Here is a 60,948-nt window from a genome sequence, read left to right as displayed (position 1 = left end):
TTTTAAATGAAATAAGATTTTTAATTAATTTTTGTGTGAAATGCTATTAAAATATATAATTCGTGATATTATACAGAAAAAATTAACTTCAAATCTGTGTCCAAGTACCTTTAAAAAAAAAGAAACAAACAAACAACCAAACAAACAAAAGAAAGGTCACTTTATTTTCCTCACATGTAATTTCAGTTGGTAGGGAGTTGGTAGGGAGCGTGAACATCAAAACAAAAGAAAATTCGAAAGGCATTCAAAGAGCACATCCTTCAACTGACTTTACTTTGTGAATGTTAAATTATAAGATAGAGTTGCTTTTCTTATCATTTTTTCAAAGTAGCCAAGTCATATTTTGGAAAAAGTTTAAGTTTTTTTTCTCCATAAAACCTGTTTTTCTGAACCCATCTTACAGTTTTCAAAGTATCCCAATCATTTTCTTGAATTTCGTTGTATTCTGAAGAAGCATTATGGTTTACAAATTGTTATTCTCATCCCTTGGGACAAAATAGAGGTTCTGTTAAACTAGAAACCTGCAAGGTCCTTAACCTCCTTTAACATTCACCGCAGTACTCTATTCAAATTTTGGAATATGATTTGGGCGATAAGATTAAAAAAATCTATGATTTACCCTGGTTCACCGAACTCCTTTCATTTTTAAAAAAAATCTATATTTTTTATCACAGTAATTACACTTTTATAAGGTAATTGGCAATATCCTTAAGATATACAGTACTAGTAATTGAGAGCCCACAAAAAAATCTACAAAAAACATAATTTCTTGAACTCCTTTTACAGTTTTTACAGTATCCATGAAAATTTGGTAATATAATTAAAAGTGTCTTGTAGTTGTGCTGTAGGGTTTTTGGACATCTTTTTCTGTTGGAGGGAGGGATACAAATTTGAAATAGAACGATGCAAAAAACCAGATTCCTGGTTGCATTTCAAGATTTTCACAGTTTTGAAATTGTGAAAAATTAAAGAATTCAAATAAAGAACTATATGCGACATATTGCATATCTTTGCTCCCACAAAAGTTACATTTTGAAAAATTCTTGAAATGTGCTGAATTCTATAAATTGTATGAGAAATATATATTAACAGAACATATCATAGTTTCAAAGTAGTTTATTGACAATTTTTATGACGTCACAAACTAGTCCGAATTTATATCATTTTTTAGAGAGGGGATAAAGTGAACAAAATTTCAACAGTTCAAGTTTCGCTTTAAAATTTATAGAGCGCAAGTTTGCTCAGAAACAATATTTACATATTTCATTGATATTATCATTCTACACATTACAACAAAATATTGAGCCTGATCAGACCTGCGCTCGGTGACTTTTACTCAGAATATCGATGTAAAATATATATTTTTCTGTAGAAATCATGGAAATTTTAAAATTTACATCATTTTCGTGGCGTCATTTCAAACATGTGACGTCATTGCTTATTAAAATATTCAGTGCTTTGAAGTCAGCATATATCCCCCTGTTAAACAACATAATTAAAAATTTCTCCGTCAGAGTTTGATATTGGGACAAATATTGGTTATTACCGAATAAAGTTCTTTGAAACATTTGTCTGGGAGATAGACTATTTGAAATGTAAGAACACAAAAAATAAGCAAATTCATTAAGAACGGAAAAAATAACCAACTCTGGCTATTCAAACGTAGCCTGTTTTGTTTTATCATTTTGAATATGATAAGGAAAAAGACTCCATTATATAAAAGTCATGAAATATATTTAAACTTAGAAATTAGCAAAAGCAAAAACACAAATCAAATGACAGATGTTTTATCATAAATTAGAAGATAATGACCAGCAATTAGATTGCATGAAGAATAATTATAAACACAATTTATAAGTTGGGTTTGAAACTCAAAATAGTCTTAATGCCATTGAATGTCTAGATGAACTGAATTTTTAAGAATAGAATGGGTGACATAATTAAAGTACCTATTAAAATCCAGTAAGTATAGCAAATGCAGAACATAACATCAATTTCATGTTATACTTAGATAGTTCTGTGTAGTTTATTGGTGTATGGATATTTTGATGCTTTTCTTAACTTTTCTTGAAGTCTCTCTAAAAATGTAACAATACATGGCATTTATATAAAGTAGAACTTACATGTTAACCAATTTGACAGGTATATTTTTTTTAAAAATGAAATATATGAAGATAACAAACAGTATTCAAGCTCCAAAGTCCATTAAACAATACAAACTTGGAGCAGAGTAAACAAGGACACCTTAAACATCAGAGGTAAGATCAGTTGGCATGTCGGAGTAAGCATCCCCTACCGACTGTTCACACTCGCCTTTTGCAATTTGTCATGATTGGGAAATAACGGATTAATTTGTGGACAATTCAGTTTGTAAAAATGGTCTAAAAATGGTCCTACAATTTTAGTTAGCATTTGACTTAAAGCAATATGGGCTGCATTTTTGAAAATTTTACTTTGCTGTTAAAATGTATTATTGATAAATTTGTATGTAACTTAAACCTTTATGATCAATTAGTATAAAATAAAGCAGAAAAAATACTTCTTTATACAATCCAATATACAGTTTGATATAAGAAAGCATTATTTTACAGGACGACAATAATGTAATTTTCATTTAATTGAAGCTTATAAATAGTTCTTCCATCACAAAAATGAACAACAGAAGTTTACTAATGTTTTTGTTTTCCGTAATTGAAATAGTTATTTATAATTTTGCAACAAAAGAATTCTGACATGGAAGTTGCAGCTCATATTGCTTCACACTTTTTATAATAAACAAACAGGTTTCTTAAAATGATATCCAAACAAGCTTAATCGTGGAATGGATGCGGCTGTCTGTAATTTCAAAGAGACTTTTTGGTGGTAATTAATACCAAACACAGGGTAGATACCTTTGCTAAAAGGTACATTATTGAACAAATCTATCTGTTTCTTGGGAGATCTTCTGATAAACTCAATTGTACCTCTTCTCGAATCCAGAAAAAAACCAAGAACAATTTCATCCTTGTATCTTTTTGATTTACTAAGATGATAAATAGTTGATGATTTTTGCTGTTGACCATCGTGCCACGTTTGAAGACAAATGGCGTTTCTATCTTGTTGACACCTCTTTGCACAAATCACCCATCCAGTTGCTAGATACCGAATAGTTTTTCCACGGTCCACTAAATGCTGTCGGGTAAACCCTACTTCAAATATACATCCCTGCGTTTCAGTATCATAAGCGATGATATCTATAGACGCTACCACTTCAAAGTATTCAGGTAAACCAGAATACAGCATCTTGTTGAACTGGACATCCCCTATAGCACCCTTGTATTTAATAAGATTTCCCCTGTTATTTCTCCTAGTGAACTTTTCATTTACTTTGAAATTAGAAATAGTGTTGTTATCATCAGACATAAAAACCGTTCTGTGAAGAGTGGTCACATCCATTTCAAGATGGCTTGTTTTAAGAAGGGTAAGGGTAGTTTTAGCAAGTGTGGGGTTGTATATTGCAAATGCTGGATGCAAGTCTTCCCCTAACGCAATATCTTCAAACTTGACAAACCTGTGTTCAGGTATGTTAAGAGAAACCAGTAATTCTCTCTTTGAATATATCCATTGGAATATGATTTTCTTTGACACAGTAGAATTTATTTTATTTTCAGATATTGGTAGTTTCTCTATATCTTTTCCATCCGATTGAGCTATCAAACAAATATACTTATTTTCACAACCTACGGCCGCGATAGACCAAGCCTTATCATGAATACCAAGGGTCGCATCCAAATCAATTAACCCCTTCTTGGCTACTCCAACCTGAAAAATAACCTGATTGTGTCCTACATCAGTGATCACATCGAATGTAAATCCTACTTCAAACATAGAATTGTCAAGCATGTCTATTGGATTCTTGGATATCACTCCTTTAAACTTCTTTAATTGCTTCTCTTCATTTTGTGAATTTATTCCATTAATTTTATAATTTGAAAGAACTGTATCCATTTCTGAGAGATGAAGTTCTGGATGAAGGGTTGACGAATTCATGCAAAACGAGGGACCTCAAATATAAAAAAAAAATATGTGAAGTTGTAATTTGGTGTAAGCTTAATTAAAGGTAATTCCACCCTCGTATGATGTCATAGGTTTTTGCAAAAACTGTTATTTGTTTAAATTCATACTTGATAGAACAAAATCTTCTGGACGAATGCTTTTCAATGGGTGTACTGATAAATATTATTAGATAAAAGAATTTTAAAAATGCGTATTTTTTTATGTAACCAATTATTTAACCTTTAAAAATGTTGACAAGGGCAATACCTCCTTCTCAAGTCTCTTCATTCAGGCATTTCGTCGCTGCGCTTCCAAAACCTCGTAAGTCAAAATATGCGCGAATTTTTTTTCCCCTATTTTAGAATTGATACCCCAGCCTCCATATACACTCAAAATATCGTAACTCTACGCCAATCAGAAGTCATAAAATTATACATGTGACAAAACCTCGTAAATCTATTGGTTGTCTCAGCTTATTCCAAAATATCGTATGTCAAAAGAGAAAAAACATTGAAGTTGCAGATGACTGAAAATACAGGTAAATTGTCACTTTTATTAAATATTTTGCTCAATTAATAAATTAATATGCCATGAATATGCTTCTTTACTACATGTACACGCTGAATTCAATTTAACAGTGTAAAAGAGAAGAGATATCGTCTGATCAGCAACGAATAAACGATTTTTCCCCTGTTTTTGACTTCGCAAAGTTTAGGAAATAAATCTATGTCATTTTGATATCATCGTTTATATTTTTAATGCTTGTTAAAATCAATAAATACTTCATTCAAACTTTTTTTCTGCAGATACGAGGTTTTGTAATTTTAACTTGAATGAATAATACGTGACATACGACATTTTGAAAGAACCTTTGATTAAGTTGACAGTCATTTTCAAATTAGATAAGTATGTTAATATAAGGTTTTGGTATGTATCCTATTAATATAATAAAAATGCGAGTTGTATTTTACATTTGAAGGTGCCAAATATTTTTTCTGTTAGTCTATAACAAATCAAACCATATGCTCGTATTTTCACTTTTGTAATTTTAAAATCTAAATAACGATTTTTTAGATAAGAACACAAAAAATAAGCAAATTCAGATTCTGAAGAGGAATGGCCTGAATGGACTTGTTTTGAGTGTCATCGCGTTGCAGTGAACTCTGGTTGCCTTGATTTGCAAATGATTACAAAGGAACATGTAATACTTGTTGATGTAAATGGAGAAAAATGGGTGCGGTGTATATGTAATAAGAGATTTCATTTGAATTGTACAACAAATCTTCCTAAAAGCGTCAAGGAATCAGATTTTAAAGACATATATATTTGTGATTATTGTGGTTGGTTTATGATTGGGGCATACGATTCGGAAAATGCAACAACCTTGTAAATGGGGAAGAACTTACACAGATGTCAACACAAAAGTACATCCAATTCAACCGGTTGTATCACTTTTACAAGGTAGAGAACGTGGAGATTACTCGAGAAGAGGCCAGCAATTTCAATTTATAGAAAATATTTATTATTCCTGGTTTCCAGAAACAACACCAAGAGCAATAATAATTGAAAGACAAGGTAGCGATTACAAAAAACTTGAATTCAAATTTCATCCTAACTGCAAGAATGGCTGTTAATTTGCCTCTATCTCGTGGACAGCTTCTTTTGCAACTATCTTTAAATAAAAACAAGGAAATTAGTCATACAAACGAATTTAGAAATTTTCAAATCCAGGGATCGGTTGTTACAGAATCAGTAGACGAGAATGAAAAAGATCAACGTGATGAAAACGATAACATGCAATATGAAAACGATCTTCACAATGAGTCTGATGATGAAATGCTGTATGATAGTTCTGATGATCCAGTTTGGCAGCCGAAAAGAAAAGAAATGTTACAAAGCAGCTCAGACAGCGAATCAGATTGTAGCAGTACGCGTAAAAGAAAGAGAAGAAAAACGATAAAAATCAAACAGATCAAGAAAAACAAAACTGTTACTAGTAATTTCACGAATAAATCAGTCAATGATACAAATGCAAAAGTCAATAATATTGGTGAGGAAATCGTAAGAACTGATAAAAACCAAGGGGCTCCTTGTAACATTTCCAATGAACCCATTAACGACGAGCAGATTCCATTTGAAAGAGAAGTGATTCTTGGGGAGCAGAGTCAATCAGAAACTGTACCTCCTGAACAACTGCAAGTAGACCAAAACAACGAGTCGGAACATGAACAATCAGATCCTGAAACTCTTGATGATAGACAAGAAATTCATTCAGAGATGGCCAATGACATGAGAACCGCACAGGAACCTAAGAAAGATAGAAAAAGAAACCCAACAGACTGGGAGAAAAATAAGCAAAAAGCATTACGAATGCAAGGAAAAGGCTATAAAGGGATGACGAAAATTTCCGGTCACTATAAATTTACAGTAGAGAGACCAGAAAGAGTGATGAAAGAAAGAAAGTGCTCAAGGAATTGTCAGAACTGTTCTTCGATAGGCGAGGAAGAAAGAAGAAGCATTTTCAATCAATTCTGGAACAATATGGACTGGGATCAGAAAAAAGTTTACATTTCAACGTTGGTGGATGTGAAAGGTTGTAAACAGAGGAAGCAAGACAAAGATATAAGCAGGCGTTCTAGATCTCTAGTTTATCATCTCAAACGAAACCATGAAAGGGTTCCAGTTTGCAAAGCCATGTTTTTGCTTACCTTAGGCATTGGTGAAAAGACCGTTTATTCGTGGATTGATAATGCAGATAGGGGAATTCCAAAGCCACCCACCCAAAGACAGATACAAAGTCGAGCCCCAGAAAAGGTTTCTTTTGCTAATGACTTTTTGAAACAACTACCAAAGATGCCATCACATTATTGCAGATCATCTACCTTGAAACAGTATTTGGAACCAACTTTTAATTCCTTCTGTGAACTCTACAATGAATACATTGAAAAGTCCAAACAATGTAACCAAGCATTCCTGTCAAGGAAAACGTTTACAGAAGTATTTGAAAGCCAGAACCTCTCTTTATTCAGCCCTAAGAAAGATCAGTGTGATACATGTTGTGGCTTTGAGACAAAAAATATATCAGAAGAGATCTACGCGAAACATTTAGAGATGAAGACAGCAGCACGCACAGCAAAAGAAATTGATAAAGATAGGGCACTCAATGAAGACAACCTGAAAGTAATTGTTTTTGATTTGCAGGCCCTGCTACTTTCCCCTATGTTGAAAGCAAGCTCTATGTATTACAAAAGTAAACTAGGTTGTCACAATTTCACAGTATTTGATTTGTGTACGAAAGAAGTGACGTGCTACTTTTGGCATGAAGCGGAGGGCGATTTATCAGCAAATGCATTTGCCTCATGTATCGCTGATTATGTAGATAATCTTGAGGAAAGAATCGAAGAAGTCATCATGTACAGTGATGGATGCACTTATCAAAATAGGAATGTTGTGTTAGCTAACGCCTTATTAAAAATATCACATGATAAGAACATTCGAATTGTTCAGAAAATTTTGGAGAAAGGTCACACGCAGATGGAGGTAGATAGCGTTCATAGTGTAATTGAGAGGAAACTTCGCAACAAACCAATCTATATTCCACAAAATTATGTCGACATCATGAAAGCATGTAGGCCATCTCAGCCATATACCGTGAAGTATTTGACACATGACTTTTTCAAAGATTTCACCACCTTGAATTACTACCAGTCGATTCGACCTGGAAGCAAAGCTGGCGAACCTACCGTTACCGATCTCAGGGTGTTGAGATACCTACCTAATGGTACAATAGGATACAAGTTGCATCATGACGGGGATGAATTTATGGAATTTCCAAGACGGGCTAGAATTCGGTCACCCTCAGATGATGTTGTTGGAAATTTATACCAGCGACGAATCAAGATCAAAGAAGCAAAATATGGGCATCTACAGGAACTAAAAAGAGTGATACCCCTCGACTATCACCCTTTTTATGACAACTTGCCACACCAATGAGAATGTCAAACTTAACTGACAGTTGGCCACACTTTAATGAGAATGTTGTACTTACCTGGACTTCAATTTCAATTTTTTTTAATTTATGTTGATTATGATTTTATTTTTCCCTACAGTAAAGCTATACTGTTTATTTGTTCTAAATTGTAGCATTAGAAATAAATTTTTGCAAACACATAGCATGTTATCATTATTTCATGTTTGGAATGAATTTTACACGGCGAATCCTATAGATCATAAAGGTTTTCAATTCATGAACGGGATGAAAAAGGAGAACATGAACTACTTAGGGTGATCTCATCTCTACTTTGTATAATTGAAACCGTTATTTATCAATTATGGGGCAAAAATAATTTATTAATATGTAAAAACGATATGTGACAAAAGGTCGTAAGTACCAGAAAAAATACAAAAATAGAGACAAATCATCGTAAGTCCGCTATGATCTGTACTATGCACAGTAGATAAGATTGCAAATCTTCATCTTCAAAACAATGGCTATTAATCATAAATGTGAAAGCAATTTTGATATGTTACTAAAAGGAAACAAATTGAACAGTTTTTTGCCTCTTCTGAAAATTATCAATTATTGACTTACGAGGTTTTGGAAGCGCAGCGACGATTTGCTTTATTGTACTTCTAATGTAAAATAGTTTCACTGATATTCACAATTCAAAAGTATCTTATAAGTAGGAAGTATTTAGGAACTTTCAGCATCAGAATTATGCATTTAAACCAGTTTTTACATATTTTTCATTAAACTGTTTACAACAAATGTGCAATTTTATTTGTTGACATGTACTTCTGTTTAATTATGTCTCCCATCTTTAATAATAAGGCGACCTATACATTTTTTGTAATAATTTGAAAATTTAAAGTTTATTATATGAAAATAAATGTAGTTTTGGTACTTTGAACCATTAGGATTGTGAGGGTGGAATTACCTTAAAAAGCAAATCAAAAACAACAAGAAGAAAGTCTAGAAAGTCTAGAAAAAAATCTATTTACAACACAGAGTTAATTTTCTTGTGTTAAAATTGAAAAAAATGGAATGCAAGTGTTCCTTCGCCATGCGCTTGGCAATTGATGTGAAAAGTGCGGCTGCTTTGGCTGAAACCTTAAAAAAACCCGAGGCCTCATGTCATGGTACACAGCCAATTGTGCCTAACGTTAATTTAACATGAAAATAACATTAAGCTAACATCAAGCTAACGTTAATTCAATGTTAAGTGAGATTAACACTAAATTAAAGTTACACAATTGGCTGTGTAGACGTTGTCACGATAAAGACCCTACACTGCTCATCGGCCGAGTAAAGGTAAAAATTTTAAGCCCTTCACCGGTATATGCAAGGTTACGTCTCTATATGAGTGGAACTTTCTCGAATGGGACATAAAAAAACATACAATCAATCATTTTCTTTGTTAAGAAAAATACACAGATGATTTCCAAATACATACACTGTAATAATGACTTATCTTACATAACACTGAATATAATTTTTAGAAATCTATGCATGTACACTTACAGACAACATTTGCCGTTCCTTTCATCCTCTTGTTGACCAGATGAAGCAGAAGTAGAAAGGCCGCAAAGATTGCTCCAGACCACAAGGAACACATTATCTGTAATATATAATAGAATAATAAGATACTGCTTACAAAGATAGAGATAATCGTCTGCGTGGCACAGTGGTTTGGATGCAGAGTAAAAAGTCCTTACGTCTCGTGGGTTTGAATCCCACCGGAGGACAAGAGGATTAGACAGAATAAACCGATGTCACGTGTCGCAGAGGGTTGGCACGAAAGAGATATCTCACTGCTCCATGGCTCTGAGCCAAGTAAAGGCCTAACATTGCAGCTCTCCACGGACAAATGTTGGTCTCTCAATGAGAGAGAGAAATCGTCGAAGAAAAAGAATCGGGCGAGAGGGGGAGGGGATAGGCGAGTCATATGCCTACGTAAGGGAAGGTAAAATATCAATTAAAAATTCTTACAAATTCCACCTTTTAATAAATTCAAGAATTCTTTATAACCAATGCATTCAGTTAAGATAACACCTGAATCAATTGACTTAGAAATTGAATGCAATTAGCCCACCAAAATGCAACAAGTTAAAGTAACAGTAAAATGATAGAAATCGAATGTTAAAACTATGTTTTTTTTTTTATGTAGAATGGGTCTTCGTTTCATTTCTTTGTAAACAAATATTGAAAGGGTATGGAAGGATGTTTCTCTCACCATTTTCAAAAAAAAAATGGTACGAAGACCCACTCTATATAAAAACATTAGTCAACCTACTAAAATTCCGGAACAATTTTTTCTAAATTTCAACCGGAACTAAAAAAAAGTTCTTAGAATGATTCGAACACTCGCGACAAACAACAGGTTGAAATTTAGATAAATACAATATATTTTTTCACTAAAACATAAATAAATGAATAAAACAATAAATTCATTTAAGGTCAACAGATATATTTCCTATAATAAACAAGTTATCAATATATATAACATTTTAAATGCATTCAGTTCGAGATTACAATACACAATTGAAATGTAAACAATCATGTGTAGACCAGCACGATATGGTTATTGTTTAACACCAACAAAAGCTCTATATTATCATTAAGTACATAATCAACTATAAACATATAATTATGTAACAATAAACACGCAGTGTATGAAAAGGATCACATGTTAAAAGATATTGTAACGATAACCGCAATGTTTAAAATATAGATATTGTCATTCCATTTGGACAATGCTGTACAAAGTTTGAATGTTTAGGTAAATCGTACAACTATGAAATTTCCGATATGCTTACAAAACCCGTGTGGGCATATGACTCGCCTAATCCCCCCAGATTCTTTATGAAACAAACAAAGATAAATAGACATGTCATGACTATAGCAGACATTCTATAATGTCAATATTACTGAAAATGGTAAGTTATTGAATAAAATAAATCTTTTCTAGTATTTTATTTCTGAATGTGTTTATAAAAAATTAATCTTTGTGGTATTGGATGCATATCAGATACTGCACATCAATTAACACTCGCATCCAATGGGTATCTATATTTTGGAGACATCGATGGATAGACTGAAATAAAATATTAAACAATAATCATGCTCAAAAGCAAATTGAAATAATACAAATTAGTAGTTGAGCAATCAGAGATGTCTTAAAACCCTGGAAGTGGAATCATCCCCTGTAAACCAGACACACCCGCTGTTAACAATTAAGGAAAAAATACATAGACATAAAATACTTTATATATAATATGCTTTGAAACAATACAATCATGTATTTAAAAGTGTATATTGCATTACGAAACAAGAAAACTTCCAGTCTCCTGTATTTGGAACTCAGATGAGTTATTTGCTTCGAAAACATTTCAGTTCTTACCTCTCCAAAGTAGAACGACGAGGCTTTACGAAGACTCTAAAAATCTCAAATCATGTAGAATCTTTCACAATAATATGTCATTACGTGAAATGTAGGCAATGATCATGAAAGATTGGTCACAATGACTGAAGATTTGGCTATTATCCATATCTATATACGTCCTGAACTATGAATTTAGCTGACATTGGTTTTTCCGGACTTTAAATGGTTTATTCTTTAAGGTAAGTCAAGGACTTTTAAAGTATTTAAAACAGTCTTGTCAATTCTTTAATGGTATTTAATTGGCTTTTTTGCATTTCTCTTACATGTATGACATCATGCTAAAAAATAAGTAAGTTTTTTTAACATGACAAATATTTTAAAGATATTTCAATATTAGTAGAAAATTTTGATAGAAAAGAAATAGTAAAAGTTTGTACTTATAAAAAAAAATTAATAAGTTGGAATTTTGTCAGCGATCTCATTGAAGACGTATTTTTTTCAAATCGAAAGTAAAAATATTTAAATCTTACTTGTCATGCATAAATATATCCGCAAACGATTAAAAAAACAGCTCAGTTCATTTGTCTACTCATATATTTGATTTTGACGTGGGTTGAGCTGTAGATATTAGATCAATTTAATATATATTATTTTAGCACTGTGAGCTTGATTAAAGAAGTCTTAATGGGAGGTGAAGTGTTTACTAATTTTCCGCGAGTTGAAGAAGAGGATGAGTAGTAATGATAGAGGTAGGCAAAATAAAAACATACATTATTAAAAGACGAATATTGTTCTCTTTTTACTTCTTTTTTTTTCTCTACTGAAATAATGAATGGGATAAAAGCAAGTAAAAGAATAAAATTAAAACCATTTGGTGTTACTTTTTTCCAAAGTCCTTGAAATTTAAATTGTGTAAGGAGACAAAGAGGAGGAGGAGCAACTACTGAAACATTTGATTGAAAAAGGCAAAAAATACAGAAAGACCTATCGAAGTTATAAATCTGAATATCTCAAGACGGAGATCAAAAGCAATTAGAATACAAAATTTCTATCGGTTAAGCAGTATTTGGCAAAACAAATTGTTTTAAGATTTTCAAATATATATACTTGTCAAAATTTCTAAGTCCCCACTTTTGTTTTTTCAAAAAGTTAAATACCTTAACAACAGTGTACTAGTTGCTTACAATTTTGCCCTTAATTTGCAATACTTACCTGTCAAGGCAAAAAAAATGTAATCGAATGTGTAATTACTCGACCGTGACCGTTTTTGTTAAAAAGCATGAAGTTCGAGTTCCATATGTTTTTCGGGTGTATTCTTCATAATATTTACTTCCATGTGTTCTCCATCTTTAATTGATAACGAAAAACAGAAAAAGTTTGATTAAAATGCGGATTATGTCCACACAACAATGTGAAAGTGAAGTTGAAATGGCCCAAGCTGCTCTTAGTTAACGAGAGTTCTGTTTCCTTTCACTGTATGACTTTATTTTACTTAAAACCTTTATAGTTATCGCCCGAAAAACCTACAAAGCACACCTGAATACCTTCTAATCATTAGAAATCGCTAGATTTTTAACAAACACAACAAAATCACCCTAGAGTTTAACACAACAAAATCACCCTAGAGTTTATCTCACAAAATCAATGGAACCGGAACCGGAAGTGCCCTCCCCTCAATGTCAACCTGGAGGATTGGGGTACACAGTATGTAGTAAGATATTATGTAACTTTTGTTAGCAAGGCATAGGCACTTTCGGTAAGCCCCCTTGTTATCCTAATCACAACCCTAACTAACTTGTATGAAAGAAGATAAACCGGAGTTTGAGACAGTTTTTCCAGCAGAATCTCGCGGAACTAGAGGACGGTTGTCTTGCTGTGAATTCGTTTGAATGGAGGATTATGCAGTATTTGATGTTGTGAATTTTTAATTTTCGGGTGCCTTAACATTTCTGCATATTGTGTTAAAGTGCTTCAATAAACTCAATTAAGTGAGAAAAAAATGTATTGCTATTTTTTTTATCCTGATTACTTATAAAATTATACTGTTAAAATAATTCAATATAAGAGCGGTGTGAAGCGCCTTGGGACTTAAAAATTTTGACTAGTATATTTTGGTTTTCAGTTGATGACGATTTGCAGGAATGGTGGATCCGTCGTGTTTTTGGAGGAGTGACGTTTGTTATCTCCCTTGGTATAATGGCCCTCGGGTTATTCATACAGTATCAGGCACGTCATCAAACCGGTGACGTCATTTGTAAGAGTTCTTTCAGCTATGTATGATTTTTATCAGTAAATTTTCGCTTGAAACTTTTTAGAATAGGCAAGATGCTGTAAAAAATGAAAATTTATCACAATTAATAAGGTAATTGATTTACAATTTCTTTGACAAGATCGATTATAAAATAATCAAATATCATTAGGCTGCTACATATTACCCGAATTCTAAGAGCAAGAAAGGTTTTCCTCTTAGTCAAGAGTTCAACGGTTCAAAAGCCCTTAGTTCATTTATTAATCTCAATCAGTAAAAGTGTGCGAATAATCATTCAAAAAATTAACTTTTAAATAATTTCTTTGATATTACACGGTATGCAAGAAGCTTAACAAGATAATTCATGCAAAGCACTTCTTATCCGAACTTTATTTGAATAATATAATTATTTAAGGGAGAGGGCTAAAATAGACTTTGCCTGCTGCCCAATCCTATTCACGTTTATTTGGGAATAAAATTTATATATAAAAAAAAATATTTCAGTGATACGATATGTTTTTTCTGTCAGGTCCAGAACTATTTCTTGATGAGTCTACAGCGCATGGCGATCTGGAGATTTCCGAAATGGGTACAGTGGTTTCTAACACAAAACGCTATGTTAGACGACACCGTTTTAATAGATACCATGGCATAGCAGGCATGTTTTCTTTGGGTAACGCGGAAGACTTCGAACTTAGTTTTGGCGTATTTTTTGAAATTAAAAAGAGGATTAAAAGACAGGACATTTCGCTTTTCGAAATCGCTTTCGCCGAAAAGAAATCTATTGAAAATGACGTGTTAAATTGGCCATTGAAAACGGTCCTGAGTATAAAAGGAAAGAAATGCAGAGATAAAAACATCTGTATAGCCGTGGAGGAAAACGGTATGTCGTACAAGGAAGTTGAAATATCTAAGTCGTACAGCGATATCTCGTATATCGGAGTGATAACAATACTTAAAAGAAATGAAAATATAAATATCTACTATTATGACAGGACACAGCAATGTAATTTGTTGTTAAAGCTCTCGGAGATACATATTTTCAACAAGAATTTGAGATCCCTTTATGGAATAATGGAAAATTCACAAAATGCCAGGGTAACTCTTTCTATAGTCAGAGATGCTAAAAATCTCGAGCGCTTTGACGAGATGACCAGTCATAAAGATGTCTTCACTTCGGGTGATGGACATGCAATTTCAAACTTTAATGCTGGACCCAATTTCAAAAGAGGTGGCAGGCATGAACAGGCGTATCGTGGCGTTCTTGCTGATGTCTCTTTCAAGCAGAATGATAACAAGACAGATCAAATAAAACCATATTACTTTGAAATTCAATTTCTTTTTGATGTTAATTTGCGAGAATTTGATTCCAAAGACACAGTGTTTGAATTCGGATTTGCTCCAAAACACCTCAGAGAGAAACACTCAAATCTAAAATATCATTCGGATGCTCTTTTGGCAACAGTTTCTAGATGCACAAAAAGACTAAGACTTTGCATATCATACTGGCAAAATGGGACCGAACATAAACTTAACCATCCTATTGGCATATACGAACCTAAATACGAAAATTTCAATCTCACTTTTGGATTAAAAATCGATGTAACTGGAAATGAAGCAAGTGTTTATCATATAGGTTCTGACAATAAGGACATACTACATACATTTATCAGTGTCTCGTTTACACGTCCTCTGTATCCAGTGATTGGAGTAACAGACAAATCCTTTGTCAAGGCGCGTCTTCTGACAAAAACATTTGTTACCAGGGTTTATAGCGTTTTTGGATTCTTTACGTATCCTCCTATATGTGATATCTGACTGTTCTGTTTAACAGTTCTGTTGGGTATTTAGAAAGTCAGCGATGTTAAAATTTCCTCAGTGTACGTTTATATATATATGCCGGGTAGAATTTGCTAAAATACTCGAACAATGTCGAACAATTGCTCTCTTGGGGGGGGGGGGGGGCAGTAAATACGATTTTGAATAGAGAAAGGGGGTGGCGTTATGACATTTGAAGGCGTCTACACGACAGAGCAACCTTCTGCATGGACTAGAAATTATTCACATAAAATGATTCAAAGAGGGATGGGGGAAATAAAAAATATATATCCTAAAAAGTACGTCTCATTTTTTAATCAGTTTCAGCAATTCCTACCCCACAAGCATGAAAGATTATCAACCAAAATTAGAGATTTGTACAATGTCATAATCTTCTTATTAAAATCACAAAACTAGAGAAGTATTTAAAATTATCTTCCTCTTTGACATACATAATGTTAATTTTAAAATAACAATTGATAAAATTATATAATTTATTTTATAAAAGACTGAAATGTGAAATTGTCTGCATAACAGAAACTTAATGCATACATGTCATGGAATACGAGTTCATAGAAAACATTTCATTAAGAAGAAACATTAATAAAATCTGAATTAAATGTGTGGACTTAATGTAGACTACTTATACCCTTCATTTTTTGAATACTTACAACTTCTTTATTTAAATAAGAAGATGTTGAAAAATATCGAACACTAGTCAAGCTGCACAGAAAAGATTACAATGAAGAATATGGAGATAACGAACGGTATTCAATATCAAAGTCCATAAAACAATACAAAATAGGAGCAGATCAAACACGGACCTCCGAAACATCAGAGGTGGGATCAGGTGCTATAGAGGAGTGAGCATCCTCTGCTGACAGGTCACACCCGCCGTGTGCTTCTTGTCATGATCGGGAAATAACGGAAAAATCCGTCGTCAATTCAGTGTATAAATAATGGACTAACAATTCGTATGAAAAACCTCAGCCAGTATTTGACTCAATGATAAATTGTATTTGCTGACAAGGTCATGGTATCGACCATAGAACTTACGAAATGTTGACTTTAAACGAGACTGCTGATTGTCTTGTTTCATCAACTTGTTTGTCAATAATTTACCTCCTTTTAGAAATTGTTTATGTAAACTCCGTATGCAGATGATGAAGGTATATTGCTGCACAGGTAAGGGAAGTTGACGGTAGCAAGTTAAAGTCATCACGTTTATCATAGAGCTTGGTTGTTAGATTACCATTAGTGTCTTTTTAAAGTAAAATATCCAAGTATGAAAGAGATGTGTCAGACTCTGTGTGAATAAAAGAAAACAGCGCAGCAGTATTTTCGATAAAGAAAACTAGTACGGGTATTTACAACACTATCATATAACAATGAGCGAAACTAATTGATATAATATACAAATAACATCAATGACACAACAAAATGAACCGTAGATTCGAATTACTATATTATTTTTCGATCGTCCTACCGTTTGATTAAGGTTTGTTCAATATTCAATTAAATACATGTTCATGTTATTATGTTTGTTGGCTAAGGTCTGTCCTTACTAGCTTGAGAGATGATCTTCGTCTGCGTACATTTATCTTCTTGTAATGTGTCCTTTTTCCGGAGGAAGGGGGGTCTACATGTATAATTGTTTTCACATACATATAACGATGTGAAAGCTAGCCAATATTAGACAAAGAATTCTTGTCTTTCAGTTTTGTCACTCTTCAAATTTGTTTCTGATTATAAAAAAAAATCGACATCTTTTTAAAAGATGTATTGAAAATGCACTCTTATATTCTTCATCAATCATGTTGGGTATGTTGGAAAATTTGCAAATGACACTTTTCGTTTCATTCCTGGTATAATTCCATTAGATTCATTGAGTTCTAATTCTCCGTTGTTCTTTCGGTCATCGCCACTGATATTAACACAGTCATTTGAAACTACGCAATTTTCGCCTACGTCATACTCAGCATGAGATGACATTGTCTGATTGGTTGAAATCGTCATTCTTCTGGCGATGCGGAAATATCTGTCGCTCAGTCGACGTCTCCATGACTTCTTTAGATTCGAAATTACCTTTAAATTAAAAAAAACAACAACAATATTACCTGTATATTCTAGAGTTGTTGTACACGAGTTTTCTCGTTTTAAAGCAAATATAAAATATTGCATGCATATAAAGTTCCTAAATATTTTTATCAAAATTACTCTGGTTTTGAAATGCATGAACTGTTTAAAATAAGGAAACAAGAAAAAGACAAGAATTTTACCTCTCCGTTAATATAGCAGAATAAAATGGCTACAAATACTCCCTGAAAAAATAAATTTTAGTGAAAAGAGAATAATTTCATTATTATCGCTCTTTACATCTGAAATTATATGTAAGTACTAATTTCAATCTTCACAAAATACTACACAAAAACATTAATCAATATCAAAAGTATGATAAAAACACAAATAAGCACAATTCTTTATTTTGGAATAAATCGATTGTGAATCAATGCTTTTATAAAACCATTCCACATTAAAAAGAAAAAATAAAAACTTAACATAGTCTCCAAATTCTTTATTTTTGCTTTAATCTTAATTTATTTCCATTACCTGTGAGTGATCAACAATGATTGTAAATCTTTCGTATTCTATTCCACCTTCTTTGCTGATAGGAACACGGTATAATGTAACAAATAGCTGAATCCCGAACAATGGAATTAAAACAAAAGTGGCCTTCACGGCTCGCCTGTAAAAAAAAAGACAAAACAGAAATTAAAAAATAAAATACTGCTTCACATCGAATTGGTTTTATATTACTGAAAGAGGGATATAATTTGGAGTAACTGTAATTAAAATATACTGTTAGTTACTATATATAGTCTACAATAATGTACAATAATTACGGAATGTTTTACTACGGTAAATCCTTTTTCACTACAAGGAATCAGATCATTTGACTATGATTTTCAGATTGTTTCATTCAATGACCTATATTTCAAAAATACAATGTTCTTATATCAAAATGAATACTAATTATATATAAAGACAATTTAACATCAGACATATTTAATGTAAAAGATTTTAAACATTAAAATCTTTTAATAAGTGTTTAAAAGTTCAGATTCGTAGTCCATCAAAATTTTAATAATAGGAAGCTATTGCAAACTATAGTAAGTATAATTAACTACTTTTAGAAGGTGATTAGATGCCAGCTAAACAGTTGGTGCAAAATATTGTAAAATACGAAAACCCAGGTTTAAAACAATAAAGATAATTAAACAATCATCAATTTTGCTGAGTCGTGAGCTTGGGGACTCTAGGACAGCTGATTGTTATCAGATTCAGAGAATAAAATTTATGATGTTAGATTTTGATATAAAAGAGTGACTATAGTAAATGATTAAAATTTTGCTCTTAAAATTGAAGCTTCATAATAAAAAGCGCTGTCAGCAAAGCGATAAATTTAATTGTCAAGGGTCTCAGATTTTTTAATGACAAACAAGGCTATGAAAAACATACAGTCATAAAACCCCTCGTTTTTTCATACTGTTGAATGACCAGCAACACATTGTTGTGATTCATAAGAAACAATTCCCAAATCCAATATCTAATATCTTAATTGTTCATGTAATTACGTTTTGTTTAATCATTTTCTTTACAAGCACAGCAAACTGACACAGCATTTGTACAAATGTACAAACAGAAACATCTCCTTAGGTGGGTTGATATCCTCTATTAAGACAATGTATGAATTACAAAAATAATATATATCTTATAAAAATAATGAAAAAAAAAAGAATCTTTTGATGAAAGCTGGAGACCATTGACAGATTTATTTTCCTAACCATCTCTCTCTCTATCTCTCTCTCTCTCTCTCTCTCTCTCTCTCTCTCTCTCTCTCTCTCTCTCTATCTCTCTCTCTCAATGTTTGTTTTCTTTTTGTAAAAAAAAGTTTTTGAAAATGCAATGAATTAAAAAAAAAGAATAAAATAAAAAAGGACGGTATTACTAGGATTAAACAATGTACATCTGTTACTGATAACTGACAGAGGTCTATAATGTATATATTCAGAGATAAACAGTTTTAATATAAATTTGTTTCGAAATGAGATAATCCTTAATGACTTGTTAGGATAAAGAGATTGAACGGTTAATGGATAAACAATATCTTTATTTTTCAAAAATAATCTTCTAGCAATTTCCATTTAACTAAGCTAATAGTAAGCAACTTACATTTAAATGTGAAAAATTGTTTCTTTCCATTTAAAAGTGAACCATGTAATATAATCTAAGCAACAAAGAACATACTTATTTCTCACCTGAAGTTTCCGGGCTCATTTGGATGAGACTGCATCTGTGTGAGGAGAATTCGAAGGATGTTTCCAAGTATAAGTAAATTTGCCTGTAATTGTTTCAGTAAACAATAGAACAAGACATGCTATATACTATATCTATACATTTGCATGTGCTGCCGAAATATGGCCGAAATATTGCCGATTAGGCATAAAATAGCAATAATCAATCACATGTATACATGTATATATAATGAACACAAAACGATAAATGTCCGCTATTTTGTAAATAATGGCTTTAGTGGAACACAAAGAAGGTCATGAAATATCACTTTTTCACGAAATTGAATGCATTTTTGTTCCAAGTACTTGTGAACACAATTCTCAAAAAAGTTTTTCATTCTAAAGTTTTTTTTATTGACTTCTCCTGCCTAAACCACAATTAAAATACATAATACTTATTCTCTATTTCGATTAGCAAATGCAATTTGTCTTTCTCAGTACTTCGTTTTATTTGATGATTTTTCCTGGATTAAAATGCAAAGCATCCTATGTTAAAATTAAGGAGATAATTTCAAATGTTTTTTGACGCAATATAATTTTCTTTTTCATTCATGTATATGTCGTCCTTACAATACTAAAGCAAGGAGATAGTTTAGTCATTTATATGAGATTAAATGCAAAAAACGAACAGAACTATCACACTCTAGAAACCCATTGATTCAAAGTGATGAAAGTAACACATATTGAACTATATACACATGTAATTTTGAAGACAAGAATATTAATAAAAATAGACTTACCACAAGGCATATTAGATTTGGTGCATCAAATATCCACTCTAAATTTTTGTACGAATATGCCCAGCAACTGAAATTTACACAATATTAAATTAAAGCTGTATTGAGAAAAGTCTGCTGACAGATTTGAAGTTACCTGTTAATACGTCGTGTTTTTGCTTTTGATAAATCAAATTGCCTTTTGTGCACTGAAAGTAAGATTATATTTTATCTTTTTCTAAAGAATAAATTAAAAATATTTCTTTTAAAAATATTTTTTTTGGAAAAAGAAGTCCGTTACAACCACAAAGTCAAGTTAACATTTTGAAAAGAATCTGAAAAATAAATGATATTAAGATAAAAGAAATGGAACACCTGTGTAAATCTAATCTTGCCTCTTATCATTGTATATTTTCCTCAGAAGGGCGTAGATTCCAGAAAAAATCAGAGGAACGCCCCATCCAATGACGTAAATCGACGTGAGGGATCGTGGGGGAGCGAAAGCATTGTACATCAGACGTTGCAGGAATATCCCCTCGCAGAGCATCCAAGTGAAGCTACTTCCCTTAAAATAGATCTTCAGGAAGGACAGCATTTTGCACCAAAACTGAGTAAAATAATGCAAAATTTCACAATAATGACATTTTATTTTTTCAGCATATAAATTATAATTGAGCTTGGATATCTCTGAACTGATATCTCGAATATCTTGCCTTCGTCGAAGATATTTGAACTCCCAAATTCTTATTCCTTAACAATTTTACCTTGGTTTGATTGATTTATCCGGTGTGTAGAAGTATACGAGGGTTGTCCAAAAAATTCGTGGACGATGACGTTTTTGTTAAAATAAATGTTTCTCTATATATCTAATGTATATCAAAATATTTCTTATGAAAAATCAAGTCAGAAAGATTTAAATTTTATTGATGGAACTTTATCGGGGTAATTAAAGGTCGCGGATAGTGCGTACGGACCAGTCTGACGTTAAGCTAATTTCATTATAACGTCAAACACTTGGATTTTGAATTTTTGATACATGTACATGTTCACACTACTATTACTTTATTTTGTCACACTGTAAAGTGCTATGAAAATCTTTACAGATTATGATTTATTTAATTTTTTAGATTTAAAACATTAAACAATAATTTACGAGCGTCATCAATATTAACAGTTCGTATACACAGGCTGCACAGCCCAGTCTGATGTTGCGTTAAATTTATAACAACGTCCTGTAAAGAAATATCCATTTCCATCAAATAACATATGTTTTCAAATCCTTGTAGTGTCTTCGGGTTTGTATGCACCCTTGAAAAAAGTTATTTACCTATCTCAAATCTATAAACTAAATATATTCTAATAACATTGAGTTGTTTGAACAAATATTTTGTCTCTGACATCGTTTCAACCGTATTAAAACAATATTTTTTGATCGGAAACTGTCCCATTTGGACGGCCGACGTCGCTTTTTTTTGTCGAGTTTTGACACATATTTGTTAAGGTTTTTGTTTAGTATTTTCATTGTCTATATAGTAACAGATACTTAAGATATCAAATATGATTATAGCCTCTTTATTTGTATTACATATAATTTTTATTAAGCTTTGACTTGTTTTATATAAAAAAAATAATCATTTTAATCCAAAGACTTTATTTAAAAGTTTACGGCATTTTAACCTATCTGCAACATTCAAAGATCTCGATTTTTACTAAAATATAAAGTTACATCAATAAAAATGAAATCTATCTGACTTGGTTTTTCACAAGAAATATTTTGATTTACAAAAGATGTATATAGAACCATTTATTTTAACAAAACCGCCAATGTCCATGAACTTTTTGGACAACCCTCGTATTTTCGGGTTTTCATCGAGTTTTAGATGGCATGGTTTGACTGTATTATGTTGCCATAAACCATAAAGTTGTTCATGCACATTGCATAAAATCATTTTTTTATTTAGTGAACTTATATAAATATGCAAGCAAATGTTGAGGAAAATACAATGCAAATACATGTACTTGATTTATCTTTGACAAGTCTAAGAATAAACAGATTAGTTGAAATTTAGTTAATTTGTTTGTTTGTATGTTCTTTTAACGCTCCTCTCGAGATATTAACACTCATATGGAGACGCCACCCTTAGAGGGTGGAGAGCTACAAATTGTGTCCTATCATCGGCACTTAGGGCCATTGAGCAGTGAAGGCTCTTTTTCATGCCAACACCTACTGCGACAAGAGACCTCGGTTGATACGGTCTTTAACTTAAGAAAATTGTCATCACTTGAAAATAGATATACTGTCTACAGGAAAATTTTCGTCCCCGTTTTATTTTCGCCCCTTTTGTCCTTTATACCTCGGTTAAGCGAATTTTGAACGGGGAGAATTCAAAGAATACAGTATAATTTCTTAAACAATAGTGTAACTGGGCGATTTTAAGACGTGGCAGAATTGGTTGCAAGATTGAAAGGGCGAAATAAAGCAGAGTGAAAATAACCCTGTATACAGTAATTCTCTAATGAGCAGAAAAATGTATCATCATTAACATACATTTCGCTTATTTAAGCCTGACATATAATTTCTGTGACCTTTTGCATGCAGAATTGATATAAATTATAGATGGTTAGAAAAATAATGAGTACTTTAGAGACTTTTGTCCCACTTAAGCAAACCTCCCTGTGAAATCGAGGCAAATTGGTTCAGTCGCATTTTTGCAAACAAGTGAGACATAAAGCAAACCTTGCAAGGCATTTCATGATCAATTGTCCTTAATCCAAAGACATTTAGTTAAGCAGATTTTTTTTCCAAGAACGTCTTTTATTTCCGTTACATCGTGATCGTTTAAGCTAGATTAAGCATTTAAGGATTGTACAGGGGCTAGGCAACATACATTTTTCTTAGTCTCATAGATAAAACATTGTCAACATAGATATTTAAATCTTAATATCATTTTTAGAAATTGTTGATTGACACACTTCAGTATTTAACTACCGGTACATCTTGTGGACTTTTGCTAGAAATCTAGAGTACATAATGAAAACGTCCTTCTGCTTGAAAAAGACAAACATTCCCTTTCTACATAACCTTTGTAAATATAAAAATATTTAATCATGTATTGAAGAATAAATCATATAATCTTAGGTTTCAAAACCTAAAACAAAATGGATGGATTTTGATTTATTGCATAAAGTTAATTGAAATATTAAAATTCCTTTGAGAATAATACGTACTCCGTTCGCCATCAGTGCTGTCTGGAATACTTCAGAACTCTGAACCTTGTCATACGTAATCAAGATATCCCACAATCCAGAAACTACTTCCTGTATGATCAGGGACAAGAAAAAGTTTATGTGCACTCGTACTCTGTTTTGTCTTGAAAGAGCTCTGAAAAAAAGCATACGACAAACATTTCAACAAAGAAAAACTTTATTATACTTATGACTAGTATCTGAACTTTTTATGCAAAGTAAACTTTTAACTGACGTAGATAAGATTTTTTAAGCAAATGGCGATTTTATGATAGGAATATTACATATGAGAGATCAAGAAATATTTTAACTTGACTGTTCAACATCAGAACATTTGAATTTCAAGGAACCTCGTAAAACAAATTTAATCTATTTTTATTTTTTGGTTTCGATATGTCAAACATTTAATGTTTCTATATCGGTGTATCGTATCTATTTGATGAAGGCTGCATTTCTAATGACTATAGACTAATCACATGTGTTTTATTGATCGTACTTCCCTTAGGACCGAGGATTTTCCACAAAATTACAATATTTGGGCGCTGGAAGTAAAGAGGTGTTGATTTTAGATTGTTATCCGTGTTGTTTTTGTGCATGATTGTAAAACTGTCGCGTTCAATTTTAATTATTGAATGACAGTATGCCTGGAGATAATTTTTTTCCCTATTTATCAAAGGCCGATGTGAATAACTAGAGAGCTATACACTCCCAAGTTATTGGGTTTCGCCATATAGTATAACGGCAATGTTACTTTGATTTTTGTAGTATCCTTGAGTTTAATTTCAGTAGGATATTTAAAGAGTTTTATTATACCTGTTTTCAGAATTGTAGACAAGTACTAGTTTAAAAAATTGTAAAAGTCTAGTTTTTTAGTTTTTTCATATTAGTTTTGTGCTTTAATTTTATAATAATGTGAATTTCAAATAATGTTAAAAAAAGAACAAGGCTAGGCTCCTGGGTCATAAAAGTTAGACGAGTTCACTTTTGATCTTAGACTCACTTTTACAAATACATAGGAGCTATTCTAAGTTTTATGGCCCCGGAGCCAGGATAGCCGTTCAGAAATAACATTAGTTTTATTTCCTAGAGGTGTAAATTTCATGTAAATTCAAATTTCATTAAAAATAAATAAAACAAGTGTACAAAAACGCCTAACATTACTGTAGGATCAATAAATATATCATTGCCAAATGATAAATTCGGAATTTTTTTTTTTTTTACCTGGAGCACCCAACAAAGATTATCGCAATTTCTGTAACTGGTATTTTAATAAACCATAAGAAAAAAAATGTATTCTGAAATATTCCTTGTACTTATCTTTTGAAAACAGCCCTCGTTTAATTATTTCCGTTCTATATTTATTTTCAACAGCATATAGATAAAAATTACATATAAAAGTAAATCTTATTATTGTCAAAAGCTCATGGTGTTGAATTGTGTTAAAACAAAAAAACCCCACCTGTATCGTATGAATATACCGACAGCTGGCATTAGAAACAATACGCTGGCGATACTACACCCCAAGCCCAGGAACAAACTGGTCTCAATTCCCTAGTTGGAAAATACAGGTAATAAAAATTAGAAAGCTCATCTGGACGAATATATATTTTTAAACAGCGAGGCAAAGTCTCAAACAATTGTACTGATGATGTGTATTTGAGAATGAACCTTGCTCCAAAATTTTCTTTTGAAACAATATAAATGAAATGGATAGAGATAACGAACAGAATTCAAGATCAAAAGCCAATAAAACAATACAAACTAGGAGCAGAGCAAACACGGACCTCCAAACCATCAGAGATGGGATCAGGCGCCATGGAGGAGTGAGTATCCATCTCTTATTCACTCCTCCTAAAGGCATCTGATCACACCTTTGAAATTTTCGGCGGTCCGTGTTTTATGCAGTGGTCACAGGTTTTATTGATTGTAGAATATTTGAGTTTGTTCAGTGTTCGTTATATTTACATTTTGCATCTATAGTAAAAATGCTTTATGTATACTGAAAATATAAGTATCTCTTATATTATTTACAAATTGTATGAAATTTAACCTTCTTTCAAATTTTATTAATGCTTATTTAGATAAAAAAAAAATTGAGAAAAGAAATGTTTAATTTGCTAGGCACGATAAGAAAAATTGTCTCACTAAATTTTAATAATAAAATACTCGTTATTCCAATACATACGATATAGATATTGCCTTTTAGGTACTAGTTCTTTCAGAAGAATTTGCGAACATAATATTTGAATCTTTTGAAAATTATTAACAAACAGTACACAACTCTCCTAGGTATATAATAAATAATGTCATAAGGTCTATGACATACAACACAGAAATTATATGACATAAAGCTTGACTTTCTCTCATGATTTAATCTTTAATAAATTGATTACAGTTTATGTGACCACTTTTCTTCATATAGTTTCCTCATATTCGAACACTGCATGATAAATGTATGGTAAAGAATCAGTATACCAGAGTAAAATTAAACGCTTCATGAAAGCTGCTGTAAAACTCGTTAAGAATCCCAAAGAAATAGTCACCGATATATGTGAAATTTACAGCAGTCAATGTATGTTTTATAGACACATGGGCATGTGGATTTAAATGAACAAAAAAAAAGCTTAGTACTCAATGCTCACCCTATGTTTTTAAAAATGACTGAAAACGACACCATGTAAGAATATCTAAACAATTATTTATTTTTAAAATCTAAAGTTGGTTATCAACATTTGTCTGAAATTCAAATAGATAATGAAACTTGAATCCATTGCTCTAAACCCCCAAAACAAATTTACAATAAGATGCACTTGACAAAAACAGTCAAGGTTTGAGAAAAACTATGAATTGCAAAAGCACAAAAACAGTTTCATATGCCACTTTCTTAAATATTAGTGATATTATTGTTCAAATTCTTATTCGGGGAGGCAATACAATTGCTGGAGAAGTTTTTTTTGCTAAAAGGTTTACAGATTTTCTCATACCCACTACATTATATTTCCTCATGACAGCGTCCAAACAAACACGCCATGAAGGTTTGAGGGGTTTTTAGGAAAAACGGAAAAATAATTTATATATTTTCCAAACTTGAAAAAACATCTTTAATCCATCTTAACATATTCCAGTATACGCTTAATTGATGTAAATTTTAATTAAAAGAGAATATTTAAAAGAAATCATTAAGGCTAAATCATTGAATAGCGTTTTTCGATTCTTTCCGACCACCGATGACATTATTTATTGAACGTCCCTCGTATAACGTATAAAAATACACTTATATCATACATGCATTTAGAAAACCTCATGAAGTAATTAGAAAAAAAATCTATACCTGTTTGTCAACACAGTGATGGTAATCAGTCTTTTTTATCCATTCAGCTTTAGCTGTACAGGTTTTTACCGCACTTCCTACAAGAAAATTGGAAAATTACATTTTTTTAAAAACAGATTTTCTCATCATACTTTTTTTTCAGAAATCGTTTATACACAGTTTAATGCCATCTGAGCGGTAATTGATGAAATATAAAGATAAAGAAGAGCAATCAAATTCAAAAGTCCATTGAAAAAATACAAATGTGGAGAAGAGCAAACATGAAACTCAAAAGTCCAATTAAACAATACAATTTTGGAGCAGAGCAAACATGGATATCTGAAACATCAGAGAAGGGATCAGGTGCCATAGAAAAGTAAGCCCCCGCTCCCCTTGTCGATCGGTTATATCTGCCTGTGCTCCGTGTTATGATGAGGGAAAAATCGTAGACAATGAAGTGTGAAAATAATGACCTTAAATTTGTATGAATACTTATTCAACATTCAAATAGATGTTATATTTTATTTCCTGACAATGTGATTGTATCGAGAATAGAATTTCCGAAATGTAGAAAATAAATTGATATCATTATTCAACAAGTTGCTTCGTTTCAAAAAATAAAATTCTGAAAGTATCAGCATGAAAATGGCAGATACCATTTGAATAATTAATATGAGTAAGACGATATTCAAGATGTCAACATTATTCTTTCACAAGTTAATATTTGTTTTGCAATTTGTTTTTTGCCAACACAGGTCTTTAAATGTGCCATGATACAATTTTTCTTACATTTATTGTATAACTCATCAACTTAGAAGATATTTATTAATGAAAAACTTATGTAGTCTTTTAATCATAACCATCTATTAACAACCATTTTTTATGCACAAAGGGTGTTTCTTTTTAATGACACCTTTGATGATTGGAAACACAGCAACATCCATTTGATTTTACAATACGTTTTGCGATTATCATCATTATGAAGACCGCTAGAAATAACAATCATACATGTGATCAATATTCTTATCAATTCATTAAAGGACACTCTGAAAGACTTTAGGGAGAGGGCTAAAATAGGCTGCGCCTTCTGCCCAATCCTATTCACAACTAGTGCTAATTGTAACGGGGACCGTTACTCCCCAAATTTTTTGTGCCTCATTCCTGTACACAGTATCGTCAAAGAATTATAAAAGGTACAATGATATCAACTGTTTTTTAACGAATTGTACGCGCACGCACGTGCATGTACATGCAAGATGATCATAGCATGTTGTCGAAACAATTAACATATCTATATATCGTAAGAAGAAATAAATTCTTTACAATATACATTTTAACGTTTTTTAAAAATATTGGCCATTTTGCGTATTTCGCGCTTGTACGTGCATGAATGAATGTTCGTGCATTCAATTTTGATAGTACCATTATGTAGGAATCCATTATATCCATTCATATTCTAAATTTTATCCCGTTTCGTTGAAAAGTAAGAAAGTTATTGACATTTAAATTTTCAGCCAATCAGATTGCAGCACACGTGCATGCGCATGCTTTTCATGACAATTCTTATATCCATGCTGTAGATCTTTATAAGGTATATAACCATGTTCAAAATTTCAAAGGATTTTGTCGAAAAACAAGAAAGATACTGAGACTATAATTTCAGCCAATCAGAGCGAAGCGCAAGTTTGATTTTACCATGTCATTCTATGCTTCTAATATATCCTTATATTATAAGTTTCAAAACATTTCATAAACAAAATAAATAGTTACGTCTATATCAATTATATTGGACATTTCTGGTGTCGCACGTGCGCGCTCTTGCAAGCACACGTGCATGCACATTCTTTCAAAGAATTTTATCAAAAAACAAGAAAGATATTGAGACTTTTGTTTCAGCCAATCAGAGGGAAGCGCACGTGCATACGCGTGAGATCTTGCTATTTTGACCATGTCATCTTGTCTATGCTACTAATATATCTTTATATTAACAGTTTCAAAACATTTCCTCTAAAATTTAAAAAGTTACGGCAATATTCATTATATTGGTCATTTCACGTGTTGCACGTGCACGCTCTTGCATGCACGTGCACGCAAAATGACCTTCGTTCCGCAAATCTACATAACATGCCGACTGACCCTAAAGAGGTTTCACCTTAGTCGGGTGTGTAGTTTACAAGATCACTCGCGGAAAAGATTTTCCCAGGAAGAAGAAAAATAATAATAATAATAAGAAACAAAGTAAAAACAATTTATTTCCTATCTAGCTTGTAACACGAGCTTTGATTGGTTACAAAGTCGGGTGTAAATATCCGTGCACCCGACTTGTGCCGGGTGTAAATAAAACGTGACGTCACAATGCATACATTCTCTATGATAAAAGCTAAAAATCATGTTTACAAAGCATTTTTATGGGTATAAAGGAAATAAATTCGTTATCCAAGTCCAATCAAGGGTGTACGGTTATTTACCCCGGGTTGTATTCCATACACCCTGAGGCCGAAGGCCCTTGATTGAACCTGGATAACTAATAATGTTCCCCAACTTCGTTTGGGGAACATAATAACACCAGTGAATAAAATATTGTTTAGATTAACTCTGAAAAAGACTTTTTGATATGAAGAAAATCACAATATAGAAAGATGTTCATATTGAGCTTACTAAAATTATATTTCATTCAAACATACTAGTATGGCATGTACACACGGTTATATTTAAATATAGAGGAAGTACAGTGCATGATGAATAGAAGTCGATTTTCCTTATTTATTTAAACAATAACAGTACAAATGTCATACATGTAGAGTTTTAAATTTATTTATCTTAAAGGTTTAGAACGCTTAAGAGGATTATAAATTGAGCAATAAATGGTAAATGTTTATTTTATCATAAGTTAAAGGATTACTTTGAGGTGTCCACGTATTTTTCTGTTTTTTTTTTCTCCAAACATGTCAAGGAGTACGCGCCGGGCGTGACTGGTAAGCAGGGGATGCTTACTCCTCCATGGCACCTGATCCCAGCTCTGATGTTTTGGAGGACCGTGTTTGCTCTGCTAATATCTTGTATTGTTTAATGGACTTTTGAGCTTGAATACTGTTCTTTATCTCCATATATTTCATCTTATTGGATGAAAGTCCATAGAATCAGAAGTGGTCAGCTTACCTCTAATTACAAAGTGTTTAAAGGTTGAAATAAGTATTTAAAATTTTGTGTGAATTATTCTAGAATAAATGTCTCAATACACAAAGAAAGTATATTATATCATATAAAAGTGATGAACAAAAAGAAACACAAAGATTATCACCGCGACAGAATCGATCAAATCTAAAAGCAAGTGAGGTCTTGAGACCTTTCGCAGACGACATATTCCGACATTGCAAAATTATATTGAGCGGTTTATTACCCAAGAGCAATTATTTCTGAGTTAAAGGTGACAAAGTCAACAATAATTGTACAAGTATAGCAACACGAGGAACAAGACATAAAACAATACGATTGTAATCGGTCTGGATGATAAGGGATGAGATCTGATTTCTCTATGGTGACAATAAGAACAGAATGGAGTAACGGGATATGTTAATAGCAGATAGAATACACAGCAGCATAGATTCCAAGCTTGGAAACTGAGGTACAAAAGGCTTTCTTTTAGTCCGATTCATGAACCATGAAGCACAGAAGCTAGGGAGTTCGTCAAAGTACTGATATGATTTTGGCTTTGGCGTCGGTCGGTTAGAGTAATTGAAAGTTAATGTTCTTTAAGCCCTGTATTTCATCCTTAGGGACAAAATGGACTCTTATGGATTAGACACATTCTTGATGGTTCAAAAAAGAAGCATCACATGATATTATTAACCCATGCTGATCTCGGCCATCAACGCCAGCAAACTGATAGTATAAATTCATTTAGCATATCTGTTCATTCTAGATTCTTGCACAGATTTCTGTTCTCTTTGAGTGATAAAAGTTTTAAAAATGTTTATTTTTATTTATTAAATAATGCTTTTGATCTTATCTAATCCGACATGCACTGGGAGAAGAATTTATTTTATTTTATTAAGTAAAAAAATAAACTGACCTTTTATAAAAGTATAGATATGGATTTAAATCATATTAAATATCACATATGCTTTATATAACCCTTTGTATAAATGATAAAGTTTATTTTGTCAATGCTACAGTTGTGGAATAAATTCAATAAGTTAATGCGTTTTAGCAAGCCTTTTGCAAATATCAAAAAAAGAGAAAATATTCCTCTGGGTTCAGAATTAAAAGATTGTTCTGTGATAGACACTGCAGTCAAAAATATTAAACAGTCCAAGTGGTAGATATTTTGTTATTGTAACCAAAAATCTGAAATACTCCAAGAAAAAATGCATGGAAACCGGATTTTTAAAAATTGTAAAGTTCTTACTAAATAAGTTGCTACTGTATCAAAGTCTTAATAAATTATTAGATTTGACTTTCTAATCATTTTAAAAACACATTCAATCAATTTTTAAGCGAGGCAGGATTCTGGAAAATAATTTGATATTCATAAGCTTTCAACAAACTCGACACATCAGTGTTTGGGATATCTTATGGACTTAACAATGACCTTCTTTAATTAATAAAAAACCCCGACTGTTTTAAGTCTAATTGACACGTTTCATACAAAGTGTACAAACATTGCTTTAATACAGTTTTGTTACAGGACTTTACATTACTTGATCAAAACAGAGGACTTCTGATGTATGTAACGTGTCAACATTGTATGTTATCCCTTTTTTGGAACATAATCTGACCACTGGTGTTTCCAAGAGGCCATGATTGTACGCATTTCTGATTATTTTTTTCTTAATATTTATCATTGAGGGAAGTGCTTGTAATCTTTGTCCCTTTTACATGGTAATCTCCATAATAGTATTAAATGAATAAGTATCATACGAGATACTCATAAAGGTATTCAAATGAAAAAAAAAATACATGTATATATAAATCACGTTAAATGAATTTGATTACAATGGACTTCTTTAGGATAAAATAAATTTGGGAATTTGGGAAAATCCATACATGTTTAACTTTACATGTAATTATTGAAAGTGGTTTAGAATGATAAAATCATACTTGAAGGTGAAAAATAAGGCATGAAAAGAGGACATGTGATGTAATTTTCTGTTCCGGGTGTTGCGTCATTCCAGCAGCTCCAGCCGTCCCATATGCGTACACAAGTATTGTTGATTTCCGGTGGAAGAGCTAGCTGTCTCTGACAACAACTATCTGCAGCCTCACAACAGGACACCCACTGATGGCATTCATCTGAAGAGAGTGTCGAGCAGACGTCTGACTTTGCAGATATATTCTTATAGTCCAGCGACTGTATAACTCGAATGCGGCCATTGTAGATAAAAACAACTGATGTTGAACTTCCATTTACATTGACAAACGGTCGATATTTGATGTAAAAAATGAAGGAAAAACACCAAGCGTAGGCCGAAAGCTGAAAATCTCGAACTGTCGCGTGGACTCCGGTCTGTGAGCGACAATGTCTCGAATTTTGCATGTTAGTGATGTTCTGATCAGCATTTTCAGAAACCTGTAAAAAGGACAGTTAGAATTAAGTGGAACGTAACGATTTGTTTTCTTCTCTAAACACATCCATTTAAATCAAGGTTTAAATATACAGCCTAGAATTCGAAAGAAAACCCTATGACAAAACACTGAAAACGAATAACCCCTTTTTTAAATATGGAAAAATAAATGAAATGATTGATTCTACGTTGTTTCACTATGTTGATACTATCTGAGAATTTTGAACTGGTATAGAGATGTCACTTTATACCAATGAAGGAATTCAAATTTAGATTTTGAACTATCTTGGCAATCAGGACCATTGAGCATTGAGGATCTCTATCGAGCCAACCGCTGCCGTGATACGAGAGCTCGATTTTAAGGTCTCATTCAAAGGATCCGCAATTTTTACTTCGTGCCGAGAGCATGGCAAAGGAACAGTTGATACAAATTTTATCGAGTTCGATCAGTTTCGGTCGGGTTTCGAACCCATGACCTTAAGAGTGCGCTCTACTGACTGAGCTATCAAGACAAAGATTCTTGTAAAATACAAATTTCAACAAGAAGACACTAAATTGATCCTTTATTCCATTAAACGTTACACCGGTACCGTATATGTTATTCAGTCGGAAAAGCCAATTTTATAGTGGAAAAGCCGAGATATTGTTGGAAAAGCAAGATGGAATTACCAACTTACTAGTTGGGAATGCTAACTTTAAAGTTGAAATTACAAACAATAAAGCTAGAAAGCGAGACTTAAAGGTTATTTTGACACAGATTTGAACGTTTTCACAAATTTTCTGTATAATATCACGACTCACACAGTGTATTTTGCAATAGCATTCCACCTGAAAATATAATTGACAACTGAATTTATCTGGAAATTATTGGAATTACGAATTCCGGGACGCGTTTGATTAAAACATCCTAAGCCTTGCATTTCACAAATTTTAACTATATCATAAATATTTTAGAAAAGAAGCAATTTTATTGTGTATTAACGAAAAAATATTACATCTATAATCCATAAAATTCAGAGTAGAAATGTTCGAAAGCAAAACCCCCTCACTAGTATCATCAGCCCATGCTCAATGTTGTTAACAGAGTTGAACAATTGAATATACTTGTAAAACGTAAACTATTTATGTAAACAGGACACAAGCTCTGTTTCACCGAATATGTTCAATTGTTAAACTCTGGACACACTATTGAGCACGAACTGATGATACATGAGTGGGTTGAGTTTTTCGAACATTTCTAATGTGAATTTTCTGGATTATAGTGTTATTATTTTGCATTAATGCAAAACAAAATTGTCACCATCCTGTTTACGACAGCTATGTATTTGTTAATTATTTAGCACGAATTTCATATTTGGACGAAGCGAGGGAGAAAATAAACATCAACATTTTCCTTTGTACGGCAACCCATTGAGGTTAAATTAGAGAGATATTTTTTTGAATGCAATAATTACTGCAATTAAAGCAAAGCAATGATCATTGCGTTTTAATGCAAATTTCTTGCACTTAGACGAATTGATTATTACGTTCAAATGCACAGTCTGGCATTAAATCGCTCTGAAGTGGTAGCAAGCGTTTTCCGTAACTTTGAGATGTATTTGGTTTAAATAATTTTCAAGGGAATCAGGTATATTAAGATATTCAAGTAACAAATAATAATTAAACAATTGGTCTATCACTATTTTTTCAGAGGAAACTAACAAAACATGTACAGTATTTTTTCCCCTCTGTTTCTTTTGTAAAGATAATAGAATGCGATACAAGGAAGTGTTTATTATAAAAACGGGAAAGGGAACAAATGTGAAAGGCAGATAAAAGTTTAAAATCAACCTGTTTCCAGCCATTACGAAAAAGACCCCCAGAGAAATATGCTATATGAGATGTATATAAGGATTATTACGCGACGACATCAATTTTACACTATATCAATTTCAATTTCATGTCAGAAACTTCCCTTCCGTCACTCCTCTGAGGTACATGTAATCGTGTAAAGTACTAAATCGTGTGGTAGAGTATTTCTATTACATAAGAATTCCATTTTTACGACAGAGTATGACTTCATCTAAGAGTTCGTTCTCCAAGAGTACAATTGCTTCCAACACAGAAAATGCTCGCCAGGTGATTAGTCGAGAACGAAGGAATTAAAACTCTGCAACATCGTCTATTAAAAATCATCTTTAATTTATACTTGAATTACTTGTATATTTTCAAAATTTGTTTTAAACTGGTCGATAGAATCTATCTGAAAACTTTTTTTCAAATAAAAGTATGCCATTTTTGATATATAACACAACTTTTTATTATTTAAAATTAGGGATGTCAAAATTGTCAATAATTGATATTCGAATATTCGATAGTGGTATTCGAATATATTCGAATATTCGATAAAAAAATACATCTTGCATTATAATATATCTTCACTCTTTTGTCAAGCAATATACATTATTTTATGCCATTATTTTGGAATAAAATCTCATGTAGAGTTTTGTAAATGCAAAGTAGTTATATTCTTAAAATATTTTACAGAATATATGAAGATTGTACATCTCAAATGTGATGATTTTTTCCTGAAATTTCAAAAGACTCTTATAGTACATGTACTTTCCAGATTTATTAATTGTCTTACCAAAGTATACACAGATTTACACCAGACAGAACAATTATGTAATGGAGAAAAATTAAAAGCAATTACTTTTAGCCAATTAATTTCCTGATAATGATTTTAAATGATACAGAAAAACAAGGGATCCATGTGTTTACTTTAAAATTGTGTCCTAACAATACAGACTAATTGTAATTACTGGATACTGTTATACCACTATAATTAAATGATCAAATGGATTATATCCAAGAGGATTGTCTTTTAATTTTGTTTTAAATCAAATCTTATTGCTGGTCAACAGTATAAATTTGATTCAATTTCTGTTTAAACTGCCAGATTTTTCTATCTTTTAAATGCTTGTATACTTAAAATCCGAATATTCGAATCATAAACTGATATTCGAATATCAACTCATCGAATGAATATTTGAATATTCGAATATTCGTTGACATCCCTATTTAAAATCAATGATCGTCAGAATATTATGTTTGTCTTTATTAAGACATAACTTTTGATGGAACAAAAAGGAAATTCCAAAGGAAAACATGTACTAAAAATACGTACATGTATTCGTAATCGGCAATTATTAACTAATAGATTAATACGAATATTATGTTTAATTATGAGAAATCTTACTTTTCTTCGTTTCGCATACAAAAACATATGGCGGAATTGTTCATCAAAAGGGACAAACCGGCAAAATCTGCTGCAGTATAAATTACTTCGATTAGCATTTGCCACAAGAAGATCTGTAATCAAGCAATAAACTCGGTTACTTCTCTGAATTGTAACTTCATTTTAAACGAATCCCAATGATTTTTTTTCCGTACTTTAAGACAACTAATTGCTCTTGAAATAACTTTGTTGAATAGGTATGGTTTTACAGAGCTTAAGATATATACAGGGAATAAAACGAAATACAAATTCAATGGCACATAATACGAGGGCTGTTCGGAAATTATTGAGACAATTACATTTACTCCATAAAGGACGGAGATAATTTCAGGAAAATTCATCAACATTTTATAAAGAACGAATAAAACACTTATGCAAAATTTCTAATTCCTATGATAATAAGAAAAGTTTCGATGAAATAATAAACATGCATATGTCTATCGACCCGGAGCAGCATCAATACGTCGTTTTAACGTCACATCAGCCAGGGATGGTTTCGCATGTAAAACGATCGGAAAGCATTTAATCCTTTTCCTTCTTTGTTATTACATATAACAGTACAAAAATCAAACAGTCTCTTTTCTTAAACTATTCCTTAAAAATTTATGCTGTTGCTACCCGAGTGTAATATTTTCATTTGTGGGAAAAGATTACTTAAAATCATGCAGTGCCGATTTATGCAACGCGGGTCAACGATATTAATACCGTAACGATATTAATACCGTGCATAATAACTGATGGTCGTCCGGAGCTTTTGATTTTACTCTGGTTGAATTAATTGTAAGAAAAAAATGTATACCAATGAAATAACAAACCCTAACACATTATTTTTTTTCTCGTAGTTAGTATTTTAGCAGGTCATTGTGTCTGGAAATAAGTTCTACATTGCGCTACACAAAATTTTAGGTATGTTCGCTGCTCCGCCCTTGACGTCAAAATCCATTTTTTCGTTCTTAGCAGATTTCTCTACCGCGCTTAATTTTTTTATGATCTCAGTATTCCTGATCAAAATTCTATCAAAGTTGCACAAAATGAATTTGAATTAAAGCTGAAAAATTATACACATAAAAAGAATTATTTTCGATCTTATTATGGGTCCACGAAGAGTAAGAACGTTGGCGTTACATATTTTCAATATCTGGTTTCGAGACTGCTCCGGGTACCCCTACTGATGACGCATTTATATACCATTGTACAGAAAATATTTAATATTTGTAAAATATTTTTTGCTTTTATGAATTCTTAATGTATGTCATACGTATATGCAAATTTTCACCGAAAGACGTTCATTAGAAAGCAAAATATACACAATGTCTCAATAATTTTCGAACAGCCCTCGTATATTGCACTCGCAGCAAGACAGTTGTATCTGAAATAGCCAAAGATACGATTCTTCATAGCTCTTAATTACAAACAGTGAATGAAAAGGAACACGGATTTCTTAGCACTTATTTCTGCACTCCCATTAAGACATAGGAAACTTAAACATAGGGCGTAATATTACTTAAAGAATGAGTGCTGAAACATCCTCATAAGTGTTCTTCTTTAGCAGAAACACCCGCTGTAAACTACTGGATAATTATCCAGAGCATAGTGGTCTTGAAAAAGTAGAAAGGGTTCTGTAAAAACAGAATATGCAAACCGTAAAACCCAGATTCTTTGATCTTGATTGAAGGAAAACATTTTCCCCATCTGATGCATAAACAAAAAATTTGTATTGGTCAATTTTTTCAGATTGTCCCGGTTTTTTTTTCTTTTTTTTTTTTTTGTAGTTTTTGGTATGAATAAAAAGAGTTGGGTGAATAAGGCATGTTTTTTTGTTAAAAGCAAGAAAAAAATAACATCATGTAGAAGTGAAATATGTCATTTATTAAAGTTAATGACGGAAGAAGTGACACAAATTTAACGAAAGGGGGGTCAGAAAAGGGGACTCAAATTAAAAGTATTACACATTTTAGGCAAAATATAATTACATAATCTGACCCCCAGCACTATAATGACATTGTAACAGGGTGTACATAGGAAAAGAAAGGGGAGTCAACCAGACTAGAAGAAGAATTCAAACCCTGTAATCTTTTACAAGGTTCATGTATTTCAAGTTGACCCGCTAATAAACATCATAAGATTCAAAAACATATATAAAATGATCTACACTGCTGCCTGCCTTTAAAAAAAGTTGGGTAAAACAAAATAATGCATATAAAGTATTTAGATTAGAGTCCTCGTAATTGAAAATAATGAAATTATAATGAACAAATCTTTCTCTTTAGCGTGTGTATACTAATTCATAAGCAAGAAATTTCAATCTTTTTAAGAATTTTGTAAATTGTGGAGTTTTTGCATAAAGTATTCTTTAATATTAGATGAGATATCAAAGAAAATTACAATTAAGATTTTTTCACCATGTTTGTCGAACTGTAGGCGTTTGATTCGTCTTGTTCACCCATTTTTTTTAAGTTTCAAAATTAAAGATAATTATACAAAAGAACGTTTATTCCTTTAACTTAAAAAATTCTTTCAAACAGCAATGATTTTAAGAACAATAGGCAACAGAGTTTAAGAACCCTCTCCACTACTGACTGTAGTATCCGCCTTGCTACGAGAGTACTTATTTGTGAAATATGTATCCACAGCGAATTAAATTCAAAATTGTTGAAACCTTTTTTACGCATCATCATATATCTTACAATCGTTTTAATTAGCAATGAGGTTTTCATGTATAATTTAAGATAAATCTATCAATTAAATCAATAATAATGAAAAAAATATTTACTGGGAATAAAATCGTGTCTTTTCAATTTATCAAAACTTTTAAACCCTGAATAAATTGTATGGAAATTCAATGTACAAAAAAGGCCAAGATTCTAAATATTCACTTCTGTGATCTCTTTATCTTTTATACCCTACAAGGTTTAGAAATTAGAAGTCTAAACATCGTTTTGTTTTCATTAAAAAATATTGTATGAAACAGTTTTCAGTAATTTTTGATAATCATGGATTTATTGAGGACAATTTCATATATAGCAATTAAATGTTAACATATATAATGTTTAGAGTAATGAGAAAGAAATTTCGATAGGAGCTAGAGGCAGACGATTGACCCTGACATAAAACAAAACCCCCCAGCGTGTGCCAGACTATAAAAAGTAGGTTACGTGTCTTATAGATGTAATTATGGTTAAATCTACATTAATTTAGGGTAACCATTTTTATTTTTAGACTGGTTACCATTTTTAATCTAAAACTTGTAATAATAATTATTTTATGTAGCTTTAAAATCCTCATATGCATTTAAGTTTTATACCTTTTTAACCAAGCAATTCGAAAGAAATGAAGTTCATGAATCCAGCTGGTAAATCTTTGGTAAAAAGCATAAAAAGACGTAAAAGAAAAATATAACTTCGTTCATGAGAACCCTATTTTTATAGTAGAGTCTTCTTATGCAGAATAAGTTTTAATAGAGCAACACAGAATGTACTTACCTTAACTGATGAAAAAATTAGCGAAGTCCAGAGAATAGCATGCATTTCTTTCATCCTCTTTCTGTTACAACAGAATCAATACTGATGGTAGAACCGGAGAAGTGAGCACATAAAAATCCCGGACCGGATAAAGATTGTCAGTGTGATGAAAGAAAATCAGCAGGAAATTTAACTTAGACGAAGTGATTTCATTTCTGTAACTGATCTTTTTCTATTAAATGAGTGAAAAAGAAACAAAGGCATCGCTTTTTTAGGGCAATGTTGAGCTATATTAATGAGATTTGAAACACGTTCGGGGAAATTATGTCATTTTGTATAACTATCAATTTTCAAAACAATGTCTTTCTAATATATAGGAGTAGCGTTTTATTATGTCACTTTAACGTATTGTGGAATCGTAATATTCCCTTGGGACAAATATTGGAGATTTTGGCTAGACTCCTTCAATAACGACTGTCCTTATTAACCATTATTTTTAAAATAAACCTATTTAATGAAATCTGTGTTTGTATTAACGAGTTAATTACGATAATAAGTAAATATTTGATCGCCCAGAAATATAAATATTAAACCCTTTTCCCGAAACTAAAATGATTCACATTATCTGAATAAAATGAGTATAATTGATTAATGTTCAGTTCTTTCCAGTATCTAATCAACATTTGATATACATTTACTAGTAACTTATTTGAAAATCTTGTTGAATACAGATCTACAATGCAATGTACAACACAAACAACAATTTTGAAAACCAATGAACTTGCAACCAGCTGTGAAATATAAGGTCAAACCTGCAGCAAAATCAATGTGTATATTTGAATTGGATTGATGCTTGCTCTCATGAAATAATTAACTTTTGCTCTTAGAAAAACACAAAATGCCACTAGGAAACACTTAAAAAAGGTTACAATCAATGGTTTATTTTCGAAAATATTTTCATATATTTACTAGTATTATCATCATAATTGTTTTACATTTCATTTAAGCAGTCTATTTCATTTAAAGATTTTTGCTGAAGCAGATTTCTTTTATGTGCAAATTTTCTTAAAAGATAGGAACTAACCAAAATTTTTTTTTTGCATATCAACGATGTGTATCTAAAGATATTCCTTAACCTCTGCTATAATAATATATCGTGGCAAAGTAAAATCAGCTTTTCAGTTTAATTAGGTTCATCATGAAGAAGTCCACCCATTTATTTTTTATGTATACATGTCCTTGACAAAAATCCCGTAATAGCCATGGCAAATGAATAAATCCTCAAATTCTTAAACATTAAAATACAAATGTAGTATATGAAATTGAGCCACATGTAACTAATGGCTATTAAGCTCACAAGTGTATTGAAGCGATAGAAATTGTGGGCAGATTTAGAGCAAATACGGACCTCTTTTGACCGCAGAGGTTGGATCAGGTCCCATGAAGGAATAAGCATTCACTGTCTATCGGTCACACTTAGAGTATGCTCTTTGTCGTGATTGGGAATACGGAAAATTTCGTAGACAACATAGTGTGTTAATACAGGTCTTACAGTTTTTATGAAAAACGTTAGCCAACATTCGACGTTCATAGGTATTGCATTTGCTGACAAGTTATTGCTTTTACCATAAATTTCGCAAAATTTTGACTTTGAATACTATGAAATTACAAATTTTAGTAGGGGTTTTATTTTCGTTGTTTTCGAGGTATCAAGAGACCCACTAATTTATGACCGCTACGAAATGTAAATTAAAACATGGATAAATACTCAACAATTATTTATCCACGAAATCGAATCCCCACGAACAAAGATTTTTCTCAAACCACGAAAATTTGACCCCACGAAAATATGTGATTCTACACTAGACTGTTGAAAATAACTTGATGACGATAAAAAATTGAAATCATCACAACTATATATTAATATTTATCACTGCTTTTTTTTAAAAGTAGATTTTGCTAATGTATCTTGTTGTACAGTAGTCCTGAATATTCAAATGCACTACTCTCACATTTTTATGGTGTAAAATGGCTTGGTAAAATACGTTTTAAGTATGAAAAACGTCAGTCAGCATTTGAGTCAATGATAGATTATATTTGCTGAAATTTGAGTATATTTGTACATGTACGAAATGATGACTTTAAACGAAGCTGCTGGTATTCTTATTTCAATAGCTTGTTTGTCAACAACTTACCTCGTTTTAGAAATTGTACATACGTAGAGCATGCCCTTGCGTATCGAATCAACTGAGAGATACCGGGTATAAACTCCGTATTCAGGTAATGAAGGTGATAAGAATGATTAATAAATTGCTTTTCAACTTTTATTTTCTGCATTAATGTTTTAGACTCCTTGCGCTTCCATGTGGTCAAGGGATGCAGACTTATGGACAGATAATTGGAATTAAAAGGTTAAAAATTAGAGTGTACAAACAGTCGATGATGAAACAAGCCAAACATTAATGTATGCTTTTTTTTTTGAAGACATAAAACGGAGATGTGCTCATAATATGACTTTAAATGTTTGCCAGCCGACTCATGGAGAGAATCTCTCCTTAAATAGTCCTGGCCTTGAGCTATGGATCATTCATGAGTAGCATAATTTTTATAATGCAAAAGATGATCAAACAAGGACCAATCTTAAATTAATTAGCAACTAAAAGAATTTAAGGAATCTAAACTGTCATGTTTGCAAAAAGAGAAATGGAAAATACACATAGACGACTAAAAATTTCATTTGGAAGCTCTAGGTTTTTTTCATATCACGTGGTACTTGATCAAATTGGGACATTTGAAAACAAAAGTACGTAGACTTTTATAATCACTATGCAACATAAATTTATTCCTATACACATTTTCTTTTCATTCAAAATCATAATAAGGAAGTTTGTCGGGTGCTGCGACCGAAATCAAAGTGCATCCGAACTATACAAAAATTATCGTGATAATTTGTCATGAATTGCTAAAAATTCCCTATCAAGTTATCAAGAGATAAAAAAAAATCAAATTAATAGACATACAATACACATTGACACTGGCACTAATAGGAACTTCAGATTCGTTGCAGTAATATCATAGGGATAAAGATTATAGCACGCACTTTAAACAGAAAAAAGTTTTCATTACGCTCACAACATCGAATTAAATTGATGAGGAATATCGTTTGGCGTATTTATATCGGACACATTATTATCAATCTTTATCACAAATTCATTTCCAAAAGACGATGTTTTTTTTTAAATACTAGCTCATATATAGTTATATTGTGGTTTGTATGCTACCATGATAGTAGTATTTATACAGAAATATAATTCAAGCCCTTTCTCTGATTTTTATATGGTCTATCCCTGGCCTGTCAGCAATACAGAAATTTCCAGAAATCAGTAACCGCACATATCTAAAGTTATTTTTTAAAAAATCATAGTGTGTCTTTTTTTATGGAATCCTACAAACTATGGCAGACAATAAGGATTTTTAAAAAAGAAAACCGAACATATCAGCGAAATTCACACAATTTTTCCAGTTAAGATTACAACAATTGCTAGCATATTTTAAAAGCAGAATGCAAGTAGATAAGAAATGTTGAAATTTTGTGGTAAGTGTAGCTTGTGATCGTTCTTAGACGTTCAATTTTATTGGAAAAACAGAAGAATTACTTCACATATTTATCAAAGCATTGATTTTATAAATACTGATTGACTGACTAAGTATTGATTTAATAAAACAGGCATTTGATTCCCGAAATGAAACGGTGGTGCTCATTGACCATTTAGTCAATGAGAGGCTTGGAAGAATAATTTACTTACAATGTCTGAAACTTTTTAAAATAATTTTGCATTGAAGAGGAATCTATTTTATTTAGTCATAATGGTGCTGATGCCTAAAACATAATTAGAAGAGGTGGGATCAGGTAAGATGGGGTAAATATTCCCCAATCGACCGGACGGATCTGTCGTATGCTTCCTACAATGATTACTCGCGTACGTGTAAAACACAATGGTTAGAACGTAAACTCTGGAGCCATAGAGTAAAGAGTTGATCCTTGCGTCATAGGATGTGGAGACCGCCTCTTCAGATACAAACTGATATATATAAACTGAGTTCTCTGTCGCAGTAGTTACTGACGCCAAGAAGATCTCTCTCTCTCTCTCTCTCTCTCTCTCTCTCCCTCTCTCTGCTCAATGGCTCTGAGTGCCGAGTACAAAACTAAATTTTGCAAACCTCCATCTGCAAGTCAGTCTGAGTAAAAAAAAACTCTCGAAAGGGACATTAAATAGACAAATAAACAGACAGCATGATTTCTCTACATTTTACGTCATAATAATATTCACGAATCATTTGATAAAAGATGCTTTATTATAGTTATAAATTAAAGTGTGTTACTCTTTACATGTATCAAGTCTCTTTTTTTTTATTTTTCAAAATAAAAATAAAAGTGTATGAACATTTGTCTGAGCAATTCTTATTCAAATAACACATTGACTTCATTATTGACAAGATATTAAATTGATGATCATTCTTTGGTTATTCATATGCAGTCAATAAAAATATTAACTTGTTAACATATAACCAAACTTCAAATGTTCTTTTACTAGTATTCTTGAAATTCATACATTTTGTCCTTCTAGGTCTGTAAGTTTATGTCTCTATTAAAAAGAAGAAGTTTTTTGGAATATTAAGCAACGGTTTTAATCAAACAATTTTCGTAGAAACAGCATTCCTGTCCCCTACATAATTTGGTTAATATTGGGTTTCCAAGCCTGTTGTCTTGTTGATTTGTATGTTGTTTAACATCCCCCTCGAGAAATTTTCACTCATATGGAGACGCCACCACTAGCCGGTGGAGAGCTGCAAATTTTGTCCTATACTCGGCACTAAGGGCCATGGAGCAGTGAGGGATATGTTTCTTGCCAACACCTACTGCGACAGGGGACCTGAGTTTATAGGTCTTATACGAAAGACCGGTCTCCATTTTCCACAGTGTTCAAGATATATTAAAATTAAGGTTTATTTATCTTTAAGGAATGAGGTGTAAATAATCAGAATAGTGTATGCATCTGTAATCTTTAAATACACATACTGAAACATGTGAAACAAAAAAAAAAGGAAATGCAGGGTAAACCAACATTCCTATCTAAGGTTTAAAATCATAAAGAAGTGTACTAACCCATTTGATTTTGCTTTATACATGCATATAACGAATACTATTCAAGCTCAAAAGTCCATTAATCATACAAAATAGGAGCAGACCAAACAGGGACCTCAAAACATCAGAGGTGGGATCAGGTACCATGGAGGAGTGAGCCGCCCTTGCCCACCGGTCACAACCGCTGTGTGCTCTTTTCATGGTTGGGAAGTAACGGAAAAAATCCGACGACAATACAGAGTGTAAATAATGGCCTAATAAAAAGTATGAAAAACATTAGTCAGCATTTGACTTAATGATAAATTGTAGTTGCTGACAAGGTCATTGTATCGGCCATAAAACTTACGAAATGATGACTTTATATGCGACTGTTGATATTCTTGTTTCAGCAACTAAGTCTTGATTGTCAATAACAAACCTCTTTTGAAAATTGTTCATAGGTTCTTGCTTATCGAATCAAATGAGAGATACAAACCCCGTATACAGGTATATTGCTGCATCAGAAAAGTTGGCAATTGAAACGTTAGTCATCTCGTTTGTCATAAAGTTTGGGGTAACTCAAATGACGATACCCCCATAGTGTTAATTGAAAATTCTCATTATCTTCAATTTCTCCATCGTGCATCTGTCACAGCTTTGATTCTCTTTTGCATAGAGTTCATCAGAGTGTTTATCCTTCGAATGGGGATGCTATTCAAACCTTTCAACAAGGCATACATGTACCTTAGTTGAAAGTAGCTAGCTACGGTATTTCGAACCCTTTCATGAACTCAGTCCCACAGATCTTCAATAAGAAAAGGAAAGAGTTGAATCAGACAAGTTGAGGTGGTAAATATGATTTTTTTCCGAGAATATCTTGGCAAACCCTGGCTACATAGGGCCAGGGGGGTAACCAAACCGACAAAAAAAAATAGGGAAACGACGCATATGCGCCAGTGAGAATTTAACCAGCCCAAAAACCCAATATCGCGCAACCGATTTCTTTCAGTTTAGGTTTGGGTGAATGTAATGACTGATATTCTTCTATATTAATAGCAGTTTTTGTGTTAGTAAGTGGCATTTGATTAATTTTTTTTAACTAAAATGTTTGATGTATGGGAATGAATAAACTTTAATATTTCACCGTGTTTCATACTTCCCCCAAAATATTTGCTATCAGACTGAATTATTCATTAATCCAAACCTTTTCACGAATTAATCAGTTAGTTCTCCATATTTAGCCTATTTACGTATGGACAATTTTACTTGCATAAATTAGTTGTTGCCATTTACAAACAAATTTGACACCACTGTTTCCCATTTATTGATTTAAACAGCGTGGACAAATATTTTAGTAGTATTACTTCACAGTATGTAAGAAAACTATTAGTTTGACAAAACTCGAGGTTTTCTTTCCCTTCATATAGGATACTTTTTAGTTTAAAAAAAATCTAAATATTCCCTGGTTTGTTATTATCATTTTGCTTCAATCTGTATTTATACAAAATTTGACAAAAGAGCTTTCCGTATACCTCGTCAATAAATAGGACTTTAGGCAGGGTAATAAATTTCCCGAAAGTTTTCTCTTCTTTGAAGACCCTGATCCCATCACTGGGACCATGTCTTAAGCTCTGTTCATAGATTTATATGGTTTGTAGATTTTCCAGATCTATCACTTTGCGTTATCATCTCCATTTCTAGTTTTACGCAAAAATGAAACACTTTATTTACATTGTTCACTAAGGGTATAGGTTCACTCTTTGTTATGTCTCTGTTTTTCTTCTTTCTGTCCCTTTATACTTGGACTATTTTCCTCTTTAAATTTTCTCCAAAACTTTCAGCAAATACTTTAAAAAGACCTGTCTAGTTGGAATTTAAGAAAAAGGAGCGGGAAATATTTTTAGATTTTAATTTTATCTTACACTGCTAAAAACTCTTAATTTTGTTTTTGTAGACTTGCCGTGTAAGGAGCTGAACCTTACGTCACGGGTTCGAATCTACTGTGGGACTTGGAGACCAGTACCTCTGACGAGACCGTACATGTATAAATCCAGGTCGCAGTAGGTGCTAGCACGAAAAAGATCCCTCAATGGCCCTGAGTGCCGAGTAGGACAAAATTTACAGCTCTCCGCCAGAAAGTGGTGGAGTCTCTACATGTATGGGTGAAAGATTCTCGAGAGAAACGTTAAACAAACAAACAAACAAACAATCAAAATAAGTTAAAGAGTAATATAAGAGTAATTTTTTTGTTTAAAAGGCCTCTAACAGGTATTAAATGTAACGTCACATGTATTGAATTATTAGGAGGTAGACAGCACAAATTATTGAATAATTTTTCCAATCAAATTGTTCGTAACAATCAGAGTTTAATTATTTGTATGATATTTAGATATCACACTATGTAATATAAAAAGAGGAATAACTCTACTCGTATTTGTAAAATTAGTTTGAAAGGTTGTTAAGTTTACTATTAATTTAGATATCAAATCAAATTTGAATATTAAATCTTCCAGTGTAAGAATTCTTCAGTCTATTCAATATCATTTTGTTTCATTATAGTTTTAGGCTGTAAATACACGTACTCACACATACAAACTTACCAAAGATTTTTCTGCATTTAATTAATAGAAAAATCATTTTTATATTATTTGTGTCTCTTATAATGATTTACTTGGTAATACCTAGAACTCTTGCCCTTTGTTAATTGTAATCATATGTATTTTTTAGATTAGAAGCTGACTCTATAGTCGCAGTCATATTTCAAAAAGTTTTCTTTCTTGCAAAATAATGATATTGATGTTGCTGACAATTAAAGAATATAAAAAGAACGAAAATTTAGGAAACTATTAAGTTATGCGACCTTTTTTAACTCCTTACTCTTCTATTATTCTATAGCAGGGCTGTCAAAAAGTGTGTGATTTATTTACAGATTTTGGATATTTGTAAAACATGTAGTCTAAGTTAAATAATGCGATTTTGTGTCCTTGTACATTACATTTTGCAATGCATAAAAAAATCAAAAAAAACTTGTGTATGTCTCTTTTTTCCAGCATAATACCTGGTAGCTTCAAAATCAAGGGATTCCGGTAATGTCGCCCAAGCAAGATGGTCACGCTGGGTGAGGGGAAGGTAGAGATAAAGCGCATATTTCAGCATGTTGGAAGCCTTGAATACAATGTTTTATGGTCAAGGGCGTCCAGAGATTCAGGACTTAGATTTTTTTTATACCATATGTGTAAAACGATGTTTTTGTAGCAGTCTTCAATCCAAACAAACATGAATTTAGAGTTTAATTCGCAGTATTTTCATTGGTCCATGGACGGCTATAATAACTCTCCACTGTTTGACGTTTTACAGACTGTGCATATCGGCCAAGGGCTTATGGGGAGCGGGGCCGACCGAAAACCCTTGGCTAGCGAAGATGATAGTATTAGGGTGGTTAGGAATGTCACTATGATGGAAAATGTACATTTAAAAATTGATAAACTCTTTGCAATCAAAAACTAAATTAAACTTTTCATTTTGCTCTTCATTAATTTACCGGGTATTTGTCATGAGCGACGGATTTACAAATAACAAAATGGATGGTCTGATTTTAATTAGATTGTCTCTTCATTATGGTGTAGCATATCAAAATTACGGTAATTTGGCAATGTATTGATTAAAATCGCAATGTGATCGTAAGTTCCCAAGGAATAGGATTCTCGAATTTTGACAATTTTCCTTTTTTCCCTTTAAAACGATACTACACGCCTGTATTTATCAGTAAAAATATTCATTTCTTGTCCTCTGGGAAACCACCTGTATGAAATTGATAAATATCTAATTTTTAAAGTTTCGAAGCAAAGGCTAAATAGCTATTTCTGAAAATATTCTTCATTTAAATCACCTCTACACAAAATATTAACAATCATTATAATTAGGATTTTTGTTCGAAATTATTTACTGTCTGTATTAGAAAGGACAAAATAATATTCGCTGCTCTTTTTTAACGTTTTAGCTTTTTAAAAAAGACACCTCAGTTATAAGATATAATTTACATGGTAAGAAATAATTTCAGAATACCATGTAATAATATAACATGCATGTGCAGATATGTTATTATTCTAAAATTTAATAAATTATATTTCCAAGGAATTATCGCATATTTTCTATTCAATGAGAATATTTTTCTTATTTATTATAATTAATTTAATTAAAAAAACAGTCTTGGAATAGTAAAAATAATGCAATATTTTGGAGACATTCTTTTAGTTTCAAGCAAACAATACTTTATCGCAAACTACTTGTAGAAACACCGATACATGTACTTTGTCGAGCGACTTCAGGCATAACGCATTCATATTAATTCTTAAAATTCCAGTTCAGAAAACAATAAATTTGTTAAGAATCAAAAAAGAGAATAACCACTAACATAATATCGAGGAAGGGAAATTCTTCAACAATTTCAACGTGTCGAAAAGCCCGCGCTATTCGCTTACAATATGCATTCAACAGCGTATGTGCACAAATTGTTATATCACAATTACCCTAATAAAGGAAATATCTAATTCCTCTTCTAAATTTAATGTTCAAGCAAAAATATAATTGAGCATTAACATTTCCAAAGATTGAGATGTTAAAAATATTTGTTTAAGCATCGTCCCGCAATGGAACTATTTTGTTTATCGGAAGCGTCTGCTTAATTTTTACGCTCTTTGGCTTTTCGTTTACTTTTCTACACTGTGCTATTTATAGTAAGGCTGTCGAGCATGATGTATATAGCCAGGACTTTGCTTCCAGCAATGCCAGGTTAAAAATCCATCAGATTGTCCTGAAGCCCTTTGGATAATTCAAGTTTTTTTTTATTAAATCCATGGAAAAATGTCTCCATAAAACAGAAATGTACGATTTTTTAAAACAATTTTTAATGACAATACTTAATCCGTAATTCGTAAAATATTAATAAGTATATAGATTAAATTGTTCTAATATGGATTTTCAATTCTACAATTTATGACAAGGATCACTTGAATTGTAAGAACTATCTGCTCAAACATTCAGGGTTGTCGAACCATCATTCTGGCGAATGTTAGCGGTTCATACATATGCCAATGAAAAAAGAAGATTCCGCGCTTTTCATTCTTTTTGCTTCCATCAGTGGTGTACATTCCATTAAGATTTCCTTCCGTACAGTATGCGTCCGCTGAGTACCACCATCCGCCACTGAAGTCCTCTGCACAATCTCTTTGAGCCCAGTTATCATTATCTTCGTCGTAAGTAGAAAAAAGACCAGTCCACAGGCTGTCTATAAAACATTTTAAAATTACTTACATGTAAATAATTTTATCAAACCATATTTTAGAATTTATTGTATCTGCAAAGGGTTTTCTTAAAAGGAAACACTTTTCGACATTTTGCAATTGTCGAACTAAAGAGTACTTGTATATTGTAAAAAGATACATATATGTATGTGTAATTTTAACAGATCTGATTCAGAAAAGAAAACAAATGAATAAAAGACTATTTTCAAACGATCAAGAATGACTAGAATAATTCATAAAGAATATAATTACCAATATCACACCCTTCCCTGCATGTTATGTTAAGTCTATACTTAAATGCACTATTCTCTACTGAGAAATTGTATTCCACACATCTCCAGTCCATGGTTTGATCCATCAAATCCACTCTCAGGATGGAGTATCCAAAACTGGATAGTTCATGTATATACTGGTTACCTATAATGTTGTAGGGCATGATTTGCATTTGATATGGCCGCTTCTAAGAATAATGGATCGAATTTTAACGGCTGAATTTTAGTACACATTATAACACTTTTAATCATACACAAAAATATATGACTGCAATAAGTTTTACATTTAAATAAATCTCTGAACTAGTTTAATATTTGTTATTTAAAACACATTATTGCCAATTTATATAGATGTTCATATAGACATTTTAGTCGACTGCGTGGTCAGTGGTTATAGCGTCTGCTCTAGAGTCAAGAAGTAAGGAGTGAATCCTTGCGTAGCGGATTCGAGCCCCGGGTCCATTGTAAGACGTGGAGACCGGTCTTTCGCATAAACCGAAGTTCCATGTCGAAGTAGGTTCTGGCACGAAACAAAAACCCCTCCCTGCTCAATGGCCCCAATTATGAGTGCCGAGTATTGGACAAAATTTGTAGCTTTCCACTGGCAATTGGTGGCGTTATGAGTGAAAAAGTACTTGAGAGAGACGTTGATTAATTTACAATCAATCGATCAATCATATTGATTTTTTAATCTCCAAACACTTAGTGGGAATTTCAACTGCCGCTAGGGTTCGATGTTATGAACGATAACTCATTGCCGAAACCTGTTTAGTACAGGTCCGAGATATCTAACTGTTTATACGCAAGTCAATTTTTAGCGTTTTCAAAATGTATCTTTGCTGTCAGTAGAATCCAATGATAAAAACACATTTTAATTTAGAAAAAAAAGTAGGAATATTGATGTCTAACGATACGCAGGAAATCCACAAACGTCAAGCGATTTGAAACAAACATCTACAAAAGTAACTCTAACAAATACATCAAACAAATACTTTAAAATCACATATTTTCGTGATTTGAGGAAAAACTCTTGTTTCGTGGGGATTTGATTTTTTTTGGATGAAGAATTGTTGAGTAGTAATTAATGTAACAATCTTTATTTCGTAGTGGACATGAATTTGTGGGTCTTTTCATACCTCGAAATCAACGTAAATTAACTCCCACGAACATTGATTTCACAGTATACATATAAAGGAATTATTAGTACTCACACTCTTCTTCGAAGGAACATCTACGTGATAGAGACAGATTTCTTTCTCTCGGGCATTCTTATACATAAATTTAATGACTGAGTTCGAGGCAACACATACGAAGTGTCGGATTCGACAGTTAACAGTTACAACCAAACAGTTACAATGTAGGTCGGAGGGGTCGACAAAACGCATTTTGCCAACAGGCAATAAATGTTAACTAACGTCTCTTTACAATATATACACTATATTTTAATGTTTAGAAAATATGAATATTTATGACCAAGGATACCAAGGATAACTGTAAATTTTTGTTGTTCTGTCTTAAATTTTCTTTATTAGCAGTGAATTAATTTCCGTCTCTGTCGAACCCAAATGCAAAGAGATTTAGCTGATCCCGCCCTATCAAATATCTCATCGACAAACTTCGATTTTTATACCCTTATTTCAACACTGGAAATATTAAGACTTTTATAAGTGTAATTTTTTTAAAAGTGTAACAAAACATAGTAGGCAAATTTCATCGTTTCATATAAATAAAAAGATGGTTACTTCTACTGAGAAAGAAAAAGGTAACAATTATATAAATGTTTAAAATCCTTTACAATTTTTATACACGTTTGAAGTTTAACACCTTACATATTTGTGTAAAAGAAAACATCCAAGTCTTAGTGTATGAATTAGAATGCATGGCGCCTTTAAGAGTATTTGCTGCGAACTATATGAACTGCCATGAGATACTTTCCTCTGTTAAATTAAAATTGATCTTAATCAATTGAATTGCACCAGTTATAACACTTTTATATGTACATATAATAAGCTAAATATTCATTAAAGTGTTGCCTTTCTTCGGTTATATAGTTAAACTGTTTTTATGTATACACATTTTCCTGTGGTTCACCACGCCAGGTGAATTTTAAGAGGAAGATCAAAATGACAAAAAATTAGCAATATCACATAGGCTGATTTTTATAATTTAGCTTTTCCTAATAAAATTCACCAGACTTGGTATATTTTTCTTAAGTTTATATTACACTTTTAGCACCATGTTAACATATTCTGAAATTTGCTTTCACCTGTAAACCTTTACTGAATGTGATTTTTCTATATTTGTTTTTTCATTGAAATATTACTAATATTTTCCAAGTCTTTTTCATATTCAAGTTCTTAGGAGAAAATATTCTAAGAACCACCCACTTTTCTTAACTTGTGACATGATATTAAATCTTTTTCAAAGAAAAAAATTGTTTGTATCATCTGTCCTTAAGGTGAAATAATTTTATTTTATCCTTCTAGTTTTCCTATCTATTGTTTAAAATAATTTTTTATGAAAATGTAACCAAAATCCTTTTGGATTTAATCTCAGAATTAATGATTTTTTGAAACTACTATAATGATACCCTCCAAAAGTGAAAATTGAAATATAGTGTCTTCAATGACTACTTCGCGCATCTGCCAATCTTTAATTCTCCTTTGCATGGAGTTCATCAGTTTGTTTATCCTTAAAATAGCATTATCATTTAACCATTTCAACAAGGCAAACTTTATTTGGGAGAGACCAGTTTGGGTATTTTGAACACTGTCTTCTATTCAGTCCCACGGATGTTCAACGAGAAAAAGAATGAACTTTAAGGAGACCAGTCGAGTGGGTAAATGTGATTGTTCGCGAGAAAATCTCAACAAACCCAAGCTTCATGGGACCGGGGGTAAATACACCGAAAAAAAATAAAGGAAACGGTGCGCATGCGCCAATGAGATGACAACCAACATAAAGTTGGCCAGTTCAAAAATCCTAGCCGAGCAATCGGATTCTGCCAGTTTTACGGTGAATGTTAGGAATATGATATTCTACTCTATTAATAGCAGTTTTGTGATAGTAAGGTGGTGATTACACAAATGGCAGGGTGAATAACACGATCTTGACGTAGCTCTGTTGCGCGTCAACGTCATCGTCAACGTTGATTGGAAGCCATTCAACGCCCTCTATGATGTTCTATGGACGTTCTATGGGAAAAAAATCTGCACAGCAACCTATTGTTGCCTTATCCTTACTTAGGCAACAAAAAAGTCAGACTCAATGGAACTTACTTCTACTGTATCAAAATTGCACGAAATGCATATTTCTTGTATAAATACTGAAAAAATTGAAGGTCTTTCAACTGCCGCTATGTTTCGATGAAAAGAACGATAACACATTACCAAAACTTGTTTACAGCGGGTGCAAGAACTGTTTTTTTTAAGTATGTAAAGTTTCAGCATTTTCCAACTGTTTCTTTAATGTCAGCGGAACCCAATGGTTTTAAAATTTGGCACAAATGTTTAACTTATTTATCATGTAGGCACCTACACTGCTCAATAGTAAATAAATGAAATTTTAAATAAAAATATTAAATGAAAGCTACCCCATTCTTAATTTCGACCTGATTAATTTTTTCTTTTTGATCGATCTTCTTCGTGCTCAGTAAAAAGAATAACATAACTAATTGATGATTCTATTAATTTCAATTAGCATGAAGACATTCTTATTGTTTTTGGTCAATCCTTTTGGGTACCGAAGAATATAAAGAAACCATTTGTGTACAAAACAATAACAAATGGAGCAGGATATGTGTCATATCTAGAAACGATTACTCATAATTCAGCACTTTGTTGGATGCTTTTACTCTTGAGTTATCTGTCTTTAAAACACAACACCGTACTAATCAATTATTAATAATCATTTTAATAATTGAGAATTTCATGCACCTACAGATCTATGTATCAAATGGTTTTTGCCATATGTGCAACTTGAAAAAGTTGGTTGGAAGGCCTAAATGTGTATACCTCAAGTGCATTAAATGGTACAAGAAGATCGTAAACAAACTTGTCATTATCAATTTGAGGATATTTTTGGCTTTTAAGTGAGTTCCCTACGTGACGTCATGCATGTCATGTTTGAGTAATTCTGAACACTGATTTTAGTGTATAGTAACAAAGATTCTCATCTGACCAGTTTTTCGTAAGAAGAAGGTACGGTTTCAATACAAATTAAGCCCTATATTTTTCAAAAATATGAAAGTGATATAAAAAATAAAAATTCATTCTTTCTGAATCATAAGAATTCCCTGCAGTAAGAATACACAAATCGTTTTTCTCATATGACCTCCTAAATGTTAATTGTGACGTCATTAACTTGTGCATTTTCCCGCATTTACTTAAGAAGTTGCAGAAGACATCAATTTTCAGTGGAATTTTCTTTCAGAAAACATACTCTGCCACCGTCGCCCAGAGAGATTTTGAGATATGTGATTTTTCATAGCATTTTACATAATATATCCAAAAATTAAAGCGGGCGACGGTGGCAGACACAATTTTCTAAAGCAAAATTAGCACAGAAATGAGTCATTTTGGGGCTTTAATGCATTAAACTTAGAAATATACCAAATTAATGATGTCATATTTCCAGAAAGGCCCTTCTTTATGCCATATTCTTTAATGATTTATCATATTCATCTTCTCAACTATTGTTAAAGCCAATTTTATAACTTTTTAAGAACATTGAATTTTTAGGGCACAATAAAGCTCAAACTGTACCCTCTTCTTTTTGGTCATGTGGTCAAAAAAATATCGCATACAATGTTACCCTGCGTTTCTTTTTCCTTCAGTTTTTCCTTTTAGTATACTTTGAACCAAAAAAAAAAAATAAGAAAAAATGTGTAAAGAATTTAATAAATTTGTCTTTTTCAAATGTTTTAATTCAGAAAAAAATTAAAAGTTTATTTAGTTACATTTAAAAAGGATTTTGAAAAAAATGATTGAAAAAAAATCTATGCCTGCGATTGAAAAACTGATATAAAAGAATGTTTCTGAAAATCATTCAGAAATACACGCATTTTGAAGAAAAAAAGAATTTAAATACGTTATCCCTACCCCCTCTTCTTGTCAGAAGCCCAGGGAAATTAAAATCAAAGGAAATGACACCTATCACCTAACAAGATTTCAGAGTGAGGACATCCGTAGTTTTAAGCTCACATAAATCAGAGTTTACGGAAGTTATTAACTCACCTTATCAGCTTTAAGAGTTCACGCATTATCAGGTAATTTTAATCAGCAACCAGATTTCAGAATTTAACGGATCTGCAGGAATTCTCGCCCAAATAGATTTCAGAATTTAAAGGATACACAGCTATAAATTTACATAAACAGGTTTGAAAATTCAAAGCATACACAGATATAAACTTACCCGACCAGATTTCAGAATTTAAAGGATACGCAGCTATAAACCTACCTAACCAGATTTCAGAATTAACAGATCCGAATCCATTTGCGTATTCAGTCCAATTTCTATAAAAATCAACTGATCAATCTATTCTCCTTTGAATAACCTGAAACATGGAATGAATAAAAATATATACATGTACGCTCAATCACTAGTAGAAGGAAAACGACAACTGGTATCTTAATTATGCAAAAAATACTTTTTTCTTATAAATCTCATATTAAACTCAATGAAATTTATAGGAAAAAGTATTTTTCGCATTAAATTTAACAAAATTTAATTTTTAAACTATTCCACCGACATACATACCGAAATATTGCTGACCTGGTGTTAAACAATGTCAGTCGATCAATCAAATCATTTTTAAACTATACAGTATATTTCATATCAAGTGTAAAAAAATTAGACAAATCACATACATATACTCTTTAATGGTTCAATGTCAATTCTTTCCTTGTTCAGTTTATTTTTCAATATGAACCACTTACGGAATTTTATGAAATATCTATACTTAAGAGAGCTATTTGAAAAGTTCGCAGACAATGGCATTTTTTATTTTATTCAAGATACAGAAAGATCAGCTCATAATCAAATTAAATCAGTTCATACTCAAATTAAATGTATTATTTAATTTGCTGATGATGCAGAGTTTATTATCTTCATGTTACACATTTCATACAGGCTGGTGCGTCACCATTACATATTAATTTGCTAACAGTTGCTTTAGAACCATAAGTTCCTTTATCCATGCTTAATATCTATCTAAAACCTAAGATATATTTGACCCTATGTGGCAACGCACTTTGAAAAAATTACGCACATTGAAAAAACAAAACAAAGTTCGTTAAAATTGGGATATAATCAACGCACTTTGAATTTTTTTTTCAAAAAGCGTTAAATTTGGGACACACTTGACGCATTTTGAAAATTTTTTTCAAAGTGCGTTAAGAGTGTACATAAACATTTTTTTTTACCATGGGGACATTTAACGCACTTTAAAAAAATGTCCATAAAACAAAAAATATAGACTCTTAGATTTTAGTAATTAAGAGAATCAATCTGTAATAATTATAACTTACGAAAAACTTTAACTTACATGTACTCATTTAACATCATTGAGAACAAGGAAATGGCGAGTAGAAGGTCTCTCAGCCCAACTCTTTATTTCTTATATACCCAGCCCCCTCAAAGGTAAGCCCCAATTTTCAATGCCAATATTACACACAAATTCAAGTATTTGCATAAAATGTTTACATAAAATGCATGTAAACAGAAAAAAATTAAGTACATTAAAACATTTAAGAGAGAAAGAATTTTCAAAGTATGAAAAATCAAAATCACCCACTTTCACATCCTGAAGTGACCTCATCACCAAAGAGTTATCAAACAAGTTCAATTATTCATCATACCTAAGATTTGCAAGAATATTGACCAAGCCGTGCACATTTTTCAAAGTGCATTAATATGGTCAATATTAATGCACTTTGAAAAGAAATTTTATTTGTTCAAAGTGCGTTAATTTGGTCACAAATTTAACGCACTTTGAAAAAATTTTCACCCAATGAATTTTAAGACCCTATAATCTGTTTTGCCATTGGAGAATGACCCTCAACTGTATATGGTGACGTCTCTATCTGAATGAGTGAAAAATTAATCTCGAAAAGTACGACAAACCTTACTTTACCTTGGATTTTGACTTTAATTTGAAAAATAAAATAATCTTATCCCTGGCTTATTGCTAAATGACTCGAATCAGGTACATATAGCTGTAACTACATTACCCCTCGAAGCAGCCCTTTCCCCACAAATTTTCTCATTTTTTTTAATAAACCAGAATATCTAGTACGAAAGTATCCAAAGCCCTTGTTGAAATTCTAATCCCCAGTGTTGGTTAAACTTCTCACGCCGTGACGACATGTATGGAGCAAAATCTAATCGTCGTGTAGCATCATCGATTATATTACCTCTAAGCAAAGTTCAAATTTTTCTTTCTTTAAAGTTTCATTTTTACGTTCAATTATCACGTGGAAAGTGTACTGCATCTGTTTTTGTGCACGAGATTTTTTCACTCAGTAAGACATTCTGACCCCGTCTCTATCATACCACCCAGTTCCCCCCACCCCCCAAAAAATCAATTCGTAGATCTGTTACATTTATAAATGCCTGCACATGACTTCCAAAATAACTTACAATCCAGAGGTAAGTGTCATTAAAACAAGGGATATCTACATTCTTTCCATCTTGAAACTGGCGCTGTGTCACACATGTTTCAGTTGGATTCTCTGGAATGAAAAGTGTAACCTGTTATCTCATAAATAAGTTCAATTCTTATTCTTATTGTTAATTAACAACTGATAAATAGGATTTTTATGTCGCATAAAAAACTCACTTGAACTTATTAGTGCTAAAGACATATTACCAGGTAAGTCATGTCATATGTTTTAGTCATGTGAGTTTATTGTTAATTACCATTCCTTCTTATAAAAATGGATTCGTGCCAACGTATATAACGTGACGTGTCAAGTTAGGCATTTGCATGATAAAGAATCTCAGGTTTTAAGGTCTCATCCGAAAAACCAGCAACTTTCATTTCAAAATGCCGAGCGTCTATCGAAGGAAGAGTTGTTACGTGTATCTTTTTAGTATAGTGATTTGAACGTACGGTCTACCCATTACAAACAGGTGCTTTACCGAATAAGTTATCGTGACGGTTAATGATCATTAGGAAGAACAATGATAGTTTTACAGGTACTGTTTTAAAATGATGAATCATTTTAGATACATATCGAATAAGATCTTACGTAAATTTGAAATAAATGACATTTTGAATAAATGAATACGATTCTTTTCTATACTTTTTGAAGAAAAATAAACATTCTATGTTTCAAATTAAACTCTATACTAGTAAAACAGATTTAATATAAAACTGAATGATAATTATAATCTGAGGAATTATATATAAAGTTAATCTAATGTATTTACATTACCTGTGATAGTGGTTGTCGATTTCGATAGCGTTAGTGTTGTAGAGATACCGATCGTTGTTGTCATGTCTGTCATAGTACTGGATGAAGGCAAACTGCTAGTTTTCAGGTCTGTCATAGTATTGGATGAAGGCAAACTGCTAGTTTTCAGGTCTGTCATAGTATTGGATGAAGGCAAACTGCTAGTTGTCAGGTCTGTCATAGTATTGGATGAAGGCAAACTGCTAGTTGCAATGTCTGTCGGTGTATTGGATGAAGAGATGCCGTTGCTTTTTGTATCAGTTAGTATTGTGGTTGATAGGGCAACGCTGGATGTAGATTCAATTTCTGTTGTTGCTGAAAAATTAACACATGGTGTGTTTGAACTTTATGAAGATTTTTGATAAACATTCACTTTATTATCCTTTAATCGGGCTGTAAACATTATCAAACAGTTGAAATGAAATTATCAGTAATGTGCTAGTACCTACCATAATGAGTCACCGTCGTAAATTGTTGAGTCTAATTTTCGTTCCATGTCTCCAAAGGTAACTAACACACCAAAAAAACAGGAGAATATTTCAACATATGCCTACTTTAGGAAAATTTTAAATCATCAGATAAATTGGAATAAGTAGACAGTTGTAATAGAATTACCTTACAATACCGATGACATTTGTCAGGAGAGGCGTCGACAGGTGTATGCCGGAAAAAAGTACCATTCCAGAGACGGCAAAGAATACCATCGCAAATTTCAATCCCTTTACAATTTCCTGTTATAATGCATTCTGATCCATCCCATAATATGGGAGTCCATTTTCTTGACAGGCGAAATTCGCGATAAACGTAAGAATGCTGAATTTTTATTGACGATTCTACATATCTGAATTTGTGTTCATTAATTTGTTTTAAAGATAATGGAGAAAATTTTAAAATTAATATCAACACATACATAAGCATTGTTCAGAGAAATAATTCCACAAGAAACCTGAGACAAATTCTGATTAAGAACTGAACCTCTCTTTGAGATGTCGAATATATATATCTGGAAAATCAAATACCTCTTACATAGAGATTCTAATTAATGTTTTAGACTTTACTGAAAAAATTACATATTTTGATCATTATTTCCGTTTCCATATTTAGCTCTCATAGAAAATAGATGTAGACGCCCTTTGCAAATATTTGCAACACTTTGTCCTGTAAAACAGTGTCTAATGATATTTGCAGTCTAGTACATATATATACAAATATCACCATTACTTTTTACACTTACGAATAATAATTGCTTTGAACACTTTGTCCTATCCGCTAGTGTCTAATGATTGTTGCAGTCTAGTGCATATATGCAAATATCACGGGGATTTTTTAAACTGGCGAATAATGATAATAGGTTTGGCAATTATCTTCTGCTTTGAAAAAAGAATGTTTGTAAGACATTTATTGTGAGATTAATAACAGGGGAATTCGACTTCTCTTTTAAGTAAGGAAGATCAATGGGATAAGCCCGGCTTGTCCATTGTGATTTTAAAAAAAATCAATGCTAACTTAGATGGTGTTTTTTGGTTTATAATGAATATTGTAACATTGTATCCTTATTGATATTTTTATACTTTCACCAAAGCTGAAAAAAAAATCTTGCTCAAAATATTTTTTTATCGAAGTGAATTGAAACATTACATTTTCTAGTAATTTTACTGACACGACAGTGACAAATTAAGAATGATTCTAAAAGTAAGGTTGGCACCATTGATTTAATTATACTTGATTTTGTGTTTTCATTTTTCAATGCATTATTTGATGAGAACTTTTTGATAGAAAAGAGAGAAAAATGTTGCAGGTAGGTAAAGGCTTCTTTAGGATTACTAATAATAGGAAAATACATAAGGTCACTCCGAATCCAGACTTTAGCTCTTATAACAGTGTCATCAACATTTCCCTTAAATGCAAACTTATAAACTGTATAAAATATCAGAACGCAATTGTAAAATGTTCTTCATTGAATTTCATAGTGTTTAAATGCTTACAAAAATACTTTGGTAATGCACTTTGTTTTATGCCCGTAGTAAAAAGGGGTGCGTATCATCAAAATTTTCATAACCGCTACATAATTATAATTACCGCTTCAAAAAAGGGTTAAATTACCGCTACATTTAATAGTAAACATTGCCGTTAAATTTTCTTTTTCGATAACCAGCCGCTTATGCATGTAAAAATTGATCTATATTGCAACATACAAGCATAATACCTGTTTCCCCTCTTCATGGTCATGTTCAAATCTCCCATCCATTCCACACTTTTTAGTCATTGTATTTGAAAGTAGGTAAGTGTCAAAATTTCTTTGCAGACAAAATGCATGAACTTTCACACTAATAGTAAATTAGACAGTAACCATCCTGGATTCGTTTAGATATTTAATGAAGGT

General features: G+C 32.0%; 4 protein-coding genes across 5 annotated transcripts; 1 reads left to right on the top strand and 3 right to left on the bottom strand.

Moving 5' to 3' along the window:
• Nucleotides 1–2,549: 2,549 nt before the first annotated feature.
• On the bottom strand, nucleotides 2,550–11,583 carry LOC134236671 (uncharacterized). The gene is made up of 3 exons (XM_062718849.1): nucleotides 11,436–11,583; nucleotides 9,557–9,653; nucleotides 2,550–4,043 (listed from the first exon to the last, which is right to left on the bottom strand). Exons 2-3 carry the CDS (start codon nucleotides 9,648–9,650, stop codon nucleotides 2,767–2,769), a joined length of 1,371 nt encoding a protein of 456 aa, XP_062574833.1. The 5' UTR covers nucleotides 9,651–9,653; nucleotides 11,436–11,583; the 3' UTR covers nucleotides 2,550–2,766.
• A 405-nt stretch (nucleotides 11,584–11,988) lies between these two features.
• LOC134236670 (uncharacterized) lies at nucleotides 11,989–15,640 on the top strand. The gene is made up of 3 exons (XM_062718848.1): nucleotides 11,989–12,166; nucleotides 13,540–13,671; nucleotides 14,195–15,640. Exons 1-3 carry the CDS (start codon nucleotides 12,148–12,150, stop codon nucleotides 15,481–15,483), a joined length of 1,440 nt encoding a protein of 479 aa, XP_062574832.1. The 5' UTR covers nucleotides 11,989–12,147; the 3' UTR covers nucleotides 15,484–15,640.
• Nucleotides 15,641–15,995: 355 nt separating this feature from the next.
• On the bottom strand, nucleotides 15,996–39,538 carry LOC134236669 (calcitonin gene-related peptide type 1 receptor-like). Of its 2 annotated transcripts, none has more exons than XM_062718846.1 (11): nucleotides 39,434–39,538; nucleotides 32,211–32,679; nucleotides 27,132–27,208; nucleotides 25,260–25,351; nucleotides 23,783–23,936; nucleotides 20,950–21,161; nucleotides 20,579–20,645; nucleotides 19,803–19,885; nucleotides 18,094–18,229; nucleotides 17,763–17,804; nucleotides 15,996–17,568 (listed from the first exon to the last, which is right to left on the bottom strand). In XM_062718846.1, the coding sequence occupies exons 1-11, from the start codon at nucleotides 39,485–39,487 to the stop codon at nucleotides 17,296–17,298; spliced, it is 1,659 nt and encodes a 552-aa protein (XP_062574830.1). In that variant the 5' UTR covers nucleotides 39,488–39,538; the 3' UTR covers nucleotides 15,996–17,295. The 2 variants fall into 2 exon arrangements, with proteins under 2 accessions (XP_062574830.1, XP_062574831.1); XM_062718847.1 differs by having other exon boundaries at nucleotides 19,803–19,837.
• Nucleotides 39,539–49,576: 10,038 nt separating this feature from the next.
• On the bottom strand, nucleotides 49,577–59,061 carry LOC134236651 (uncharacterized). The gene is made up of 5 exons (XM_062718825.1): nucleotides 59,028–59,061; nucleotides 58,548–58,880; nucleotides 57,751–57,842; nucleotides 50,093–50,300; nucleotides 49,577–49,824 (listed from the first exon to the last, which is right to left on the bottom strand). Exons 1-5 carry the CDS (start codon nucleotides 59,059–59,061, stop codon nucleotides 49,577–49,579), a joined length of 915 nt encoding a protein of 304 aa, XP_062574809.1.
• Nucleotides 59,062–60,948: the final 1,887 nt, after the last annotated feature.

The sequence above is a fragment of the Saccostrea cucullata genome, unplaced genomic scaffold, assembly GCF_032062105.1.
Source record: "Saccostrea cucullata isolate Sc308-1 unplaced genomic scaffold, CSIRO_AGI_Scuc_v1 ctg443, whole genome shotgun sequence".
Lineage (NCBI taxonomy): Eukaryota > Metazoa > Mollusca > Bivalvia > Ostreida > Ostreidae > Saccostrea > Saccostrea cuccullata.
This window is presented reverse-complemented; position numbering and strand designations above follow the sequence as displayed.

Excerpts from the sequence above, each read along its gene's own strand:
- LOC134236671 (XM_062718849.1), bottom strand. The coding sequence starts at position 9,650 with ATGTGTTCCTTGTGGTCTGGAGCAATCTTTGCGGCCTTTCTACTTCTG. Across the intron at positions 4,044-9,556 it reads AGGAACGGCAAATGTTGTCT|GTCCCTCGTTTTGCATGAAT; the intron begins GTAAGTGTACAT and ends TTTATATTTGAG.
- LOC134236670 (XM_062718848.1), top strand. Across the intron at positions 13,672-14,194 it reads TCAAACCGGTGACGTCATTT|GTCCAGAACTATTTCTTGAT; the intron begins GTAAGAGTTCTT and ends TTTTTCTGTCAG.
- LOC134236669 (XM_062718846.1), bottom strand. The coding sequence starts at position 39,487 with ATGAAAGAAATGCATGCTATTCTCTGGACTTCGCTAATTTTTTCATCA. Across the intron at positions 21,162-23,782 it reads CAGCACTGATGGCGAACGGA|TTTTGGTGCAAAATGCTGTC; the intron begins GTACGTATTATT and ends TATTTTACTCAG. Across the intron at positions 17,805-18,093 it reads TCATTGTTGATCACTCACAG|GGAGTATTTGTAGCCATTTT; the intron begins GTAATGGAAATA and ends TTATTTTTTCAG.
- LOC134236651 (XM_062718825.1), bottom strand. The coding sequence starts at position 59,061 with ATGGAACGAAAATTAGACTCAACAATTTACGACG. Across the intron at positions 58,881-59,027 it reads AGACTCAACAATTTACGACG|CAACAACAGAAATTGAATCT; the intron begins GTGACTCATTAT and ends TTAATTTTTCAG. Across the intron at positions 50,301-57,750 it reads ATGACACTTACCTCTGGATT|AAGCGGCCATATCAAATGCA; the intron begins GTAAGTTATTTT and ends CATTATTCTTAG.